General features: G+C 34.8%; 2 protein-coding genes across 2 annotated transcripts; both read left to right on the top strand.

The window, feature by feature from the left end:
- Positions 1-12,928: 12,928 nt before the first annotated feature.
- LOC123548291 (E3 ubiquitin-protein ligase Su(dx)-like) lies at positions 12,929-56,444 on the top strand. Its single transcript, XM_053546562.1, has 20 exons — positions 12,929-13,049; positions 20,698-20,779; positions 22,479-22,626; positions 23,313-23,437; positions 23,767-23,907; positions 28,105-28,275; positions 28,705-28,804; positions 29,627-29,722; positions 30,855-31,099; positions 31,623-31,707; positions 32,187-32,315; positions 32,704-32,857; positions 34,721-34,809; positions 37,064-37,223; positions 38,292-38,425; positions 40,565-40,705; positions 41,967-42,087; positions 42,612-42,716; positions 46,370-46,466; positions 46,933-56,444. Exons 2-20 carry the CDS (start codon positions 20,719-20,721, stop codon positions 47,103-47,105), a joined length of 2,475 nt encoding a protein of 824 aa, XP_053402537.1. The 5' UTR covers positions 12,929-13,049; positions 20,698-20,718; the 3' UTR covers positions 47,106-56,444.
- Positions 14,964-20,357, top strand: LOC128558109 (sex-determining region Y protein-like). The gene is made up of 2 exons (XM_053546951.1): positions 14,964-15,007; positions 20,003-20,357. The coding sequence occupies exons 1-2, from the start codon at positions 14,964-14,966 to the stop codon at positions 20,355-20,357; spliced, it is 399 nt and encodes a 132-aa protein (XP_053402926.1).
- Positions 56,445-72,089: the final 15,645 nt, after the last annotated feature.

Here is a 72,089-nt window from a genome sequence, read left to right as displayed (position 1 = left end):
GCTTGCATTTTAGAGACTATTTTACAGATAGATAGATAGATATTCTTTATTTCCTCCAATAAGAAGAGCATGCTATTTACAAATAATACAAATATATACATGTACAACGTTACAATTACATTAGAAATACAAATTTACAATATTCACGGGAAAATATATATCACTATGTATATTCTATAAGAGAGTCAAAATAACCAAGCTTACATGTATGTTAACATAAATTATGTCTAATACAAATATGTCATATGGTCACTGTGGTATACATAATTGCATACAATCTTATAAAAGGATATTATAAAGTTGATGCGACACATAATGAGTGAACTTGGATACAATTTTAAAAAGCGTCACCCTCGTTTCATCTTCTATATTTTGACACGGAAATCCTGACAGCATTTCCAGAAGTTGTTCTTTGTAATTCAGTTCACAGAAAGTTATAAACTTTTCACCTCCTAGGATAGCATGTATTTTTCTCCATAATTTATGTCTATACATGTCGTTTAAAGGACAAAATAACACAACATGATGTATCACTGATCTCGTAGAGCATCGACATTTTGGACATATTAGAATACGTTCTCTTGTAAAAATTTGACTTATAAAAAACACAACAGTCCGACAATAGGGTAAATAATCACGATATAACTGACTGAACCGCCAAGAATTACACGGTACTATTTCGGTATGAATGCTTAAGAAATCAGATAAAGTAGCATCGTTTATCAACCTGCTAATGTACGCAAAATGTGCATGGTAACTTAAAGTTGATTTAACAGTTCTTTTCCAGACATTATTCGATTGAAAACTTTCCCTGTAGTAATAGTCATAAAAGTAAGTAATCATGTTATACTTTCCAAAGATTCTGAAGACATCCGGTACAAAACCTAGCATTTTACTTGGGCTATCCATAAAACAATTAAGACGGAAATCAAACATACTCTTCACTCGATTGTCTCTGTCTAAATTACATAACTGGCCAAAAAAGAGCAGTTTCCGTTTATCAATCTCATGTTCAACTGAATATAAACCAATGAGGCTTAAGGCAACATCTGTTCTGGTGTGTCGTGGTAATGATTGCATAGATTTTATACATTGTCTGTGAATAATTTCTAGAGAGTGCAATTGTGTTTGTGTCATAGCAGACCAAAGTTCACATCCGAAAAGAGTTCTTGGCAATGCAATAGTCTCATAAAGATGTTTGGCCGATATTGGGTGTATCCCACCACTGTGTACTCCACAATCTGCGAAACTAAAGTACGTTTTGCGCAGTTTCGTACATGCATCCTTGATATTTTCATTTAAGCACATATATTTATTACACTTAACACCTAAGTGTACGTAACTGTCTGATTCTAGCACGCTGTCAGAACCTAATTTCCATTTTCTTAAGGTTTTCTGGTAATGCTTAGGTACTTCGTTATAGACTACAACACTACTTTTCTTAGCATTGTATAAGTAGTGTTCCTTTGTCGAATTTTCATAACACATAGTCATTAGACCGTCTAAGCCAGTTTTGCTAAGTGACGTCAGGACCATGTCGTCAGCGGAAGTGGGACAACCATAGCTGATGTTGTTAATACGAAAACAATGCCTCGAATTTTCAACTGTATCTATTAAACTATCAATAAAAATTAAGTATAAAAACGGACTAATGCACTGGCCCTGTCTGGTTCCCTGTTGGATCTGGAACCAGTCTGAAGTATATCCTTGTGTTCTAACACAGCTTTGTACATTTCTAAACATTTCGACAATTATTGTAAATATGTGTTTGTTTATTCCCGTTTTGAAGAGCTTTAACATTAATATTGGATGTGAAACTCTGTCGAAGGCCTGTTTTGCGTCCAGAAAACATGTAAACAGTTTTGCGTTATTTTCCTTCGCATAATAGATACTTTCGCGTAATAACAGCGATGTCATGGTACAACTAAATTGTTTTTGAAAACCACCTTGCATGGCATTCACTTTCACGGTATTTTCCTGGTTGATAATATGTAATATGCATTTTTCATATAACTTGAGTATTGTCGAACACAGAGATATAGCGCGATAACTGTCGGGGTCTCTTTTGTTTTTATTTGACCCTTTGTATAGTGTAGTAATAACACCTTTTTTAAGGTTGTCTGGCACGTACATAAAGTCAGACATGCTTTGGTATAGCTTTGTGATTACGGATACTATAACGTTCCCGCCGTTTTTGATATGCTCATAATTAATTTGATCATGTCCGCTAGCTTTTCCATTTTTACATGTTTTCAACTGTTTTCGGACCAACTCTTCATCTATATTAATCTTTTCAAAATTCACTGTTTTCAATGATTCGGTAATATTGAACAGTTCTGTTTTGCATTTCGAAATGTATTCATGATCAAAATTTTCACTTTGAGTGGGTTTGTATAAGAGCTCAAAATACCGTCTCCATCCTTCATTAATGTCTTTGGGTTCGCTGTACATTTTGCCATCGAAGGCCATTTCAAAAACAGGATCATTCTTTTTCATTTTGCGTCTTTTGTTGATCAATTTCCAGAATTCGTTGCTGTCTATTTCAGCGGCCGTGTCTATCTCATGTTCTAGTTTTTCTATATATCCTGTAACATACATTCGATGCATATGTCGAAATTTCCTTTTAGCTGATTTGTAATTCATATAACTTGTACAGTTTGTGTCTCTTGGCCTATTTTCGTTAATCCATGTTTGCCTTTTGTTTAACATACAATTGTGCTGCTCTGTAAGCTCACTATTCCAGTAAGGTTTTATGTAAGGCTTAAACGATTGTTTAGGTATGCACTTTTCTGAAACAGATTGCAATATACTAACAATAGACTGGTATAGTTTTTCAATGTCCTGTTTAGATTTAATTTCAGTATATAGCAATTGCTGTAATTGAATATTTTCATCTAAGCTACAACGGTATCTTTCTAAAATATCGGGTTTGACATGTTTCCAATTAATAATACGTGTATTCGCCTTAATATGGAAATTAGACATATTCGACTTAACAGAGATATTTAATGTACATACAATCGGACGGTGCGTTGATACATTTAAGCAATCGTCGTCTAATATAGCACAGGAATCAACAAAATACACATGTTCAGACTGTAACAGTATATGATCAATTAAAGTCTCTCTATTACTGTTATATGGTACGTTACTAAACATCGCCCCAGAGCACAGTTCTGATCCTTCAATAGCGATGAGCTGATTTCTGATCATAAGATCAACTAGCAAATGCCCCCGTTGATCAAAATGGAAAGAATGTTGGTTCCTGGAAGGAAGTTCAGTATTGTAATCTCCCATGATTAAGACTGTACCTTTATCACTGAATCTACATATAACGTTTTCTACATCATCCAAACTGTTCCTAAATGTCTCTACAGAATGGTTTTTACATGGAAGATAAATTTGAAAAATATACAAATATTGACTTGGGGAGATATTGACCTCAATACCTATAATGTATCTGGATTGTATATTCAATGGTGCAATTTTATCATTTAGCATCTTGTTCCACATTATGGCGATGCCGCCTTTACCAACCTTTCTATTACCCATAATACTCAAATCTGGGTCTGCTATAGCTAAACTGCTATAGTTACTATTTATACAATTTAAAAAGTTAAGGTCATAAGAATAAAGCATATGTTCAGCAATGCCACATATATGGATACAATTACGCTCAAGAAAGTCGCTAAGATAACTGGAACTCGACATAATACCAGCTGAGTTCCATGTTCCAACTCTTAATCTATCATTCACAATATTATACATTTGCAAATTATCAGTTCACATTTAATCGTCAAGGTCAATGTTTAACTTTTCATACCTATTGTCACTATTGAAACCGCCTTGAAACCAATCTTCTGTTCTATGAAACCTTGGGGGGTTCCGGTTTCGCATTTTGTCATCTACATCTTTGTTGTTGAAACGCCCACGGTACATGCCATAGGAAAGCCATGGTCTACATGTTATTCCATACGGCCAAAAATTTTCCTCGGTCATACAGTCAGCATTTTCATCATCTTCTACATTAACGCGTATGACTACTGACCCAAATCGTGCTTTTCTGAAAATTGTCACTTTTGTAACTTTAGGCCCCCGTCTTCTTATATAATTTGCTATCTTTGTTTCTGTAATTTTTGGACCAAAGCCACCAATATAAAAACGCTTGGGTCTTTTTCTTACATACTGTTCAAAATCTTCCTCATTGTCTGACTCATCATTATAATCATCTTGATTAATATTGTCGTCGTACTGATTACCCCGATTATAATGAAATCGGAATTCACGAAGTTTGTTTTCTTTTGAAACTGCTAGTTCTTTATTAATCACTTGAAAGTTGATATTGCGCTTCCGTTGGTCTTTTTGGGTATCACGACGCCTGTGTGCATTTTGCTTTTTACTAAAGGGTTTTCGGTCAGATATTATAGTTTGGATGGGTTGCTGATTTTGCACAGCTTGTTCGCTACAATTATTGTTACTTTGCGATGAAGGAGAGAATCACATGTATTTATTTGATTCTGAAAGGATTGCTTTCGGTGGTGTGTCGGACTTGGTATATTTGTCTGTTCCGCTCTTTGATCTGGTATTATTATCTGAGAGGAAGAGGTTTCCGGAGGTAGCGGAGAGACCTGATCTTCAGTTGTCACTAACGCAGACTTAGTGCATTGACTTGAATTTTCCACTTGACCAATGCCAGTTTTACCGTAACAGACACTGACCGATCTTTGCAAATTTTCTACCGCCGTCCTCATTGATAACATGTAATTCTGGAAGGCATGAAGATGACCGTTCTGTTTCAATTGCTCGGATTTACAGCGTATGCGTTCATCAGAAATTGAGGACTCTATTTTGGAAATGCTAATATTTAGTTCATGCTTTATATCATCGATATAAGAATGTATACCTTTAATTTCTGATGTGCGTTCATTCTCTTCAGCAGCATTTTTCTGTTTCATTTGCAAAATATCTGCTTGGAGTGATGAAATCGTTTCCTTTAGAAGATCGATTTCTTTCTTACATGGACACGTGACAGCTTGAGTAGCATCTGATGTTTCTTTTGGTGTGGAATGGCAAGTACGTAAGCTCTTAGATGCGCTGAGTATATCCACCAGAATTTGATAGTCATCTCCTTCGGCTACAGATAAAAGCATATGTATATCACGGCCTAGTTTTGAAGCTACTGATTTGCCATATCGCGTTTTTACACGCCGTTTAAGTTCAATATCACGATTGTATGGATAATCATCAGATTGTCTGATTATTTCAAATAACATCTGACGTGTACGCTCCAAATTTGTCTCTGAGTTTTGATAATCCAGTAAAAGTTGATCTATGAACATATCCGATGGTAGTTCCTCTAGTAGGTTTTGCAGACGATGCACTTCGGCTAAGTCAGAGGTTTCATTGGCCGCCAGCAATATACTTGCAGATGAAGTGTACACTTTATTAGAATTTAGCATTTGCGAAATGTTTGGTTCAAGAGATGCCGCATCGTTTTGTGGCTCATTTGTCAACTTGTCACTTTTAAAGTTTGTATTGTTAACGGGCACCTTGATGTGTGTCTGACTGTTAATCTCAACAGGCTCTAACTCGATCAAAGGATTATCCCTTTCCATTGTCAAAGTTCACACAGGGACAGACGATCGCCGTCACAACACAATACAAAATTTGTCTATAATACAGTTACGATATTTGACCGTTAGTGCAATCAAATCGTGAACACATTTTACGGGATGGACTCTTTTTTGACATCTGTGTACATCTTATAAGAGGACAATATGAGAATAAATTTTCATCAAAAAGTCATATTTCTAAGGTACAAGCTACCTTGTTAGCACTGTAATCCAATAAAATATCTCTTTATCCATAAATCCATCCAATATTTATGTACACCATAAGTCCAAATTTTATTTAAAAACACAATTTTGTCGGAGCTTCAAATTTGTGCATCCGCCATATTTTTTTCTTCTTGACGTTTTTTTTGGTTTTAAATGTCAAATACCAATTATAGCCAATTAGTGCCTGATAAAAATAAAACCGATCTGCTAGTGTGAACACGGTGTAAGTGCTCGTTGTCAACAGTAAAAATATCAACTGTAACACAAAATGAAATCGAAGAATACAGTGATTTTATAGAAGTATTTTACCAAGGACACGAATTTCATATTCTCTTACTCAAAGTTTGTCTCTGTTTATTTTTAATCATACGATAAAGGCACAACAGGTAGACCTCTTTAACTTTTTCCTGGTGTAAATAGTACTATAGGCAATGCTGAAATATGATCCGTGGTACTATGCGTACTTCTAAAACAATGTTGTACTCAAACGTGTGTTCAAAATATCAACCTTTAGCCTGCTGGCGGCAAGTGATTTTGCCTTTGCAACCAGCGCCTGGTCTGCACTGTTTGCTATTCAGACAGTCAATTTTCAGTGAACAACCTTTGAATAATAAGAGGTATTGCCCAAACTGAATGATGGACCGATCCTTTTGAGAAATTTAGCATTTAGCAGGGGTAAAGGTTAAAGTAAAGTAAGCTATACATAATTGCAAGATATTTTTTTTTTTTTTTTGTAAAACCATCAAATTTCGATCATCTGAGATATATATATGCAGTTTATTTTTTTTTTGTTTTGATAAAATTTGATAAAAGTGTTTTGTTGTAGTGTTTTTATAAAAAAAAATAGTTTGCTTACTGTCAAGTCCATTCACTGATAAGCCGTGGTTTATTAACAGTAAACGGTACTTCTTCAATATAAGACCTATCGCTAAATATACATGATATAATATTCATTTTGTAAAAACAAACAGTGCGGCAAAAGTATTCAAAAATTTGATGAAATATGTCATTTGTTCTATACACTTAATCTTTTCCTTAAGTAAAAGGGAGGTAATTGGTAAATTGAACTAGATCACGCATGTTTTTGCTGCGTAGTCGTTTCACTTGATTAACTGTTAGCTGTAAACGTAATAATTATAATATGCAACGCCGTTTATCCCTCAAGTACTCCCATACTAGGACTCTTTTGAAAAAATAATTAACACCAGATTACAAGAATTTATTACAAAAGGGTTCAGTGTTTACGGTTACCACACGTCACTTTAAGACTAATGTTACTAAGGCTACTCTTTGGAAACATTAAACACGACTTAGCCCAATGATAGCAGATCGGTTTGATCCGAGTATGTTCATTTTTTTGAATCCGTACGCGTTAGCGTCTTTTTTGTATGTCAGTGTTTTAAATAACAACTACATTTTAAGTGATTTTAATGTCGATTAGCAGCATCTATGTGGTTTTTAACATATGTATATTTGTTTGAATAGCAGATCTTAAGTGTATTAAATAGTAGTCTCTTATAATTCTATTTTAGAATGGTCATATACATGTATTTGTACAATTAATATGTAAATGTGATATATGTACAATGTATATGAATGAGACTTGAATAAACAAATAAAACTGAAAGGTAACGACATGTACTATACCTATTGCGCCGGATAGCACCTGTTTAAGTGGAGCTCTGTTATAAAAGAACATTGAATTGGCCCAATTATCCCAAAGGACCAGAATTAATAACCACACTATTCCCATATAAAGCCACATTTGTTTGAAAAATTAATGTTCAAGGGACGGTATATAAAAGAAGTTGCTCATTTCATTATCTCTCATGATCAGACTCAATCAAACCGAGTCTGCTACTATGTTGTCTGGTTGCATTCTATGCTTCAAAGGGATCTTTTCACAGATTTTATTTGTAATTGAAAGGATTTTTTTTTTTTTACTTTTCCAACGCTTTTTAAATATGCGCAGGAAATTGGAATAATTTAAACTTTTGTTTTAGACACGGAACTGTATGTTTATGCAGTACATTTGATGCTTTATTGTTTTATATTAAATTCCAAATCGCGACTATCACCCCAAGCACTACATTAATCGCTACTATTACCAATACCGCGTGGCCAATGGAAATGCATTCAAGTATTATTTTTATTTTTATTATTTTTTTCATTTCATCACCCATAGTAGCCTTAAATCCCAGAAAATACTCAAAACATATCTATTTATTGAACTGTTACATCAAATGATGAAAACAAAGTTTATTGTGACAGAGGTCTCTGTTCTGTAACTGGCGACCACTGAGTAGGAGTTGCTAAATAAAAACCGAAAAAATGTACATTATTATATGAAATAAAAGTGCTATATTTACTATAACGATCTGTATATTATATAAATTTAAGCCATTTATGTTTACTTTCTACTTCATTTGTGACTGATACAATATGAAACTCTCAGGATATGCTAGTTAACAAGAGGGTAATCATTTCATAGGATTTTGATTCAAAATTTTTCAGAAAAAAAACCCTACACTTCTACATAATATCAGTAAACAACTATTTAATGCTATCTCCGAAATCTAAAAAGTTCCGACTGTCATCCCTCTTAATTAAATTCTTCTTTTCTTTCATCTTCTTCTTAAGCGATAAGCGAAAGGATCAGACGGTCGTAGTACTATTTACACGGTGTTGTCCGTAATAAGATTTTCCCTTGACCTCTCGTTAAAGTTCCATAAGGCGTTTAATTTTATTTTAAAAACAGATAAAGAAAATGTCCATTTAGACGAAATACATATTTACATGAATAGAAAATCACTACTTTCAATATTACACATGAACTTATTCAGTTAAAGCAATAAAGGGAGGTAATCATAAACAATGGATTTACTAATATTTACAATTATATTTATTGATATTCGAATCTTTGAAAACTGCATCAGAAAAAAAATATCGAAAATAAGACTTAAAAAGGAAAAGACATATTTTATGGTCATAACCAAAAATGTCCGGCCACATTATAAATGCAGGCATTATGGGCCTTTAAATATTAGACAATACCGTTTATATTATACATCATTCTAAAATGAAATCCGTAGACAGTAGTAGAAACTTCATAAATTTTCAAAATATCTTGATTCGTTTTGAAAATTACGTCAAAAAACAACAACAACAACAACAACAACAAAAAACAACGTTTCTTGGTGTATTTTCTACATAACTTCTAGCTATTTTTGACATCATCCAAACGAAATTTTACAGCTGCAAAAGGCATGCATTTTTCTTCAAAATTTCAGTCGTAATGTAATGTTCTAATTGTATATGAATATTTCGGAGGGATTTGTAGTATTTTAAGTGACTGACCAACGACGGGATTGTTTAATACTATTGTGCGTTTTATTCGACCTGGCGGGGCGGAGTTAATCTCTGACTTATGCAAATAATGGTAATATAAAAAAAAACGAGCAAAATAGGTAGAGCAATATAATTAGGTAGTTTTTGTTGTCCAACTTTGTGTCATTTCTCTGATAACATGTATTTTACTAAACAGTAATTTGATCTTTCTGATTTATTATTTGATCACACGTTTATACTATAAATACATGTTATGAAAATAAACACGCCTGGCATTCCCAGACATTGTCAATCAACTGTGCGTTCTGTGTTGAGTTTAGTATTAGATCAACCAACTGACATATTTGGTATGACACAAATTAACAAGGAAAGAACTTGAAATGGACCATAGACAAACATAAATATAAATATTTAATTTCATAATCATCGGTAACCAACGACTAACATTCAACACTTCATTGGTTACATGTTCTACATATCCTGCACAATAATGCAGTGGACCGTCGCGAAACCCCGCCCCGGCAGGTCGAATAAAACGCTCAGTACGTTTATACAGGTTAACTGATTTACAGTATAATACAGGCATGAATACATTCTTATAGAGATAGTACCTAAGTTTTTCAAATCATAGGTTTGAAGTTAAAAAGCTTTTAAATGAAGACAAATGTCCATATATTTCTCAAAAACAGAAATATAGACAATATTTTAACCAGAAGTGTGGAGTTATGAGCATTTAATATTTTCATGTTAACGAAAATTTTGTGATTAAGGAAATGTAACTCTTTTTGAACATGGAGAGCATAAACATCAAAGGGACATAATATAGTCAATATTTTCTAATTGGGTGCATTTGATTTAACATTCAACTTTGATCTGGATTGCTAAATAATGATCCATGATACTGTGTACTAAAAATTTAGAACATCTGGAACAGTCTATTAACAGCAAAACTATGCTTTAGCAGAATCTAAATAGTTAAGCTCTAATTGGGACTCGAACCCAGGACCTCTCACACCTAAGGCAGACACTCTACCACTTCCCTATAACAGCAGTAGCTAATAGCTATGCAGTTTAATTGCTGGATTACATTGCGTGAACTGGAACAATTATCGGTGAACTCCGGATTATCGGCATATTCGCTTTGTTACCTAACGGCAATTTTTGTGTAAATAAAAAATATAATCTAATGCTGCCAACGTCATAATCGGTCAAATCTGCCCAAATTTCTCTGACGTGTTGTTCCGAGTATGAACTTACTAACTGGTAGTACCAGTGAAATATTACTTACACTGAATCTTTTATATTTGCCCTTTTTGCAGCTGTCAAACGGAAAAGACCGTGAGCTCTGTCCAAATATAAGTAATTATTTTACCAGTTTTGAAAGGATTTCAATTGATGGGAAATTACAGTTACAAACTAAATACCTTTCTGCAACACATGGAGTCATTAGCATTCACTGTCAATCAGTATTATGACTAAGATCGGCTATCATTCATTCATTTCAAAGTTTCATAGACAGAGTCCGTTGTTTACATTTTTTATCGTAACCGGTGCACTTGTAAAAATCACTTTAGTTTGAAAAATAAAAGTATGCAAAGACCTATGGTACGGTCTCTACATGATTCTTAGAACAGGCACGCTATAAGCTAGTGCAGTGCAGGAGGGAGGAGTTACATTTCATGGATGAGTGACCCTTACAGTAATTATTTAAATTCACACCTGTAGATATAATATAGCTATATAGATATAACTACATTGATTTTATTTTACAGTTGTAGATTTCGTTTACGACTGTAGAACGGTTCAATATATGTAAATTAGATACAGTTGTAAATGTGAAAACTACAGCTGTAAATACACCCGAAAATTGCAGTAATTGTAGAAATGTTACTAGTGTTGTGAAAAAAGGAGCATTATCTAAAACGAAGAAAGCAGAGGTACAAAAGGATTTCAGATGAAATGTAATTCTCTAAAAATGGTAGATCTATGCATCACTATTAAAAGACAAAATAAATATATGACCAATAAAGTAACAATATTAAAGGAATAACATTTTTGTAGTAAAGTAATTGCAAAATTCAAGAGTTATAAAATAGAAACTATGTATAAGATCTTTGCCATGAAAACTTATTTTCACAATCTTGTACTTCTTTTCTGTTCAAATATATTAAAGATAATAAGTCTTTTTTGCAACTACTTTAGATATTTAAGCTAGATGTGAATTCATAAGACTGGTGCCCACATTTCCTGCCACTGCACCGTCATATGTTACTTGCTGACAATGCAAGACTAAGTAAACTTATATATTTCCTTGTGTGGCGTTCGTCAGTGGGATGGAGTGGGGGTGGGGTTTGGATACTACAAAACGTCATCGAGGAACAAAAGATAAAAGAAACTGAAAGAGTAAAAAGGCCCTAAAATGTTGGGATAGGGCAGGAAGGTCTAATACGTATCAGTTGTTCCAGGATAGGGACGGGTTGGGTAGGTATTAAATCCAATATAAAATCTCAGCTACACAACTTCAGGTGCCGAACAACATTCCTACAAAACTTTTATGACCCCGGGTTATATATTTTTTGAGATAGTGAGATTCTAGTTGCATATTTTGACTAAGTCAATGGTAGAAAGTATCTCTGCATGGTCTTGTAGAGTGAAATCCCAAACAAAACCCAAGACGCACATATTCACATAATGAGTAACACTCCAATATTGTTTCATGACATACTAAGACATGTGACACAAACTTTTAAGGCTTTCGCGTAATTGTTTCAAGGACCGTAGCATTATCTAGTCTTTGTTTTTGTTGGGTTTAATTAACGTCGTAAATACAATTATAGTCATATGGCGACTTCCCAGCTTTGATGGCGGAGGAAGACCCCAGGCGCCCCTCCGTGCATGATTCCATCACGGGCGGGCATCTTGCTAGAACCACCGACCTTCCGTAAACCAACTGGATGGCTTCATATGCTGAATAACATTTCTATGATGTGTCATGACCTTAGGTAAAACACTTTTTGAGACACCTGCGACACAAACATTTTATGTTCATTAGGCATATTTTCCTAGACCAGTCAAAAACCATAACTCTGGTCTTGCTGGGTGAAATCAAAACAAAACCCCAGGAGCACATCTTCACACGCAAATTAACAATCCTATGATGATTGTTGGCCGTTAGTCTATGATGAATAGTTTTTGAGATATGCACTACAAAAAATCGTTCGACGGACAGACAGACACCAGGACGGACGGGCACAAAGACAAGGACAGCTGTAAGTACCTCTCGCATCCCACCAAAAAAGCAAAGAGAAAAGATGGGAGGAGGGGGTAAAATGACTAGATTTTAGAAGATGTAGTATCTCTCAATACATCCATGTTCAGAAAAGAGACCGTGTTTTGAAGAGTATTGTCCCTTGATTATTAATCCAAATTGTTCAAATTTGATTGTTTGTGAGTGTAAAACGTAAAATATCAGCTTATGTTATTCTGTTGCAAATAAGCTGTTACCAGTCAAAGAGAATATAATAATAGCAAGTTTTCCCACCAGCACAAGAGCACTTATGATGATGGCGATTATAAATTTTCATTCGTAAGTTGCATATATTCGTTTATTTTCGTTCATTTCCGTACAAAAAAAATCATTAAATAATTCTTATAATTTGTATATTTTGAAAATTAATTTTCTTACAATTAGTATTTTCAACTTAATTAGAATGATATTAGTTTTGAAAGGACAAAGTTACTAAAAGAAATAACCTAACGTCATATATCACGTGATCAATGTCCAGGTATGGTGGCCAAAACACTGTCAAAATGTTAGAGTATTTCGCAAGGAAGTGTATAATTTGATCCATAAAAGAAAAATATGTAGGTGAAATGTTAACAGTTGTTATCAAAACACATTTTGCTTCAGCTTGAATCCGTGATACATACTTTGGGCGCTCAGATATCCGTATATTTACCTTTGTTTTCGTATGTGTCATGGTGTTTACGAAACGAACTTTATGAGCCTGTAACATGCAATTTTGACATATTACTGTTGATACACCCCCAGTATCGATAATAGGAGTTTTTTATATGATTATACACGTTTCAACATGGAGAAGTTTATCATTATTTGCCAAGTTAGGGTCTGTATTGTCAATAAATTTTCTAGAACAATTTGTGACCCTGAACTTGCTAAAGCAGGAAGGTCCAGATTTGGGTCTTTTAATCAGTGATGCGTATATCTGACAGCATGCTTGACATCTAGCCAAAGTCTGCCAAATAAAATAAAAAGAGGAAGTGTCTTAGTCTTACTAATTTGACGCAATCCTAGGAAATATTGATATATTTTTTTCATATGGGCAAATTCCCCACTTGCATCAAACACTCGAATGACCAAAATAGTTGAAGCAACTTCCGATGAAATTTTCATCACTGCCGACGCTTTACATGCTATAGTTTTAAGTGCCGATTTTTTCATGAATTGGCCATAAATTAAAATATAACTTACATGTATCGAAAGAGGATTCAATTCCTCATTAATCTATGTTAAAATTATTAAATAATATCCAAAATTACAAATTTTCTGGTGATTCAAACCTTTGTATGTATTGTACACGATCAACGTTTACAGTGTGTTTACACGCCATTTAAAACCAATAACTTTACATGACTGTGTACTGTGATTTAACTTCCATTATTTTGGTCCTTCAAAGATTGCCCGTCACAAATATAAAACAATCTGAACGTCGAATTATTTTGACTATGCAGTGTCTATATGCATGGTGGTCATGCCAGTTATGCCATTAAAGTATTTACTTACCAAATTGAAAAAATACTTCCCCTATACAAATGGCTGTCTTGTATCTTCAATGATATTTCAAGTTATCGCATAGTGCGGCAATTTTCCTTTGATCTTTGCAGCATGTTATACATAGTAACACACATTATTACTACAAAACTGTGCTGATATCTTACAAAACTGTTGCGATATATATCAATACAGAAATCTCTATGGAGTTTCATAAGAAAAAAAGTGTTCCGATATATATCAGCATAGTAAAACTGTTCCGATATATATCGGAACACTTTTTCTCTATTGAGGTCCTATCAAGGGAGTATAATTTTTTCCTTTCAAAGAAAAAGATGATTTTAGCTCCAATTTACAGTTCACAGAGAAAGAATTGTCACAAACACCTACATTTATAAAGTAAAAGAATAAATAAACTAGAATATTTCAAAAAATTGATAGTTATTGCCAAATTCAGAAATACATGAAATATATGAAATTCTGAGATTTCTCAAATGTTTCTTTTTCTTTGATTTTTTTTACAAACAAAACAACAAGTTTTACAATATGTCTGGCCAATGAAATGCAAAGATTTAAAACCAATGCAGAAATTTGTTGGGTACTTTTATCTGGGGAACACATTTTCTAAAACAGAAGTTTTAGTGTTTCAGTCAGCGAGGCGCAGAAAGGGAATCAAAATAGTAAAAATAATAATAAACAAATTTAAATGAAAATGATATATAAATTTTAATGATAAACTATGCGATAAAACAGTTATAATATGTAGTGCTCGTGTGTTACCAGGATATATCAGAGCTAGGGGTACATCTGTTATTTTTCTCTTCACATATCTGTCTCGGCCTACCGGCCTCGACGGTATGTGCAGAGAAAAATACCCTCGATGTACCCCTAGCTCTGATATATCCTGGTAACACACTCTCACACATACTATAACTATTACATATTGCTGATCTTCGTCCTTTCGCTCTTGCACAAATCCGTTCAAGATGGCGCACGAACAACTCTCATCCAGTCTAGCAAGGCATCATAGGTTGTCTCCTGCTTGAGCTATACCATACCGGAATACAGTAATATCACCACAGTTGTTACAGACACAACACAAATTATATTAGTCCAACTGATTGTAAGCGCGTTGCGATATCGTGATAATTTTTGCACAGGTCAATATCTCTCCTCCACGTACAACATAGGAAGGACCTTTTCTGTGATGAACCTACGTGGCAATTTTTAAATCGCATTATAACTATTAAAAAACCAAAATATTAGTGAAATTTTAAAATACCTGGAAAGAATATCCATGTTATCCTTACAATGTTCCATTCAATTGATGTTTATGTGAATAAACCTCAAAACATGAGTTTGTCACTGTTTAAAACAGAGCACCCTAAAGTTTACACACATTTTACATGGCTCCGCTTTGTGTCACGTGATCGATACCGCACTGTCAGCAACAAGAGTGTAATGGCGGACATGTAAATACAGCGAGGTAGCCAAATGAAACATACAGTGTTTACGCTTTATTAACATGTTTTACTGTTATGTTTAAACCATAAAATGATTCAGTTTTATTTTGTATTATGATTACCTAAATCTATTTTCATCACAGAAAGAGGTCTTTACTGGTTTTGACGTAAAGAGAGGGATCCTGCCCTGTCATGGAAATATCTCAGAATCAGTTCTTATTTCAAATTATTTGGACTAAAATTGTATTTACAATGTATAATAATGTGTCTTTTATATGGCTGATGTTTCAACAGAAACAGCTTCTTTTCATTCCAGTTGTTCATTGCTGCTGTTGCTTAGTTAGAGATCGTATTACAACTGAACATAAAAGAGAAATTTTTCAGATATCAGAAAATTATTTCTATATTTGTTAAGAAGGCCTTGAAACTTAGCTGGTTCCATTTGGATGATTTTTAGCTCGAGTATATGAAGTATAGGGAGCTGTCCTACTCGACCCGGCGTCGGTGTCAGCATCCTTCCGTGGCCGCACCTTGGTTAAAGTTTTTATGCACTTTCTCTTTATCTCTGTAATTACTTGATGGGTTTGTTTCAAACTGAAAAAAGTTATTCCTCATCATCACCCACATCATATGGCACAAGGGGCATAACTCTTGCACCAATTTTTCATGAATTATCCCCCCCTTTTTACTTAGAATTTCAGGTTAAAGTTTTGGGGCACTTACACTCTATCTCAGTTATTACTAAATGGATTTGATTCAGACTTAAAATAGTTGTTCCACATCATCATCTACACCATATGACACTAGGCCCATAACTCTTGCACCAATTTTCCATGAATTATGCCCCCTATTTACTTAGGATTTTAGGTTAATTTTGATGCGTTTTCACTATATCTCTGTTATTACAGAAAGCATTTGATTCAAACTTAAAATAGTTGTTCCACATCATCACACACATCATATGCCACAAGGACTATAACTCTTGCACCAATACTTCACGAATTATTCCCCTTTTTACCTAGAATTTTCAGGTTAAAGTTTTGGTGCACTTTCACTCTATCTCAGTTATTATAAAATGGATTTGATTCAAACTTAAAATTATTGTTCCACATCATCACCCACATCACTTAAACATCGGCCATAACTCTGGCGCCAATATTTTATGAATCATTTCCCTTTTTACTAAAAATTTCAGGTGAAAGTTTTGATGCACTTTCACTCTATCTCTACTCTTACCATATAGATTTGATTCAAACTCAAAATTATTGTTTCACATCATCATATGACATAAGGACCGTAACTATTGCACCAATATTTCATGAATTATGCCCCCTTTTTACTAAGAATTTCAGTTTAATTTTGATGCTTTTTGACCATATCCTAGTTGTTACTAAATGGATTCATCCACATTGGAGTCATTAAACACTCAAGTGGCAGCTCCAGCTTCGACATATATGCCCAGTTTCAGGGTTTCCTCAGGGTCATTTTCACTTTGCGCCAACAAATTCGCCAATCAGGAAAAGTTTGCGCCAGTGGCTCTCAAGTTGGAGTCAATAGTCTGTGATGGGCAACATACCATTTTCTTTTTCAATCTCTTTTTCATTTGATTCTTTACAGTAACCATGCAATTTGCTCTTGAACCAGTCTATCCTAATATCAAATTAAATCAAAAATAGTTTTTTATCTTCTCAACCATTTTCAAGAACATTTTCTAAACAAAAGTAATTGCTCAATCTATAAAATTATCCCTTTATATAGTTTGCCATTTTTAATTATCTACCTTTAAGGGTCATTTTCACTAAATAGATGTTTTTAAAACATGAATATTTATCCTAATATCACATTGAATCAAAAAAAGTTTTTAATCTTCTCAACCATTTTCAAGAACATTTTCTAAACAAAAGTAATTGCTCAATCTATAAAATTATCCCTTTATATAGTTTGCCATTTTTAATTATCTCCCTTTAAGGGTCATTTTCACTAAATAGATGTTTTTAAAACATGAATATTTATCCTAATATCACATTGAATCAAAAAAAGTTTTTAATCTTCTCAACCATTTTCAAGAACATTTTCTAAACAAAAGTAATTGCTCAATCTATAAAATTATCCCTTTATATAGTTTGCCATTTTTAATTATCTCCCTTTAATGGTCATTTTCACTAAATAGATGTTTTTAAAACATGAATATTTATCTCTTTATTCTTTTAACTTTTTATTTCAAAATTAATTTAGGTCATTTATCAAAAACAGTGTTGTTTTATATTATTTTATAACTTTTGAAAAGCTTTTTAAAATGCTTAAGTTTCGTTTCTTATATACATTGTATATAAATTTATATTTTCTTTCATACATACATGTCGTCTATACTCTACCTAGCATTTATATGCTTCATTGTGTCTGAAAGGGCGGATGGACCGTAATTAAACTTAAATAACTGAACTGAACTCCTTTCATACATACTAATGTATAGCGAAAATACCACCTTCAGGTATTATTAGCACTTTGTTTTGAAGCTCTGGGGTTGTGATTTTTAAAATTATCCCAGGTGTATCAATGCTTTACGTTGGCCATGTAAAAGAACCAAAAGAACTGCTTTAGTTCATTTGTATCTCAAAAATTCTCCGATTGAAATTATACAACCGCAACTGAAATTTACAAACACATAGATTTATTTAACAACGCTTGTGCAAAATTGATCTATTTACGATCGGAGAATATGTGTATCTTTTGATCGCGCTTTGACGTGTCATTATTTCCGGCATTTTCTCGGTCTCAATTACTTCGGCGAATCGGATCGTTGTTAAAATAACTTGTAAATTTATCTCGCGTTTTTTTGCATCATAAAAAAGGTTGTGCATTAGACGAAGCACGCAGCTAATATTTCGTTTCATTTGCTTTCATGTAAGTAGGTGGGGCTAAATTTGGTGAATCAGATTGACTGATAATCGTTCTTGCATGGAGGAACGCTCTAGTGACTCAGCGAAGTTTTAAATTATGCCCGAGGTGTAAATCGATATTGACACGTTGTGTATTGTCTTCATGTATTGTTAAATATCGGATAATCCGTTATTGCGTCATTGAGAAAGATCAGAAGATCAAATCGACGATTATCTTGTAGGCGCCAATGAAATTTGCCAATTGAAGATTTTTAGCGCCAGAATTTATATTTTGTCGCATTTGGTGCCATTGGCGACCGACAGCGGGAACCCTGCAGTTTCACTATCCAGCATCGAAATAGTCAAGCACTGTCTCCTGTGACAGCTTTTGTCCGCTTAGTTACAGCCCTTTTTTATATGTATATGGAAAAAATTTGTCTGCACTATTTCTTGGTCCTTATATGCCAGACTTTTATCAAACCTTGTAAATTATCATTGGTACCAAGTCAATTTGTGCATGTGCAAAGCACGTTCTATTTGAATGAGTTTTCACTTAGTTATGGCCTGTTATTTATAACTTTATCATGACGTCACACTCACAGTACATTAGAGGATCTAACTGACCAATCAGAGAGCTGTATTTTCGAGTACCTGCCAGTTTCCACTTGGGTATAACAAAGTATATTTACAATGAACATATAGCGACTTTAGAAGTAAATATCACACTATTTTAGAAATCAAATTAAGATTTTTATAATGCTACAAACAACAGAGCTTTGAAGTTTCATTGAAATATTATATTGATTTAATACTTTTATTTTAGTTAAATGTTTGGGATTTTACACAGGAAGTCTATGATAAAGTCCGAGTAAAATGTAATCATTACCCTAGTGAAATTAGAATCATTCTGCAATGTTTTGGACATGTTAAAATTATGAATTAATTTGTTCTTCATACATGTATGTGATTTAATATATTCATTGTTCTTCATATGGAAAAAATAGTTTTTCTAAGATATTGCCATAGAATTTGGACCACTTGTACAGTTTTGAACACACATCTCAAAACTGACTTTCAGTGACATTGATTTTGACCTGCTGACCTACTTTCTTCTATTTAAGGTACAGCGATGAAATTTAGAGATCTTATACAGTTTTGCACAACATTTTTTTGTGCATCTTTATACATTTTCTCCCTGTACAATATACAAATGCAGTGTATCATATTTTCGATACCCCTGAACATTCCTCTGACAATAAGCTGCTGTCTGGGGGTATTCATCACCATTAGTGATAGGTCTTGTTTGTTCTTCAGTTGATCAGTTAATTTAATAAAAAAAAACTGTAAATAAATAATATCATTTGCTGCGGTGTTGTTTTAATATCTTATTAATGTTTATTGATTTAATATCTTAAATAATAAACATGATGCTAATAGCCTATTTAACAACAATCAGGACCTCTTCTGTCATACGCCAGTGTAGCCAAATGCTACAAATTCAAAGAACTGGCTACAGATTTTTGAAAGTGGCTACAAGAATTTTATTAAAATGTGGCCAAATTTTGGCAATTCAGATTCAGTTTGGTATTTTCTCTCAAAAAGTGGCTACAACTTTATAAGGCTCAGGGGGAGGCCCTGAAATTATATCTTACACCAAAAATAGAAAGGCTAGCGAAACACTAGTCATGCATATAAGGATGCTTACTGGCGTGATCACCATGCAAGTAAGAAAGATAATCAGCATGATCACCATGCAAGTAAGAAAGATAATCAGCATGACCACCATGCAAGTAAGAAAGATAATCAGCATGACCACCATGCAAGTAAGAAAGATAATCAGCATGACCACCATGCAAGTAAGAAAGATAATCAGCATGACCACCATGCAAGTAAGAAAGATAATCAGCATGATCACCATGCAAGTAAGAAAGATAATCAGCATGACCACCATGCAAGTAAGAAAGATAATCAGCATGACCACCATGCAAGTAAGAAAGATAATCAGCATGACCGCCGTGCCGATAGACATTTCTTTTAATTTATTGATTTTATGCTTTAAAATGTGGTAGTCTGTGATATTTTAGTAATTAGAAATGACATAAACTGTTGTAATTATACACTATAGACATATGGAAGAGACATTAAATATTTTACCAGAAATGCAGGAACGATTACAATGGTACTTTAAAGTTGTAAGTGTTATGAATGTTTATTTTCATGTTGTCTCTTTTTACTTGCCATACAAGCTGACTTGAAAATTTTAAAATATTGAACGAGATTTATTTGCATTGGTAATCCTTACAGTTGATAACATGTGTCACCATTTATGTGGATGTTAAAGACTTGTCACCATTTATGTGGATGTTATTTTTTTCCAGTCAACTTGAGACTGTTACTAGATGATGGGAGAGGCCGCCTCAGCGTCAAGTGCACCCCAGTTCTCCCAGCTGAATGTGACTGGTAAGTTAAACTCAAAAGTACATGACTGTATGAACGGTTAGTCAAGAATACTGTTATATAAATTTTATGGAGATGAAACTTGATATCTCGAATTCGCTTATCTCACTCAAAGTTCCGGCTGTCTAAAAGACATTTCTAAGTGCCTTCCGGAAAACTGTGCACAAAATACCATTTTAAGTTGAATTTTGGTTAATTCGAAGTAAAACGCTGGATCCTTTGGAAGTTTTAAAGGTATATTAAATATTCCTTTAACAGTTTTACTTTTACCCTGCTAAATTTTTAAAATGGATTGGTCTAGCATTCATTTATCTTGAAACAATTGATTCATTGCAAATAATGGCAAGTTTTAATTGCTGGAGATAATGTTTACTACTTATGTATTCTCACCATTTCATTTGATAAAACTTGGTCACTCATGAAGCAACTGGTATCTGGTACATGATAGTCTCATTATGTCTCCTCCCACTGGGGAAGACATATTGTTTTTGCCCTGTCTGTCCGTCCTTCCGTACGTCACACTTCTTTTCCGATCAATAACTGGAGAACCATTTGACCTAGAACCTTCAAACTTCATAGGATGGCAGGGCTGCTGGAGTAGACACCCATATTGTTTTTGGGGTCACTCCATCAAAGGTCAAGGTCACAGGGGCCTGAACATGGAAAACCATATCCGATCAATAACTTGAGAACCACTTGACCCAGGATGTTGAAACTTCATAGGATGATTGGTCATGCAGACTAGATGACCCCTATTGATTTTGGGGTCATTCTGTTAAAGGTCAAGGTCACGGGCCTGAACACTGAAAACCATTTCCGATCAATAACTTGAGAACCACTTGACCCAGTATGTTGAAACTTCATAGGATGATTGGTTATGCAGAGTAGATGACCCCTATTGATTTTGGGGTCATTTTGTTAAAGGTCAAGGTCACAGGGGCCTGAACATGGAAAACAATTTCCGATCAGTAACTTGAGAACCACTTGATCCAGAATGTTGAAACTTCATAGGATAATTGGACATGCAGGGTAGATGACCCCAATTGTTTTTGAGGTCACTCTGTTAAAGGTCAAGGTTACAGGGGCCTGAACATGGAAAACTGTTTCCAATTCATAACTTGAGAACACTTGGCCCAGAAAGTTGAAACTTAAAGGGATGACTGGACATGCCAAGTAGATGGTGCCTATTGCAGCCAACCATCAGAGTCTCTTTGACTTTCACTCCTGTCCCCTATTGACTTCTTGCCTATACGACTATGCATTGGGGGGAGACATGCGCTTTTCTACAAAAGCATCTTCTAGTTATTTATTAAGTCTGCATTAATTTTGTGAAGTAGTCAGATCACTGTGTTCTGCTAAATTAAAACAGTTGTATGTAATAGAAAAGTGAATGCGCGAACATTGGGCTATGGCAGCTCCCTGTCTTTAATTTCCCAGTGATTTCCAATATTACTGTTGTAAAAGCAATAACTTTGTAAATTTTACTGGTGCATCTTTTATATTTCTGTTTAAATTGAGTATGAAAAACAGATCTATACTTTTAACTATATACAATACATGTGTGAAGTTGTTTACCAGCTGTTGAAACACTAAGATGATTTTAACAAAGGTTTAAGTACAAGGAAACAAAGTTACTCTTAGCTTAACCTAATGTCTTTGTGTAACTCTTACAGCAATAAAGAATATAATTATATTTTCACAGTGCAATCTGCAAAGCTTTCAAGTAGTGGAGGGTTGTTTTCTGGAAATCCAGACACATTTCTCGAACTAACTGTTGACCAGCAACCATCACGAAAAACTGAAGTGTTCAAAAAGTCAACAAATCCAAAATGGGATGAACATTTTACTGTGTAAGTAAAGTTGTTGTGTCAATTTATTTTCTGCAATGCAAGCTATCCTTGTACAGCAACACCTTCTGTAAGACTTCGAGATTTGAAAACACTTTGTTTTGGTGAAAATATGACCATGTCTTAAACGATGGCCAGTGCAAAATGTTCTAGGTTGAAATTTGTTAAGTCTTAAGTTTGATGTGTGTCTTCTAAGCCTGAGCATCTTATAGGCAAAAGCAAATGGTAGTTCACTAAGAAACTTTTGAAACAGAAATAGGGAGGTATTTGCTCTGAGATTTGATCTGTAGATATTTTGTGTTGTTTTTATCTCCATACATTTCACTGATTAGTGACAGTTTTAGTTTGCAGTTGTCTAGGGAAACGTTGACATCATGTTCACACATTACTTGCAATAGACTGCTGACAAGATTTTGAAAAAAAATTAAAGGGTTTTGAAATGTTGAATATGAGGATTTTAAGTCTAAAAACTAAAGCCTGAAGAGTATGGAGGGATGGAAAGGGGCCCCTTTGCTTTGTTGTAGAAATAGCACCAAATATGTATTTCTTAAGTAAATATATGCTAAGTTTGTTATTTTATTGCTGAAGCTTGTTTGTTGGGGTTAACTGTTCCTGATTGATTTTCATGCAATCTTCAAATTCAATATATATTCACTGTGAATAAAGTGGTTTTGTTACTTTTTCTGCAGGCTTGTTACTCCATATTCAAAGTTAGAGTTTAAAGTTTACTGTCGGAAATCATTGAGAGCAGATGTTGTGGTAGGACAATGTGTGGTGGATCTTCATAGCGTGCTAGAGGACAACAATGGAAAGTGTAAGTTTATTGGTTAAGAATGCCTTATTTTATTACAATGTAACCAAATGCCTTGGTTAGTTTTGGTGTAAGACTTATTTGGTTAGGGCTGTATTGGAATCACTTTGATGTGTTTGTCCATTCCGAAACATTTGAAAAAAGTATTTACCTTCTACTGAGTAGTACTCCATCCACTGAAGAGAATTTAACATGATTTGGAACTATGTTGGTTATGAGAGGATTAGTTTACAGTACAAAAACAATTACTCTATCAAGAGACATGCCCCATTAATAACTAAATTTTACAAGGTTGTCTGTCAAGTTTAATTGTAAGAGACTTATGTTTTCAGTGTCAAACTTCACCAAGAAGGTGGATATATCAGTTGAAGGAAAGGGGAAGACTGGTATTTTGAACGTATGTCTGGATGGACTTTCTGTAACCATGTCAAGATTTCCCAAGAAATCAACGTCACGGTCGTCTACGTCAAATGGTGAGTTGTTACAGTAGTACTGTTCAAATGAAACAATTTAAGGAATTGTGAGTGGCCTGCTGTTTTATCCTATCAGTAAGGTCGCTGATTTCAGTCGTTTGCCCCTCGCTGCTGTTAAAGTCAAAACCGAACTTTTGCCTTGTGAGAAAGTCACTGACGTAAGCCAGGTGCTAGCCTTAACTTGAAATAATGCTTTGAGGTACTCTTAGGGGTTGTCCTCTACAATCAAAAGCTGACAAACGGCCATACAACCTAGAAATGTGGGGATGGGACATTAATTCCATGAAAAAGGAAATCCCAGAGATATAATTTATGGGGTGAGAAAGGCTAGTTTGCTGAAGGCTTTTGAATCTGTTCAAAAGCAGAGTTGTGTCTGAAATACTTCCTGGAGAGGTGCTTTGACCTTCTTCAACAGTTAAAGATGAAAAGTTTGCAGTTGATGTTAATTAAAACCCAGGTAAGAGAACAAGAGGCGCTAAAAGCTGGATTTATATTTAATGATTATGTGTTGGAAATGCTTAGAAAAACATCACAGTTCTCCCACAAATGTAAAGTTGTCTATAGGCATTAAATTTTGCTTGTTATCTAAGGATTGGTTTATGTAGTATTTCTGGTATACGAACAACCTGTATGAAGAAAGCCAACCAGGTGAGGGACAAGAGTTCTGTTGCTTAAGGCTGTTGGCTGCTTAAGACAAGATGAAATTAGAACAAAAAGTTAGCTGTGGAAGTTAGCGGAATGGTTGCTTAAGCAGATTCAGCAATGGTTATTTCAGATTTACTTGTCTACCAAAATTCTACCAATATTATCTTATAATAAATCTGCAATAAAAAATCCCTAACAGTTTCTGTATATAAACCAGAGGTGGAGAATAACCTGATCATTTCATAGTAACAGAGAATTTGTACCTTGCCTTTGGGATCAAAATTTCAACTTACAGATCGGTAGTCTTCGACTTTTATCAGTGAGCTTACGTATGAGATGTTTTTTTTTTGAAAATGATTAAAGACAGTTTGAATAAGGAAGTAAAAACTTTAATGATCATGTTTACTTGGTCACAGTGGCATTTGTTGTTTTGATTGTTGTATTTGTATTCTGGCATCTGAACAAGTGAACTTAAAAATATTTATATGTGGGAATTAATCACTTCATTGATAGCCTCCAGTTTATTGTCAATTAAATTTGTGGAGACGCACTTGATGTCATCTGTATTAAATATTCATGTGTTTGCACTTAAAAATGGAATTGAAATTGCAATTGCTTGCAAACTGTCTCTTGAACTATTTTATTATTTATAGCTGATTTATGTTTGTAGTTCAAATATTTATAATTACTTGTGTTACATTTCATTGAATCCATGCATAGTGTCTGGTAGTGGTAGGAAGATTCCCAGTAAATCAATAGTATTATTATGAGCCGCGCCATGAGAAAACCAACGTAGTGGCTTTGCGACCAGCATGGATCCAGACCAGCCTGCGCATCCGTGCAGTCTGGTCAGGATCCATGTTGTTCGCTAACAGTTTCTCTAATTACAATAGTCTTTGAAAGCGAACTGCATGGATCCTGACCAGACTGCAAGGATGCGCAGGCTGATCTAGATCCATGCTGGTCGCAAACACACTATGTTGGTTTTCTCATGGCGCAGCTCATATGTATGTGTCAACAGATAGGACTCTTTAAAATCATTTGTGAATTGTGAAATCTTAAAGGGGACCTCTATGGTAAAGTGGTTACAGTTGCTAACTTTAGATAATTGTCCATCACCACTATGGGTTCGAATCCTCAGTTTGCACGTAAAATTCTTTAATGGGAGGAAGTTGTCTGGCTGGCTTACAGATGGTTGGTGCTTTTAACAAGGTGTCTGCCTATGCCTGAAATAATGCAAGAAGGGGCACCTGGGTCCTCCATTAAGTTGCCGTTTGACCTATAGTTAATTTTGCTGGTGTGATGTTAAACACAACAAACAAAAACAGTCTAAATTGATAACCATGTTTAAGTCTGGCATTTAATTTAAAACCATAAATTGATATTGTTAAAAGTGAATGTATATCTATTAAGTATAGCTAAAAAGCTATTATTTACACCAAGCTTGTATTCAGTGACTTGTGATTTAAATTCCTTTTCTGCAGATTTTGACTACTTCGGTAGTGTTTTGGTTTTTGCTATATATTATCAATGCAACCATTTGTTGAGGGGAGCATATTCCTAAGATTGTAATAGTTCATCCTACATCATACTTATCTATTCAACAAGTGCTAGAGACATGAAAAATTTAAATTCAGAAATGTTAGTCAGGAAACAAAGTTATGCTGCATTTGCCCGTTACTTAAGTATTAATTAAACTTTAAATGCCAATTAAGCTAACAGACTTTCAAGTTATACAGTGTACATGTATGTTGCATATGTATGTGGTCTTGTATAACTGGTGCTTTTACCCTCTAGATATTTTGTCTCATAATTTTACAAGTTTGGATTTCTCAACAACTAAGCTAAATGTAATATATTGCAAAAACATATTTTTATTTAATTATGTTTTTTTTATAGATACTGCATAAAGTTGGGTTAACTCAGTCATGCTGTTTTTCATTACTAAATGAAAGTGTCTGCTTAAGTTCAAAGACATTGACTAACTTGGTTCTAGAGGCATACTGCGTTAACTAGAGTCTGTTAATTTTGGATGCATGCCATTTAAGGCATTTATTTAATGTAAGTCAATACATGTGGCTTAATCAATATACAAAACCTACTTTGTAAATACAGCAAGTCAAAAAGTTATATCCTTTATTAATTAACAGAAAATTTCCATTGAAGTAATTGAGTTCATTTGGTTCCGTTTGTGTGTACCGGTAAATGCATTTTACTTTATGCTGTTGTTGAGAATTTTGATACCGTGAAATCATTTTATTTTGTTGTCATGAAATTTTGTGGTTTTTCCAAAAACAGGTACCGGTATTTCATGAGTATGCACATTTACAGATAAGCCATTATCAAGATAAATTGAATGGGAAGTTTCTTGTTTGTATTTAATTTCGCGGATAGACAAAAACCACAAAGTGCAGGAAAAGTGTTCCCAGTGAAATATCCAATGATATCAAAGTATTGATATAGTCATGATAGTTATCCTTTTAATATCTTATTCATTTGATATGTTCAGTAGATAGAAAATAATACATTACACCCAAACTTATAAACAAATATAATAATGGTAAAAAATGTATCCAAACATGATAGAAATATTGATTTATTGATTACAGTTTAATGTAATAATCTTTTATTTATTCAATCAAAGTGATTTTATTACTTGATATAATGTCTTCGGGGATTCATCTGCCTTATATATATATGCCATTGAAAGAGATATCTTATTGATGTTAGTTTAAAGGATTTTATTGTAAATGAGTGATAATTGTATTTTAGCAGTTTTCTTTCTACCATAAGTCCACCCATTTAGCTCAGTAGGGACAGTATAAGATAAACAGTCTGGAAGTCAGGAGTATGAATACCAGTACTACGATCCCTGGGCTTTGCAAAATGTTATCTGTAATCATTTAATAGACTGAAGACAGTATGTCTGAAGTGATTTGTACTCCACTTCATATTCTTGTGTGGGAGTTGTCAGGGTAAAAATGTTACAAGAACACTTGAGTACTGGTAGCTTTTAAGTGAATATGGTCAGATAAATTAATTGTTTTAGATAGAACTTTAAATCATAGGGCCCTCATTCTAGACTGTGTTTTTTCTCCACAGCTATTTTACATTTCCAGCTAAAAATTTTAGTAAAACGTGTGTGTACATATTTACATTTAAAACCCAAGGCAGTTTGCTTTCTGTGCTTTTTTCTTCTCAAATGCAACATAGTTAATGAAAGATACCAAATTTTGAAATTTCCCTTTATTCTCCTTCCACTTCACAGTGACACAAAAGTCAGATTCTTTTAGGTTCAGGTTGTACTCCCATTAAGTGGAGGGAGGGCCCTGTCTGGAAAACAGAAAAGAAAAAGAATGTAATTAATATACAGCTAATATCACATTCTCCATATGTGGTTGTTAAGGGGCCTCCTTGGCTGAGTGGTTTAGGTCGCTGACTTCAAATCACTTGCACCTGGTCGATGTGGGTTCGAGCCTCACTCGGGGCTTTGAATTCTTCATGTGAGGAAGCCACCCAGCTTCAATGAGAAGTTGTTTGTGTTTTATACAGGTCAAGTTCCAGGATCAACAAGTGGGCAGAGCAGTGGCCGTAGCAGGCAGTCACGTAATGGTGCCGCAGGAAGAGTCCCTCCTGCCCGACCTGCTCCTCCGGCTCCTGCAGCAGCAGCCGGGAACGCAGCAAGTGGTACAAGTGCACCACCACCACCTCCACCTCCAGCTGGTGAGAAGTTTTTTGTTGTTTTATTAAGAATGCTACAACAGATGGATATTCAGTTGGGGAAGATGATAAAATATACCAAATTTGGCATTCTTTAAGTTGCTCATCTTTGTTCAGTGTTAACTTTTAGTTTAATGTTTTACTTCCTTTCTACACACAATAATATTCTCAGATTTCTGTAAATGATAGTTAAGCGTTTTACATTTAAAAGTTATGAGAAAGATGTATGCCAGTATGAAATTGCTGGCACTAACATGTGTTTAATTGATATATGACAGTACTGCATATCCACATATGCAGACCAATGTTATTGGTGCCTGCCAGTTGTCTCATTTTGGCCGTTAGTGTTTGGAATCTGTCTTTGTAGGAGGTATTTACTCCTTACAGATGCTGTTTATTGTAGATTTCATACTATTTGTTTTCTCATTTCAGCTGGGGATGGGACTGCACCTCCACCACCAGCTAATGCCCCTAGTGATAGCTCAACCACAAACTCTGATACAGCCAACAACAATGAACCTCTTCCTGCTGGGTAAGTATTACAACAGTCATGTTTATAACGTATAACGGGTTATTTTTACTGCTGTAAAAGTTTACGGATTTGGGGTAAAAACACAGGATTTTATTTCATATGATTTTAGAATTTACGAAATCATAAGATCTACCAGTGTACTTGACTTTATGTGGCAAATTCATACGAGGCCAATATTTATGAATCTGATTTGGTCGTAAAAAAGAGTAAAAATTTGCAGCAGGTAAAAAATACCTGTTATACGGTATCAGATTTTAGACAATGTTAATGTTTAATAGTGTTGAAAAGTCGGTGAATGACATAGCATCATTGTCTGGCTATCATCTTTGCAAGATTGGCTAGCATACATGAATTACTGGCACTGGTGGGAACAGGCTAGCATCAAAGAATAACAGGGTGGCATCTGTGAATGACTAACTTCAGTGTATGACTGGCTAGCATCAGAGATTGACTTGCACAGGCTAGAATCTTTGAATAACAAGGTAGTATCCGTGAATTGCTGGTTAGCATTGTTAAAATATTTGGCTTATATTGATGAATGACTGGCTTGCAGTGGTGCCCACAGGCTAGTATCTTTGAATGATAGGCAAGCACAGTTTGAATGACTTGCTAGCTTCAGTGAATGCCTAACAAGCATCTTTGAATGTCTGTCTAATTGTAAGTCTGTGACTGGCGAGGATCTTTGTATGACTGTATCGTTTCAATGAATGATTGTCTACCTTCAGTAAGTGAGTGTCTAGCATCTGTGAATGGGTGTCTAGCTTGATTGACTGATATTGTATAATTAGTAGCCTTTACATGTGTACATATTTTATACTGCAGTTGGGAGATGAGGACAGATCCACATGGCCGTCCGTATTATGTTGATCATAATACCCGAACTACTACCTGGGAACGACCCCAACCGCTACCTCCAGGGTAAGTTTTGTTTCATAGTTCAATGTTAGGTCTAGATTTGTTCGAAATGCACAAGTATCCCAGGTGCAAGATAGAAAATTACAGTATATGCCTGCATCTTCAGCATTGATTGTAAAAAAAAAAAGTAATCTGTTTCTTTTTTGGACCTTTCTTGATCAGTTTTACTTCATCTAAGAGCAGGATATTTAATAGCCTGTTAAATTGCAGTTGCATCACATCAGCTTAACAACAAAAAGTATTGTCCCTGAAGGCTTTGAAAGTTTAACATATGTCAATATTAAATCCTTGTTTTATTTTGAAATATATTATATACCAGTATATATGTCATGTCTTGAAAGAAAATTCTTCTTAATTGATACATGCACGTTTCATTATTTCTTCATCAAAGTAGTTATGTTTCAGTTTAGTACATAACTTGGAGCTGTATATGAATTTATTGAAGTAAATGTCTAAACTCTAATATTAAATTTCCTACATTTGAGTATGTGTCTGCCTGTTAAATGAATACAATTAAACCTGTATTAGGCACTAAGCCAATGGAGCATCGCAACCTGATGCTTAAGACAGGCGGCTGCTTAAGACAGGTTAATGCTCAGTACAAGTTGAAATTAGAACAAGGCAAGTGTGGTTGAAATTTGCCTGTACGTTATAAGAACACCTATAGTTGAAAGGTAGTTAAAAGTAATTGAATTCAGCTGCCTCGAAGCCTAGTGGTAGAGCGTCCGCTTCGAGTGTGGGAGGTCGTGGGTTTGATCCCTGGCTGCGTCATACCAAAGACGTGAAAAATGGTACCAGTAGCTCCATTGCTTGGCGCTCAGCATTAAAAGGGAGAAACTGGCCTCTTCTGTCATACCCTTGTGGCGATGGATTCCATCAGGAATGAGGTGTCAAGAGTGATTAATATAAGTTGTAGAACTTCCTTCACAATCAACCTAAGATAAATTATGTATAAACTAAAAGTAATTGATAATTACATGCAATAAATGCAAAGTAATTTGTATTAAATGACCATTGCAACTAATTAAAACTGTGCTTAGTGAAACTTTTCCTTTCAGTTACTTAAAAGAATGTAATTTATTGTAATCTACTGCAGTTACATTCATAATTACCCCTGCTCTGTTCTTTATTTCAGCTGGGAAAGACGTGTTGATGGCCGTGGCCGTGTATACTATGTGGACCATAACACACGCACAACAACATGGCAAAGACCGAGCGTAGATTTTGTACAGAATGTGCAGAACTGGCAACAGAACTGGAACAACACACGCACACAAGCATATGAACAGCTACAAAATAGAACGCTGTTTAACTCCACTATGATGCAGTCGGGGACAACCACTCAGGATGATTCTCTAGGGGCTCTTCCCGAGGGATGGGGTAAGCTAAATTTGAACTCCTGCTATGCTGGAAAATATATATATTTTAGATTGGGCTGTTAGCATTTATTGCTCTCTTAATCAGCAACATTTACAAGGTCCAAAAAATCCATAAAGGTGGCTGACCTCAAATTACTTGCCACTTGTTGCTGTATGTTAAAAACTTTGGATGTAGAATTCTTTCATGTGAGGAAGTCATTCAGTCACCCAACATGCATATTGAAGGTAGGTGGTGCTACCCAAATGCCCACTTAGCCTGAAATAAATTCAAGAGGGGCATCTGGAGAGTCTGCATATAACAAAATTGTAATTGTGTCGGTATCATGGTAGGCCCAACAAAAGAAAAGTGATACTAAAACATAAGTCACTACTGCTTAAAATCATTTAGGAGTGGTATTTAAAGGGTAGCTTACTGGGTACTTCTTTTATAACATGCAACAGTTTTCTTGTTTATGCCTGTAAAATGGAAACAGGCACTTTAGTATTCCAAGGAAGTAACAGTGTGTCCATTATTTCCTTTGTAGAAAAAAGAGCAGACGCCAATGGGCGTGTATATTTTGTCAATCATAAAAACAGAACAACACAATGGGAGGATCCAAGAACGCAAGGGTAAGTGATAGTTCTCTTGCTAATTGTTTGTTTTTGAGTTTATCTTTAATAACAAGATTGAGTAATATTTTAAGAGCAATTGGCTGATTCAAAATAATAACAAAATTTATGTAGAATTATCTCAAGTATGACTTACCTTGTACACAAATTTAGATTCTTAGCAAAACAATAAAGCCTTTTTGCTATGACAGTGGAAAGTAAAAGTGACATGACATATACTGTATCTTCACTTAGTTTAAAATTTGGTCAGGTTGTGTTAGCTGGTGTGTCTAGTTCCTTTGTCTGCTGTTGTGGTTAGAGAGCAGTTGAACTTTCCTTGAGTAAAAGTAACATACATGTAGCTGGAAGAGCTTCAGATGTGTCTGAATAAGCTAAAGATTTCTTTGCCTTATTGCTAGAATTGTTATATCTTCAACTTTCACCGTTGAAATAAATTTTTGTAAACTACACCTAATGGAATTATGTAACTTTATATATAGAACTATACAAGAGGATCCATTACCAGAAGGTTGGGAAATGCGATACACAGCAGAGGGTGTTAGATATTTTGTTGATCACAACACAAAAACTACCACATTCCAAGATCCCAGAGGTGGTCCTTCTAAAGGGTATGTAATCTTGTTAATTATCCCCTAGTAACAGAAATAATCCTACTGTGAATATCTTGAGATGTCCACGATGCTAAATTATTTTAAAAGATGTTTTATTACCAGTGACAAAAGTTTATCCTTTCTGTTAAATCCTCTGAAACTGTAAAGTGGCGCTAAACCCCAAACAGTCTTTTTGGTAACAGATGAAGTGAAAATGCTGCGAAATGCTGGAAGAGAAAGGCATACTGCGGACTTACTTCCTGGGGACTGCATTTCATGGGTTTCAAACTTTACAAGATAGAATACTGTTAAAATTAAATGGGAGACTTCTTACTGTATGAGTCTGTACTTAAGTAACTATTCTCTATTGAACTAAATGAAAATATGTGTTGTATGTATATTGCAGCCCCAAGGGAGCATATGGTGTGCCTATCCAGTATGAACGTAGTTTCCGATGGAAACTGGGTCAGTTCCGCTACCTGTGTCAATCCAATGCCTTACCAGGTCATGTTAAAGTCACTGTTTCCAGAGATAACCTTTTTGAAGATTCCTTTGCTCAGGTAGGTTTTTATTATGCTCCCGGCATCTACTGATGCTGGAGGCATATAGTGATTGTCCTGTCTGTCTGTTCGTCCGAGCTCACATTTGCATACTTAGGTGGCTATAGGAACAATAGGTAACTGTACTTTGATGTCATTCATTCCGTAAGGCTTTTATGTGGCTATTTTTCTCTTACGTGGCTAAAAGAACAATAGAGAGAACAAAAGAGTAGCCACATAAGTATCCATATGTAGGAACGTTCGTCCGTACGAGGTTAACCAAATGGGACCGTTTCGTCTAGCATCAATACCCCTTACTAGAATGACTTGATACTAATGCAAATGTAACCTGTGACCATTCCTCATCTTCAGACATCACTTGACCTCAGTTTAACCTTGACCTTGACCTCATTTTGGACTTAGGTTGCTTTATATGGGCCATCTCTTGGTTAACCAAATGGGACCGTTTCATCTAGCATCAATATCGCTTACAAGAATGAATTGATACTAATACAGATGTAACCTGTAACCATTCCTCATCTTCAAACATCACCTGACCTCAGTTTGACCTTGACCTTGATCTCATTTTGGACTTAGGTTGCTTTATATGGGCCATCTCTTGGTTAACCAAATGGGACCGTTTCGTCTAGCATCAATACAGCTTACAAGAATGAATTGATACTAATACAGATGTAACCTGTGACCATTCCTCATCTTCAAACATCACCTGACCTCAGTTTGACCTTGACCTTGATCTCATTTTGGACTTAGGTTGCTTTATATGGGCCATCTCTTGGTTAACCAAATGGGACCATTTCGTCTAGCATCAATATCGCTTACAAGAATGAATTGATACTAATACAGATGTAACCTATGACCATTCCTCATCTTCAAACGTCACCTGACCTCAGTTTGACCTTGACCTCGTTTTGGACTTAGGTTGCTTGGTTAACCAAATGGGACCGTTTCGTCTAGCATCAATACCGCTTACAAGAATGAATTGATACTAATACAGATGTAACCTGTGACCATTTCTCATCTTCAAACATCACCTGACCTCAGTTTGTCTTTGACCTTGACCTCATTTGGACTTAGGTTGCTTATACGGGCCATCTCTTGGTTAACCAAATGGGACCGTTTCGTCTAGCATCAATACAGCTTACAAGAATGAATTGATACTAATACAGATGTAACCTGTGACCATTCCTCATCTTCAAACATCACCTGACCTCAGTTTGACTTGACCTTGTTTTGGACTTAGGTTGCTTTGTATCGACAAGGATGCCACCAGGGGCATCAAGCGTTTATTGAACGCAGCTCCTTGTTAAGAAACTAGTATTTATGTGATGCAAAAAGAGGTCTTGGTAGCCAAGTGGCTACACAAGCTGAGTACAAACTAGTAGCCTCCTGTCCTATGTTCGAGTCTCTTTAAGGTGTTTACATTTGTTTCATATGAGGATGCTATCACACTTGCTTAAAGGAGATGTTGGTATTGCTACAGAAGTACCTGCTGTAGCTAGAACAAGTGTCCACAAGGGCACCAAGTGTAATCCTCAAAATTGGCTTTCCTGTCTTTGCTATATGACTTTTAAAAGTACTGCCAGCAGTAGCGTATGTATTTTTCACTACTGTAGCAGTTCTGTAACAGTAAATACATTTCTCTAGAGCAACATTGTCTGTTCAGCAAGCACAGTGTGGTTGCTTTTGAGTATTTTTAAATTTTGGCTTGGTGTCAAAGCAGGATTTCGAATGAGAGGGGTTTTCATAATAAATCACAGTGTTTGGAACCCTGTTTTTGATGTAGAAGGTTTGATGAGACTTAACCAAGCCAAAAAGGTAGTCTTTCTCTTTCCACATTTTGAAAATATTTATTTATCATTACAGATAATGCGGTTACAACCATTTGATTTACGAAGAAGATTGTATATTATTTTCAAAGGAGAAGAAGGTCTTGATTACGGAGGAGTAGCTAGGTAGAGTTTCTAACAAAAGTTTTTAATTCAGCATTGCAATTAAAAATATATATTAATTTATGGATGATGTATTCAAGCATTTGACTTGAAATGATTTGTTTGTAGTTGTGTTTGTAAAATTTCATTTAAAAAAGCAGAAGATACTTACGAAATGATATATTACTATAAAGATCTTTACAACCTGTCTGCTTAGCTCAATAGGGAGAGCGCAGATCTATGGATCACGGGGACTAGAGTTCAGTCCCTGGGTGGGGCCTACATTCTCCCTGATGATTTGATAAAAGACATTGTGTCTGAAATCATTAATCCTCCACCTCTGATTCATGTGGGGAAGTTGGCATTTACTTGGGGAGAACAGGTGTGTACTGGTACAGAATCCATGAACACTGGTTATATTATTAGATTAACTGCGTGCCGTAACGTAACTGAAATATTGTTGAAAAAAATGGTGTTAAACCCAAAACAAACAAACAAAATTAAGATCTTTTTTGATCGGATCATATCTCCCTGGCTGAGTTGTGAAGGCATCTATTTTCTCTGAAATGCTCTAGAGTGTTGGTTAGAGCCTCAACAGAGGTTTATGTTGGGCTGTCCAGGGCCAAATTGTTAAGGTCACGTGCTATGAATCACTTGACCCACACCTGTGGGTTTAAAACTTTGCTTAGGATGTGGAATTCTTTTGTGTGAGGAAGCTCTCCAGTTGGCTTGTGGTAGGTCTGGTTTTACCTAGGTTCCCACCTGTGTCTGAAATAATGCTGAGGGGCCTCTGCTCCAAAGTGTTCCTTTACCAGGAAAAGCTGGAAAGTTGCAATACAGTTGATTTGACGTTAAACCCAGCAAAAAAAAAAACTGAAAAAGAGGTTTATTTCAGCCATGTAGCTAACTGTGCATAGTATCCTTTCCGTGCTTGAAGTTAAGACCAGATGGGCACCTAGGCTGTTCCTGAACATTTTAATTTAAACGAAAAATCTTAATGATAAAACATCATCTTTCTGCATGCTAAGAATAAAAAAACCACTCATTACAACAAGTAATTTAGGTCAGATTTTAAATAAATTGAAGAACAACATTCATAATATTTATTTAGTTAGGGATGGGAGCGAATACTGAACTCAATATTCGAATATTCGGTTTGCCATATTCGAATATATTCGAATATTCGGATTGTTTTAATGGAAGCTTTAAATTGTTATAAAATGATTGGCATATACACAATATATTCCCATGTTTAAAACGTGAATCGTTGTACGTAATAAAAAATGTTGTTTCGGGTAACACGACACTGCCGACCCTAGCGTTTTATCTCACGAGTCTGTCAGTATAATCATGAACATATTTAACTAATTCAGTGTTTTAGCTTCAAAATGATACAAAAAGCATTCAAATTGATTGTAATTTTGACCGTTGCAACTTTTTCTAAAAATAGCAGGTTGTCCAATTTAAGCACGTGTCGCGCTGTTGTATTACTGCCGCCATTTTGAAAATGTTTAATCGGCGTGTAAAAAGCCGATAAACTTAACAAAGGCAGACCTCCTCCAACATGATCTTATGCATCAATCATGTTATTTCTTTATTTTATTATAAACTGTTTCAAAATTTATTTCAATTAATTCGATTGCCCCAGTGCTGTGGATGATAACACCCATTCTGAGGATGGTCTGAAATGTCGTACAAAATATTGTAAAAGATCGCCAGTATCTACAAGTTTGGTATTGTTTTCGAAAAACAATAATTCTTAAATTTGTTACATAAAACAGGCGCCAATAAAAATGAACAAAAGAAAAAAGGCATCACATTTACACCTGTTGCAAACTGTTGATCCGTAACGATGACCCCTGCCAATTATGCATTGCATTTTTCTTGTTAATTGGACAATTTTTGACATGCATCACATATATGCCTGTTGCAAATTGTTAATCCGTAACGGTGGCCCCTGCCAATTATGCATTGCAATTTTTTTGTTAATTGGCCATCTTTTGATACGCGATAAACAAACACGACAGAACAAACGGTTTTATTCTGCAGAATTAGCATGCTTATATTGCCCAAAATCAACGATACTTATTTTGAAAAAACAAAACAAAAAAACTATACACTAATTTATGAATATTTGAATTTGATTTCCATATTCAAATATTCAGCTGATTTTCGAATATTCGTTCCCATCCCTATATTTAATGCAGTCATTATTTGAGGAACAGTTATTCCTTGAAGAATTTTGATATTTTTTAAAAAGTATCCTTGTTTATTTCAGAGAATGGTTTTTCCACCTGTCCCATGATGTTTTGAACCCAATGTATTGTCTGTTTGAATATGCAAGCAACAGTAATTATAGTCTACAGATTAACGCCGCCTCCAGTGTCAATCCTGACCATCTGGTCTACTTCAGATTTATTGGCAGATTTATTGCCATGGTAACTACTATATGTTGATATATTTTGTGATACAGGCATTATTTGTTGAAGATTTTAATTTGTTTAAAGTTTACAAGATACAAAAGTATAATTTATCCAATGGATACGCTGTTTACTGAATAGCTTTATTTGAAATATCAGTGGCATGATTATTAAACAGTTTGTTTCTGTTGATTGCAAGTACAATTATAGGTATTTTTATACATACAGCTGAAATCAAAACCACTGTAAAGGATACCACTGATTCTTGAGGTTAAAGTTTGAGCTCTGAGTGAAACAATGTGGACTTAAATTTAGTATTCAACAAGATGGAGTGATAGAAATAATTTCTATCATTCCATCTTGTCAAATTTGTGGTCATATGGTAAATGTCTCTATCAGTCACTTGAACTTAACATAGCTGCGCGCATAGAAGTCTTTCATTGTAGGAAGCTATCCAGCTGAGTTATGGAAGATAGTTGGTTCTACCCACTACCTAGGTGCCAGCCAGAACTTGGAATAATGCCAGGAAGGGCATCTGGAATATTCCTCCATCATCAGAGTTGGAATGTCTATGACTTATTATTGTGTCGATATGTCATTTGAACCTAACCAAAAATATGCAATAATCTCACAGCTAGGCTTGTAGAAATCAGTCATTGTAAGAAATCATCCAGCTGGCTTGTAGCGATTATATACAAGTGCCCACCAATGTCTGAAATGATACTTGGAGCGGCATCTTCCAATTACCATTTAAAGTTAGAAAGTGCCAGTTTGCCAAACATTGTGTTTGTGTGAAAACCAGCAAATTTTTGATGGATTTCGTCAAGGATGTACTTAAAAAGCCTTGGTAACCCGTTAGAATCAAAATAATATATCATTTAGCGATTTGCTTTCGAATCAAATCATTGTTTGAAGTTCAGATGCATATTATTATATCACTCGACTGTGACCTCGTGATATAATTCCTTCGCATCTGAACTCCAAACAATGATTTTATTCAACTACAAATCACAAAATGAGATATATTATTTCTTAATTTACAAATCGTATTGAATATCAACATGGTGTATTTTTTCTCATTTTCAGGCATTGTACCATGGGAAATTTATTGACAGTGGTTTTACCTTGCCATTCTATAAAAGAATGTTGAACAAGAAGTTAATATTGAAGGATCTGGAATCCATTGATACAGAATTTCATAACTCCTTAAACTGGATCAAGTAAGTAAAAAGTGTTCAATAAAGTCCAGGAACGTCAGAACCTCTCTCGACAAAAAGTCTTGTTTTCAGGAGTCCAGTTTCCAGTTTTCCTTTTTCACTCGGACCTATTATATAAAGAAGTTTATATAATAGGTCTGCTCCATGAAAAAAGAATTCAGTGTATGATATTTATTGCATTGAATATATGAAAAAAAGGAAAAATTGCCTTTTTAAGTTGTATATTTGCCAGTCTTTAGTTGTATGTTTTTATTGTATCAGATGTTGTGTATATTTAAATGACAGGAATTAAGTCTGAAAGTATTAATTTCACAGGGTTGCTACTTACCTTGAAAAGTCAGGGAAAAATGATTTTTAGCTCGACTATTCGAAGAATAAGTAGAGCTATCCTACTCACCACGCGTCGGCGTCGGTGTCGGCGTCGGCGTCACACCTTGGGTTAAGTTGGGTTAAGCACATAACTCCATCAAGGATTTGGGCTGAATTATGGCCCTTTTTGACTTAGAAATCTGGGTTAATATTTCGTACCAGTTCATATTTTGACAGTCTTTTGAGATAAAGCTTTGAATTTTTCAACACCTGTTTACCATCACCATGTCCAGTTATAGGCAAGAGTACATAACTCCATCAAGGATTTTGGCTGAATTATGGCCCCTTTTGTCTTAGAAATCATGGTTAAGTTTTTCGAACCAGTTCATATTTTGACAAAGTCTTTTGAGATAAAGCTTTGAAACTTTCAATAATTGTTTACCATCACCATGTCCAGTTATAGGCAAGAGTACATAACTCATCAAGGATTTTGGCTGAATTATGGCCCTTTTTGACTTAGAAATCTGGGTTAATATTTCGTACCAGTTCATATTTTGACAAAGTCTTTTGAGATAAAGCTTTGAAACTTTCAACACCTGTTTACCATCACCATGTCCAGTTATAGGCAAGAGTACATAACTCCATCAAGGATTTTGGCTGAATTATGGCCCATTTTGACTTAGAAATCTTTTGTTAAGTTTTTCGTACCAGTTCATATTTTTTATAAAGTGTTTGACATATGGCTTTGAAACTTTTATCACTTGTTTAGTATAATAGTCTCTATCTGTAGGAAAGAGAACATAACTCTGTCATCTATTTTGGCTGAATTATGGTCCTTTTTGGATTTTGAAATTGGTTCTGTTTTCATACAAGTCCATGTTTTGTCAAAACTATTTGACATATGGCCTTTAAACTTTGAACACTTGTTTATCATTATGATTTCCATCTGTAGGCAAGAGTACATAACTATTTTGACTGAATTATGGCCCTTTTTGGACTTTGAAATTGGCTCATATATTGCCATTTAGTGCAAGACTTATCGAAATCAAAGTAATACAGGAACATTGTTTGTCTAATCTATTTATTCCTTTTGTCTGAATATCCGTGGAAATATTTTGACCCCATTCTTCAATCAATTCTTCGAATAGTCGAGTGCGCTGTCATCAGACAGCTCTTGTTTTTCAAGGTCAGGGAATTGTCAGGGAAATCTTGATAATGGTCAGGGAAAAATGAAATTCTGGGTTGCTGTTTTAAATGTTCAGTGGCTATGGCAGTCTTTAAGCAGTATTTTTAAGTATTTACAAACATACTTTGGTGTAATTGTGTATAAACATGATTTAAATGTGTTTGAATCAATTTCATTTTTATGTTAACTTTGGAATTTAGAAGACTGAAAGGCTTTGTAACTGTTTCCTGGATTGGATAGGGTGAATTGGACGGCTTTAGGGGAGGAGGAGGCCGAAAAAATATGGTGGTATTGGTCAGTGAAAAGTATGGTTTAGTCGGGGAAAAGTCCGGGAAGAGTCAGGGAATTTCATTTTCTCAACTAAGTGGCAACCCTGTTTCAGTCACATCACTTCATTTAGTAGACATGCTTTGAAGTAGCATTTACGTACCTAGCTGAATTCTTGCAATTTGAATTTGCGATATTGGGGTATTTTGAGGGCTTCTGTAGTTCACTTTATTTTTCCAGTTTTCAAGCTGAATTGAATTTCTGTTAAAAATGGCATAAAATCCTGCTTGTACAAACAGCTACAATTTTAGTTAAATCTGTCCCTGTTAGAGTGATTTATTGGATATTTACTAAATTTGCCAAACTGTTTACTTTTACAGAGATAATGACATTGAGGAATGTGGTTTAGAGTTGACATTTTCCGCAGACTTTGAAGTTCTTGGAAAGATAAGTCAGCATGAGTTGAAAGAAGGAGGAGCTGATGTAGCAGTCACAAATGAAAACAAAGAGGAATATATCAAGTAAGAAATTAAAAATATTCAGTGTCCATTTTCCACTAAAATATCTTATCTTTAGATATGTACTTTAGGGGACATACAGGGGAATAAAAATTCTGCTCTAAATTCAGTTTTAGGGGAAAACTGCATGGTCAGAAGAGATTTTTGAGTTGAAGACACTTACAAATGACCGCTGCTAAAGAAAGAAAAAAAACCCTGCCAAATGAAGGGCATATTCTAAATGTTAATTTGGCAGGAAATAAAATGTCAAATATTTTGTCCTCCACATATGCTATGTTAGAAAGTTGTTTGTTCCTTACAGAGAAACAAGTTAATACTGCTGTTAAGTTGAGAAGAACCAAGAATCTTTGATATTTTCTGTTATATTGACAAATAGAGGGCTAATTCATTTTCTACTTCTGGAAATAGCCGATTAAATTTTCGAAGTATTAAAGTAGTGTGATAGTGTTGAATAATGAGAAGTCATTCAAAGTATTAATACAAATGCTTTACTGTTGGGGAAATGCGATCGTCATAATTGATATATTGCAGTATATTTGATCACAGTATTCAAGGTTCTTGATTCAGTTCAAACGCACTTTAACTCTCAGGAAGAAATATCTAGAACATTTATTGAATTGATTTGATACTACTGTTGCCATGGAAATAGGTGTCACAGATATTTATGTTCAAAGTTGTCTATAAAAAGGCTGTTTAATGGTGGATAGAAAATTTGCAGTGTTCTCATATACCTACAGTTTTTATGAAATGGATATGAAACAGAGAGTCTGAAAGATAAGCAGACAAGTAAAAAAATACATATCTACAAATGTTCTGTCTGATATACCAGCTACAGACATTCTTCCACAACATTTTTTATGCAGTTGGAAGATGTTAGAATACCAAGAAGAGAAGTGGTAAATTTAAACTAGCAACTATCTTAGATCTGACATTGTTGTCAAACAGAATATGGCTGTCAGTAAGCTCATGTTATTGTCTAGATAAGTGGTGGGGAGATAAAAAAATGTTTATACTTATGTATCAAAGTCTTTTGTTGAACACCCATACATTATTAGGTGAAATGGGTTTAAACTTCCATGGGTGATATTTAGTTTTATTCATTGTTCAGGAGATATAGCCCTTTTCTAATTGGTGTACATGTATACAAATTTCCTTTATGGAAACACAAGTTCTTCCATTGGGAACCATTACAGTTTGACTGGTTGCTACTCTTATTTATTACATGTTGACCATAGTTTCCTGAGTAACAAGATTTTGCTTGTAGTTTGATGACAAACTGGAGATTCACCCGAGGGGTAGAAGAACAAACAAAAGCTTTCTTGGACGGTTTTAGTGAGGTTGTACCACTACAGTGGTTGCAGTACTTTGATGAAAGAGAAATTGAGGTCAGTGCTTACGTAATGTAGAATTTTATTCCAGTCATTTTGTCTGGTTATTTGCTTTCTGACAAAAAGTTGTAACAGTTGTAGTTGGTGCAAAAGACTTTGGGAAGATCTTCAGTCTCAGTATAGAATATAAAACTTCTCTAAGGAATATAATAATTATTTTGGTTGTTACAAAGATAAAATATCTGGCTCAAGCTAAACTGTTTGATATTCACGACACATAATGTGTACGGCAGTCATAAAACCACCATCCCATGTTTATAGTGTTGTGTGCTCATCAGTGTAAAGCAGTGGATGGAGTGTGGCAGATTAGTGAATCCTAGGCCCCATGAATGGGTCAGTGTGGATTTGACGTCAAAGCTTAATTTGTCTGTTTTCCTTGATGAAGCTTTTGTGTCTATAGAATACTTCCCTGATTGATGTTACAGATACTTGGTTAAAAATAGTTGTGAAACCACATAATAAAAGACCTACATTGAATAACGTACCAGTGCAGACAAATAATTCATTTTCTCTGTTTTCAGTTAATGTTGTGTGGTATGCAGGAGATAGATGTTGATGACTGGGAGAGAAATACCATATATAGACATTACCAGAGAAACAGTAAACAGGTGGTCTGGTTCTGGAAGGTAAGTGTGTCACATTTATTGCATTAATCCTTGAATCTAAATATAAATAGTGGTTCATGTTTAGGTTTTTAAGGTTGAAAGTTGGCCCCTTTCACCCAAAATGTTGTTTTTCTTGCAAATTTTGGCAAAAATTCCACCATTTTTTTTTTTTAATACACATTTCAGCCAAAATTTTGTACATTATTTAAATGTTTACATTTAAAATTACATTGAAATGTATGTTTTAAGCTTCGAAGCAAATTCTTCTGAAATCTAATTATCATGGTGTGAATTTTGCCTCCTAATGGACTTGCCACCATGTCTGTGAGTTTAAAAAAAAACAAAAAATACCCTGATAAATAAATGAAAAAAGTCTTAAGTATCTAATTAGATAGGTATTAGTTTTCAGTCAAGATTTGATACATTTGGTTTCTTCTTCACTTCACAGTAATTCATATAGAGTTTGTAAAAATATAACTAATTGAAAATATACAAATTTTACTTTTTGTATCCATTATCAGAGTATCTTAGGTCTGAAAATCCAGAACTCAATCCAGAAACCACCTGTCTCTAAGCTCTAAAAACCACTGTTGTCTCTAACCTCTAAAAACCACTGTTGTCTCTAAGCTCTAAAAACCACTGTTGTCTCTAAGATTTAAACATTTGCAGTGTCTTTTAACCTCAGAATAACATACCTTCAGTATTTGGGGGGACTCTGTGGCCGAGTTGTTAAGGTCGCTGACTTGAAATCACTACCGTCACTGGTGTGGGTTCGAGCCTCACTTGGGGCGTTGAATTCTTCATGTGAGGAAGCCATCCATCTGGCTTATGGAAGTTTGGTGGTTCTATCCAGGTGCCTGCCCATGATGAAATAATGCACGGAGGGGCACTTGGGGTCTTCCTCCACCATCAAAGCTGGAAAGTTGCCATATGACCCATAATTGTGTTGGTAGGACGTTAAACCCAACACAAACAAAACAAAACCTTCAGTATTTGAGTCTCCAAAAGTGGGTCTGTTCAGAGAGATTGGACTGTATCAAGGCTGATGTATATAAGTCAATAGCTTTCGGCATACCATTTATCTTGATGCAGTCTGAATTGACTTACATGGGGTGTAACTGCTTCAAGTCATTTACAGTATAATATTACACACTGAATCAAGAAATTTGAGATTGTAAAAAATGTCATCTTAACATATGTAGTTTATGTGTAGTAAAAAACGAGCTTGTTGCTAGAAGAATTGTTGTGCCAGCTTTTAGTAGAAGCGAGACTAAGCTATCCAAATTCCGGCAACAGCGACTGCGTCAGCAATTGGGAATAACTCAAAAACCATTACATATATTTCTTGTAAACCTTGTAGGATGATTTAAAAACTAATTTTATATCCCCATGATGACTCCTGGCCCCCTAGTGACCCTGGCCTTGAAGGAATTAGCATTTTTAGCTCACCTGTCACATAGTGACAAGGTGAGCTTTTGTGATCACCCTTCATCCGTCGTCCGTCGTCAGTCCGTCCGTCCGTGCGTGCGTGCGTCCGTCCGTCAACAATTTCTTGTCTGCACGATAGTGGTTTCATTTATGATTTTATTTTAACCAAACTTGCACACAACTTGTATCACCATAAGATCACGGTTCCTTTCTTGAACTGGCCAGATCCCATTATGGGTTCCAGAGTTATGGCCCCTGAAAGGGCCAAAGTTAGCTATTTTGACCTTGTCTGCACAATAGCAGCTTTATTTATGATTTGAATTTTACCAAACTGGCACACAACTTGTATCACCATAAGATCTTGGTTCCTTTCTTGAACTGGCTAGATTCCATTATGGGTTCCAGAGTTATGGCCCCTGAAAGGGCCAGAATTAGCTATTTTGACCTTGTCTGCACAATAGCAGCTTCATTTATGATTTTATTTTAACCAAACTTGCACACAACTTGTATCACCATAAGATCACGGTTCCTTTCTTGAACTGGCCAGATTCCTTTATGGGTTCCAGAGTGATGGCCCCTGAAAGGGCAAAAATTAGCTATTTTGACCTTGTCTGCACAATAGCAGCTTCATTTATGATTTGATTTTAACCAAACTTGCACACAACTTGTTTCACCACAAGGTCTTGCTTCCTTTCTTCAACTGGCCAGATTCCGTCTTGGGTTCCAGAGTTATGGCCCCTTAAAGGTCCAAAATTGGCTATTTTGGCTTTTGCAGCCATATAGAGACTTCATTTATGGTTTTATTTGATACAAACTTCCAAAATATCTTCAACAACAATAAATCTTGGATTCCATGACAAATCAGATCCAATCATATGTTCTCCAGAGTTATTTTATATCTGATTACCTCCCCTGATCGTAATCAAAATGGATTTATATCAGTAAGTACTTACAGGGCTTATTTGAAATTTCATTATTGTTATTAGTTGGACTGAGACAATCAGGGTAGATAACTATGGACTGATTTTATGTCAAATTACCTCCCTTTATTTCAAATTAAAATTGTTATATCTCCATAACTAATGAAGATACTGATCTGAAATTTCATTTATGTCAACAGATATATTTGGCAGATCCTTCTTTTGTCCACTTACAATATTTTTTTTTAATTACTTCCCTTTTACGTTACTATAAATAGCTTATTTTAGTAACTTTTTTATTATTGGCCGTAGGGAAAACACGAGACCAGTTTTCTGTGGTACAACATGGATGGTACCTCCAATTTTTAGGTGTATTTTAACATATCTATACCTTGTAAGATTTTTTTTTCTTTTTGGTTAAATTCCTTCCCTTTGTTGTTCCTGTCCTTTGGACTTAGATATTTTTTCTGAGGACCTTCTTGTCCTCAATTGCAATGATAACAGGTGAGCGATATAGGGCCATCATGGCCCTCTTGTTTATATTTTTTGAACCCTTTGAAAATTCACAAAAATTACAATTCCTCAAAAACCGTTACAAATATTGCTTTGAAACCTAGTAGGATGGTTCAAAAACTCATTTTACACCCCATGATGAGTCCTGGGACCCATAGTTACCTTGAACTTGAAGAAATTATTATATATAATTAGCATTTTTTAGATTTTTTTGAGGCCTTTAAAAATGCAAAATAATGACAATTTCTCTAAAACTGTTACATATATTGCTTTGAAACCTTGTAGGATAGTTCAAAAACTCCTTTTACACCCCCTTGGTGAGCCCTTGTGTACCTCCACTTATCAAAATTTTGATTTTTGCAATAGCGTTAAAAATATAATGTGAGTATAAAACCCCTTAGATGAGTCCAATTGCCCTTTGGTGAGGCACTTTCTGGCAGTGACCTTGTCATTTATAGTCTTTTAGAGGTTAGACTAAAAATAGAAATTCAAATAATTGAAATCTTTCGTGACATTAAATTGACTTTATTTTTATATTTTATCATTGTAACTAACTGGGAATGAAAGATATTGCAGTATTATATGAGATAAATTGATACGAGTCTTTGCTTAAAGCTTCTTGTCACATCCTTTTAAATTTGACAACCAGTAATCATCCCCTGGAAGCAAAAAGTGCTTCGTCAATGCATCTAACCACCTTTTGCACTGAGGTAAATAATTACTGTTGAACTCTTGTTTTATATATGAATATTTACTGTATATTAATCAAGAAAAGTTAAGATATTGAACTTTCCATTATTCCTCTTTGTACAGTTTGTTCGTGAGCTGGAAAATGAGAAGAGGACAAGGTTGTTACAGTTTGTGACAGGAACTTGCAGACTTCCTGTCGGAGGTTTTGCTGAACTCATGGGTATGTAATCCCTACCAGATTACACAACAAGTTTTAGCAGAATTAGAAAGCAAGTCTGTTATTATTTAAAAAAAAACGATTTCCTTGGAACGTCTTCTTGGTCCAAGGTTTAAGAACTGATTTTAGTCTCGTACATAGGATATCACCTTGGTCCGAGGTTTTGGAGTATAGTAAGCGGTCTCTTAACTCTAGCATCTTGTTGGTTTATTTTAACAAGTACAGGGGTTGAAATGTGAGATTGTTTCATAACATTTAAAACCTGTTTATCTATGGGATGTAGAATAATTTCATGTTAGGAAGCTGACCAGTTGGCATATGGAAGCTTGATGGTTCTACCTAATCATCTTTCTACCAGCAGTGTGTTAATATCTATTTATTTATCAATTCAATCAAACTTTGATGTTTTAATATTTATTTTGTATTTAAAGTGTTTTAGAATGATGTCTATTTCCTCATTTACTTACAGGGAGCAATGGGCCACAGAGATTTTGCATTGAAAAAGTGGGCAAAGAGACATGGTTGCCTCGCAGTCATACGTGTTTTAACCGAATAGACTTACCGCCGTACCGCAGTTTTGAACAACTTGTCGAAAAACTGACTCTAGCTATTGAAGAAACGGAAGGTTTCGGACAGGAATAGCAAAACTCGTCATGTGATAGTCAACATTCTGTCGTATTTTGTATATATATAATGTATGAACTCCGCTTATAAAGGTTTCTCACGCTATGAGAGATAATTGTTATAAAGTTACATAAAGCATAATGGATGCAAGGAAATTTAACCAAAGTTGTAGAGATATTTCAAACACATATGACGGTCAGGAAAAGCATGAGAGTGTGGACAGGGATTGGAAAAACATCGAAACTGTTCTTGGAGGTGTTAACAGTTACATTGAAATGATGGAAAATGGCAATTAAGTTTTTAGGTTATACTGAATAAAGTTTTAGCATGACCTTTTTTTTTTATATAAAATTGGTTGCTATTGATCAGAGGTAATATGAGTTAATATAGACGGGTAATGTCCAAATATTAACTTAATGTAACTTAAAAAAGTGTGCTTTCCTCTGTTTTTGGAAGGATTGAAAATAAAGTTTGTTTAAAACAACAGAGTTAATGTGGAAGATGAATTTGTTACGATCTGTTAACTTATTTATTGGTTACAGGAATAGGTATGTTTCAGTTATGAAAATATGTATTGTTAATATGTTCAAAGTCCATTTTTAAGCTTGTCATAAAATTTACATTTAGGGTGAAATATTTTGGAAACTTTCATGTACACTGAACAAGATACCAGATGTATATTTTGAAAGATAACGAAAGAATTGATAACCGTTTTGAATATTCATGAAAACCCTCTTAGAATGTAGATTTAATTCATAGTTTTTAAAAGTGTATTGGACACTTTACTCGTCAAGACATTAGTTAATACTTTACAGAATACATAATTATGCCAACAATTTCATACCAAAGTGAGTTTACAAAATACTGCTTTTAACAAATTTTGAAAGTACTTCATTTATATCGAAAAATGTGTGAAATAGTCTCTTGAATTTATAACTATTATTATTATAGTGGTAATAGTCTGAAATTGTATTGGCAAAAGAATTGTATTATTTAGAAGCATTCTTTATAAAGCCTGATTTACATTCGAAAAAGTGATTTCAGTTAGCATAAAATAGCATTCAGGAAATCTGTATTTTTCCACAAGGTTAAAATTTATGTGTATGGTCAAATAGTTTTTCAGTCAATGAAATTCCAGTTACCTTTTGAAAGTGTGACAATTGTAATTAAAGAAATTTTACTTGAGAATTTGTTCTCAGCGGCATAAAGTAACAAAGAAAGAATATTTTTATGTTAATTGATACCATTTAAGTATGTAAAGTGTTTGGTTTGGTGCTCATGATTTCTGTACAAATTAATGGAGAAAACTAAACTTAAAATTTCATTTCACATGAATTTCACCAACATTATTGCAAGGCAACCTTGACTGATTGCACTTGTTGTCATACAGCTTCTTTCAATGTGCAATGTATGCGTTATAATAGGCAGAACATTTCTTTTAGCAGTCTGTTATTCAAACAGCAGTATCTGAATAAAATACTGAATTTTGAAAGAGAAAAGTAAAATGGATAATGTAAGAAATGAGTCCCAGTTTGAAAATGGAATTCATTCCCTAGATTTTGGTTACAATTTTGTATGTAGTTTTTATGCCTCCGAAGGGAGGCATATAGTTTTTGAACCGTCTGTCCGTCTGTCGGTCTGTCGGTCTGTCAGTCTGTCCGCAATTTTCGTGTCCGGTCCATATCTTTGTCATCGATGGATGGATTTTCAAATGACTTGGCATGAATGTGTACCACAGTAAGACGACGTGTCGCGCGCAAGACCCAGGTCCGTAGCTCAAAGGTCAAGGTCACACTTAGACGTTAAAGGATAGTGCATTGATGGGCGTGTCCGGTCCATATCTTTGTCATCGATGGATGGATTTTCAAATAACTTGGCATGAATGTGTACCACAGTAAGACGACGTGTCGCGCGCAAGACCCAGGTCCATAGCTCAAAGGTCAAGGTCACACTTAGACGTTAAAGGATAGTGCATTGATGGGCGTGTCCGGTCCATATCTTTGTCATCGATGGATGGATTTTCAAATAACTTGGCATGAATGTGTACCACAGTAAGACGACGTGTCGCGCGCATGACCCAGGTCCGTAGCTCAAAGGTCAAGGTCACACTTAGACGTTAAAGGATAGTGCATTGATGGGCATGTCCGGTCCATATCTTTGTCATCGATGGATGGATTTTCAAATAACTTGGCATGAATGTGTACCACAGTAAGACGACGTGTCGTGCGCAAGACCCAGGTCCGTAGCTCAAAGGTCCTAAACTCTAACATCGGCCATAACTATTCATTCAAAGTGCCATCGGGGGCATGTGTCATCCTATGGAGACAGCTCTTGTTCATTATTTAATTGAAATCTTAGTCTAAAATGGCACTTCACTTTGTAATTCATGTGAGTTATGAAGCACCTTATTGTGGATCTATATGTTAGTATAGTTCTGGTGATATTTTATTGATTAATTTATGAATGTAAAACTCCTTTCATTAACTTTAAATTATAAGCTCATTTATTTGTTGTTACACCCCCACCAAACATGTTTGAGGGGGGTATTTAGGAGTCAGTTTTGTCGCGTTCCGTCGCGTCACGTCCCATCCCGTCACGTCCCGAAATCTGTTATCTCAGTTCTTACCAAATGGATTTGATTCAAACTTAAGATACATGTTCCACCTTATCACCCACATCATGTGACACAAGGTGCATAACTCTGACACCAAATTTTCATGAATTATGTCCCCTTTTACTTAGAATTTAAGGTTAATTTTGTTGTATTTTCACTATATCTCAGTTATTACTAAATGGATTTGATTCAAACTTAAAATAGATGTTCCACTTCATCACCCACATCATGTGACACAAGGTGCATAACTCTGACACCATTTTTTTATGAATTATGCCCCTTTTTACTTAAAATTTAAGGTTGATTTTGATGTATTTTCACTATATCTCAGTTACTACAAAATGGATTTCATTCAAACTTAAAATAGATGTTCCACTTCACCACCCACATCATGTGTCCACATCATGTGACACAAGGTGCATAACTCTGACACTAAGTTTTCATGAATTATGTCCCCTTTTACTTAGAATTTAAGGTTAATTTTGTTGTATTTTCACTATATCTGAGTTATTACTAAATGGATTCGATTCAAACTTAAAATAGTTGTTCCACCTCATCACCCAGCTCATGTGACATAAGGTGCTTAACTCTGTCATAATTTTTTTATGAATTATGTCCCCTTTTACTTTAAATTTAAGGTTGATTTTGATGTATTTTCACTATATCTCAGTTATTACAAAATGGATTTGATTCAAACTTAGAATAGATGTTCCACCTCATCACCCACATCATGTGTCACAAGGTGCATACCTCTGACACCAATTTTTCATGAATTATGCCCCTTTTTACTTAGAATTTAAGGTTAATTTTGATGTATTTTCACTATATCTCAGTTACTACTGAATGGAATGATTCAGACTTAAAATAGATGTTCCACCTCATCACCCACATCATGTGACACAAGTTGCATAACTCTGACACTAATTTTTCTTGAATTGTGTCCCCTTTTACCTAGAATTTAAGGTTAATTTTGATGTATTTTCACTATATCTCATTCTGATTGGCTTAGAGCCAAAGGGAAGTAACCTTTTTTTAACTTTTGCACTGAGTTTCTTCCTCTTAAATTCAAGGAATTAGTCTATTTTTAGAAATCCTATTTTTAGATTTTCAATATTTTAGGTATTTTTCTAACTTTTTTATTATAAGTCCTATGTAAAAAGTAAATACATTTTTCTGTGGTAACGTGGGTCGGTAAGACACTTTTTTTTGTATTCACTTTCAGTGTATCTCTAATATTAGAGATTTTTTATATTTACTAGTATTACTATACTAGTATTATACTAGTATTACTTATATGTGGAAGCCCAGGATGAAGTACTCCAAAGTATTTTTAAGATTTCTTATGGTTGCCATTCTTCTGTGACAAGACCGTATGGTGGGGGTATGAGTCACTCCTGTGACAGTTCTAGTTAAATTTTTACACAGTTGCTTTGTAATGGTTGAATGAATAGTGCCTGTATTCAGGATATCAGTATGTGTGCACTAAAATATTCATACATTAGAATTCATGTTATTATATACCTGTTTTTTTTTTCATGTCCAATCATTGAAAAGCATTTGCAACATATGACTGTACAGCATATTTCCGTATTGGATACAAAACAGTCTAACTATTCCCAAGTTGTTAAATTCGGCTCGGGTATTAATTGTCTTCTACACACTGTTAATTCTGTGTAATTTTTTCATGCGATAAATATCCATGTATAATGCACACCCACATATACACATCCCTGATTTCAGCACAGAATCCTGGGAAAAAACATTTCAAAATGACATGAGGTTTTCAATTAAAACTGATAACAAAAGTTGTGATTGTACTTTGTTCTGATCTGTTATGGATCAAACAGCCAATAAATATTGGCAACAGGTAACACCCTGTGTCAGTTTTGTTCTTCACAGTTTGATTTATGTTAAAAATAATACTCAATCTTTCTTTAATATCATAATACCGGAATGACAAAAATCATGAACAAAGTTACTCTGAACTTAGAAAACCCATGTCTAAACCAATGAATAATACGAACCCAACAATTCTGTGGTGGTCCAACAGGTAAAAATAACTGTTCTTGATACTATAGTATAATTACGGTAATCACTTTTCAAACCCCTGAATTATCTGTTTTTTCTTTGTAACAAAGTAAAAGAAACTTTGACGTAAACATTCTTTAACATTTTCTTGTAAAATACCGGATGTATTTGCACTGTAACTCGTCTGAATAATGAAATAAGGTTCCCTTTTGGGCAGAGGAACTTAGATCAGTAGGGAGATCGCAGAGCTGTGAGTTTGATCCTTGGGTGATTCTCCATGACGTGTAGATAATAGACCTTGTGTCTCAAGTCATTCTTCATCCACCTCTGATTCATGTAGAGAAGTTGGCAAATGCATATGGAGGACAGGTTAGTACTGATATATAATCCAGGAACACTGGACAGATTAACTGTCCACCATTACATAACTGAAAAACAGTTGGAAAACAGCACTTAACCCAAAAGAAGCAAAAAAGACCCAGTGAAGGGAAAAAAATTTATGCACCTATTTTTAGCTTTATAATACCTGGTTTGAAGGGCTTGCTCTCCTGTTGTTAAACCAAGAATTTAGTGTTCATGATAGTTTCACTGAATATTTTCTCATGAAAGTAACCAAGAATATAGAAGTATTGAAAAAAAAACTGAATGTAATCTTAAGATAATTTAAGGAATATAATTATGATCAAAACTTAGAAGTACTGCATAGATCTTCTTGAAAGGGCTGCTTGTAATCTATGCAAGAAATGCTCAATTATTGTGCATATATATGTTAGATAAATGGCTAAATTTATCCCTGAAACATTTTCTTTCATTTTCTTTTAAGCATACTTTTTTACAGCATTTTAGTTTCCTTTATTTGTATAGATATAGTTTGTATTACTGTCAAGAAAGTTTTACATCACTCGCCTCATAGCTGACTAATTTCTTGCTAAAAATAGTCTTTTTAATTGAATATATAGAGACAAACATTCATTTCTAGAGTTTGCTTGTGTGCGTGTGTGTGACATTCAGGGCACTTTTTTACTGTTGGTTCAAATTGCTTGTAGATTATGTGAACAGAACAATTTCTATTTATATAGAAAGCTAGTAAAGAAATTATTTTTTAAACAGATTAAATGTAAAGGTCTCAGTGCATGTGCTTAGAAGCGGTGCTTAGTTGGTTTAATTTACAGGGTTTCCATTAAACAAATAAACAAGATTTACTAGGTATTCTTTTGTAATATGGACAGAACAATATCACTTTTACATATATCAGAGGATAGAAGCAAAAGTGGTCTTAAATGCATTTGAAAAAAAGAAAAAGTTTTTCCATTTTTGCTTTCTTTCACTGGTATGCAAATTTAAAAAGTTCTACTTGGCATCAGTTTATAAATATTCTGGTCAGTGCAAATTTCAGGCACCTTATCCTAACAATCTTCACCATTATATGAGCCGTGCCATGAGAAAACCAACATAGTGGGTTTGTGACCAGCATCCGCGCAGTCTGGTCAGGATCCATGCTGTTCGCTTTCAAAGCCTATTGGTATTAGAGATACTGTTAGCGAACAGCATGGATCCTGACCAGACTGCGCGGATGCGCAGGCTGGTCTGGATCCATGCTGGTCGCAAAGCCACTATGTTGGTTTTCTCATGGCACGGCTCATATCATAAAATGTGAGTAATATTTTAACTGTATTTTTTGCTTTATTATAATGTCCCAAATGCATAAACAGCACCATTGTCTCAGCTGGATGGAATGGTTTATGACATTGTGACACGTTTTATTGTTAAATATATTCAGTATTTTTACCAGTGTCATGAACTTCTTTCAGTAGGATTCACCAGTAAAGTTTTTAAATATTCTGATTCTGTTCTTGGGGTTTTATATTTAGAATGGAGTTTTCTGCAATATTTTGAGCATGTAGCTGATTCATGGTGGTAATGAAGATAAATTGTAGGCATTTGATGACCTTTAGGGACGAATGATTGCTTATATAATGTGATTAGACAGATATATGATAGGTATTTGATAACCTGTAGAAATGATCTCATACAAAAATCTTAAGATGCACAATACTTAATCCAAAGTTTTTGGTTTGTTATAGTTCTTTGGAGTTATTTTAAAAGACATATGATAAGCATTTTAAATATAATGTGATAATGATCCTTGTATTCTATTAATGTAGATTTGATCATTTTCGTGCAGCTTTTATTTCTTAATTGCTACATGATATACAGGTATTCACGTTTAGCCAGTGATGATATTTTAGGAGATCAGGCTGTACTGTTAGTTCTTGAGTCAGTGTAACAGTCAAAATTAGTGGAAATGAAACTAACAAATATTATCAAATCTACAGCAGTTCTCTTCAGTTCAAAATTGAATTGCTTAGTTTTTAATTGCCAAATTCATTTTAGGAAAAGAAAAATGCTAAATGAATAAAACTAATCATATCAGTCAAAAACGTCTTAAATGTAAAACCCTTAAGATTTGTCACTTATTGCCCTTACTTCCAAGGTAGAAAGAGATTTATTTATATGGGTTTATATCTAAATTAATGCTTTGAAAGTTAAAATTTGTTGCGTTTTGTTCTAAACCTTACATTTAGCTGTTTATAGCTTGTTGTTTATAAGTTTGTATATTTGATAATCTCCTGTATATAATTTATATATATATATATAAATGTATGTACAGAGTTAGTTGCCAATTGTTACTGTTTTTAAGTGTTTGAGTTACGGTTTAGCTGTGTAGTATGTCTGTGCATCTATAGGTACTTTCTACATTCTGACAGTCCTGAACAATAGGTCAGTGTTTTCTTTTGGTCATTGCCAGAATGCAGCAAATATATGTGCATCTATAGGTCTTTTCTACATTCTGACACTGTTTTGAACAACAGGTGAATATTTCTTCGGTCAGTGCCAGAATATAGCAAACAGTGTGCATCTATAGGTCTTTTCTACATTATTACACTATCATGCAGAACAGGTAAATGTTTTCTTTGGGTCAGTGCCAAAATGGAGCAGCAACTACATGTGTGTCTATCAGTCTGACATGGTACACAGCAATACAGGGTCATTGTCAGAATATAATAAATAAATATTTGCATTTTTTGGTATTTACTGCATTCTGGCTGTTGCTTGTGCACTTGTTTTATTAAATTCTGTTGCTAAGTAAATCCTATGACACTCTAGTATTTCAACTGTTCTTTTATTCTTAATCAAAATGTGAAATATATCTGACTTGACATGTTGCACCCATTCCTCTTTTACTCTGTAAAGAAAATATTAGGGAGTTCACATTTTCTTGTATTTTTTAGTTCTAAGTGAGTGTTTTTGATGTCAGAAATATATTACTCAGCGACACTGTTATCTAAATTGCTTACATTGTAGCACTCTTTCAAAGAATGTCAAAAAGATGTGCATTAATGTCAGTGTCCAAGTAACCTGTAAAAGCACAACCTAGAATACATTTGTTTAAAAGTCTATTCTGTTATATCACCTCCTTAAACTGTACAAAGTATATATACATATATATATATATATATATATATATATATATATATATATATATATATATATATATATATATACACACACACACACAAAATATATCATTTAGAATAATAGTGCATTGTGTGACATTCCCTGTTACTAATCAGTGTTATTTCTTTACAGTTACAGAAGTTGGAAAAATGAATTTTGATTAAGAAAACTTGAGGTTTTATGTTTTTGTGACATTTCATTATATTTTTATGCACGAAAGAGAGTAGTTGCAGAAGTTTTCAGTGCTCAAAATTTCTGCAGTTTTAGATGTTTTTCTTTTTTATTATTTTTAAAGAAGCCACTTGAAAACTGAATGAAAATTGAATTGTGTTAATTTGGTGAGTTGATGTCTTAAAATTTTTAAAGTTATTTTTCGTTTCAAACATGTTTATGTCACTCCAATTTATTCTCATCCAGTAGAGGTTTGGCATAGTACCAAAACAAATCTCTGATTTATTTATTTATTTCATTTACTTGGTTTGCATGCACTTTCCTTAACCACAAAAGGTTGTTTCAGCCAATCATTGTTTTCCAGTTTTTGACCCGCTGACTTGACAATTCTCGAAAGGCTTGTTATGAAACAATTAAATAATAACATAAATCCATATGGCTGAGCAATCAAATAATTGGGTATTTTGAAAACAGAAATCAACCTAAGGATAAATTTATTCTTCATAAATGAGCATTGAAACGTATTTTTCATAGACCTTCCTGATTTGGTAAAACAGTTTGTGAAGATTTTCTTGGAGCGTCACTGATAAGCTAAAACCTTAAGCATGTAAGCCAATAAACAAACTTAAATTATAGGGCCATGTGCCAGAGGTTCATCCAGGGAACCATGGTAGACCTCTGAAATCCAAGAAGTTCAAAACTCCAAATTTTGATTACAGTAGTGTGTGCTGAATATTTTATAGGAATACAGTGGTTTTGCTATAGAACGTCTTTATTGGTAAAAAAGGAATTTTGGTTTTGTCTGTGCAACATAATATTTAGTTATTTTTGCATGTTCATTTCTGTAAGCTTCAAATTTGAATTAGTTGATTTGCTATTTATCATGTACATTTTCATACCAATTTTTTATTATTTAATTATTGTTATATTTTGTTTTCTGTTAAATGTGTCTTGACTCGTGTATGAAAATTTGTGTGATGCAATATGTTGCTTTATATCAAGAGAAATTAAATCATGGAACTTTTGCAAGGTGTAATGTTCTTTATTCTCTTACACATGGCACATGAACATAATTATAGAACTGGGCTTTTATGAATTATCTTCCAATCATGGTACATATGTTACAAGTAACATATTTTCTGGACGCAATCGTTTCAGCTACATGCATACACCTTATACAATTAAAAGAAGGCAGTCAGTGCTTATGGTTTAATTCTAACCATACAATTCTTTTACTAGAAAACAATTGTGGATTTTATAGTATAGCCTTATTAGATAAATCATCGTGGGGCTTCCGTGGCCGAGTGGTTAAGGTCGCCGACTTCAAATCGCCCTCACCGATGTAGGTTCGATCCTCACTTGGGGCATTGAATTCTTCATGTGAGGAAGCCATCCAGCTGGCTAACGGAAGGTCGCTGGTTCTACCCAAGTGCCCGCTTGTGATGAAATAATGCACAGAGGGGCAGCTGGGGTCTTCCTCCACCATAAAAGCTGTATATGACCTATAAATGTGTCGGTGTGACGTTAAAGCCAACAAAAAGTAGATAAATTATCTGTAGAGTTAGATATTCATAGCTTCTAGTACAACGATTTTATTCCGCCGTTTCTAGTGTGGAGATCTATTAAGTTTGTGCTGTCCGTTAGTCTGTTAAAATATCTGAATATTTCTCTAAACAAAAAACATTGTAGGACACATTACTACCAATATTCGCTTCCCATGGTTTTCCAGTTAAATGATTTTTGCATGGAGCGTTAGGGGAACTGCCTTTTTGACTTCGCTTCTGTGTGTGTATGAAAGTAACACACATAGAAAGATTCAGTGCAAAGGCCAGGTTAGCAGTTCTATTTTACTTTTTTATACTCGAGTTTGGAAAGTTACGTACATGTATTATGTGATTGCGCATCCGCCTACCTGTCCATCCAACTGTCCCACTGACTGTCAGTCGTATTCGTATCCAGAGTAGAGTTCAACATAAATATTTTATTAGCACAACAATTTACTTTCCATTAAATGTTCTATCATTCTGTCCCGTATGACCGGATCATTAAAATATTCTGAAGAAGTTCAGTTGTAAAGAAATGAAATAAACACTTGCTGAAAACTACGCTCAACCGATGTATAATTTCAGCACTTAATGCACCAAAACGTAGATATGTAATAGTTCTTTGGAGATACATGTAGTGCGTAACTGTCCGGAAGTGTAGTTCTTTCGTACGTTTTTTAGCTTGACTTAGTGCTAACAAGACTCCAAGAGTGTAATCTTAAATTGTCAGGAGGTAAATGCTATTTACTAGTTAAGAGAATTAGATTTGTTTAGACAAATTGTGAGTGGATTTGGTACCGAGACAGTCCCAGACAAGATTGGCAAGGTTAAAAATTTGCCAACTCATTCAAACCCCGAAAAGTTGCGTTCCGTTTTAGCTTTCGCTTGATATTATCGTCGTTTTTGCCAATTTTTTTCAAGATTAGAAGACCACTCAATGAACTCCCTCCACCTACATTAAGTAAGAAACAAGTAAAAGCTCTGTGGAAAGAATGGAAATGGATCAAGGTACAAGAAACATTTGACACGCTTAAATACTGGCTTTTCCGGATTTTGAACAAACATTTGAATGAATGTCGATGCATGCACCACAGGATTAGAGGCAGTCTTATACCAGATGCAAGACAATCATAAGTAGTGATAGCTTATGCAAGCCGCAGTCTGCCTCAGCCTTCAAATTAGAATTTTAAATTGTCTGTTATGGAAAAATTCAATGATTATAAAACAGGAACACATTTTACAGTCCTAACAGACAATACCCCACTCACACATGTTCTAACCACGGCAAAACTAGACGCAACTGGACTGGGTGGGTATCGACACTCTCAGCATATAATTTTGATATCATAACTCGGATGTGGATGGTATGACTAGATACCCATACGAAAAGCTAACATAGCTACATGGTGAATTTGTTAAAATTAAGAGCGACACTGTAAAAGATATATGTGGTATGCTACAGTAAAATGCGTTAATCGAAGTTATACCAGCTGCATCGATAAACATTATAAAAGCAACAGAAACAAAAAGACAACCTCTGGCATAAGTAAAAATTAAAGATATACGAAAACAACAGAGAGAGGACAGAATAATAGGAAAATGGGTTACCGCTGCTACTGACAAAATGCTATCAAAATTGAAATACTGCATCAAAGACGATACAACCATGAAAAAACCATATATTTCAAATCATCAGAGGTGTTCTTTATATAGAAGTAATAATAAATGAAGAAAACGTCCAACAATTAGTGTAGCCTGAAGTATATGGAATTTATAATAATTTAATACTACATAATGAAATTGAACATCCAGGGAGAGATCGTACTTTGTCGTTACTTCGGAACAATTTTATTTTGACTCGGCAAATCAGTAGACTGTGAAAACTGGATTAAGAACTGTCATAGATGTTTATAAAGGAAGTGAGATACCAACGCACGGACTCCATTGGTTAACGTTGTGACAACCTTTCCGCTGAAACTCGTCCGTATGGACTTCCTGACAATATAACCTTCAAAGGGTGAATAGCAAATATCTTAGTCATCATGGACCATTACACAAAATACGCACTTGCTATCCCCTTGAATAACCAGACCACAAAGACAACGGATGAAGCCGTTTATGATAATCTTACAGTGCACTACGGAGTACCAACAAGAATACGCACTGAAATTATATACTGAATAATTAAAGAATTTTGTAATCTTTTCGGTATAGAAAAATCACGTACAGCGCCATACCATCCAAGCGGAAATGGACTGTCTAAGAGATACAACAGAACAATCCCCAGTATACTCGGTACCCTTGAGCCAGACAGAAAGGTAGACTGGAAAAAGCATTTTCCATCTTCTATATTTGTTTGAAACACGAGTCGACAAAATATTCACTGTTCGAGTTAATGTTGGGAGGACACAGAGACTACCTTTAGATGCAGTATTTGAAATAGCCAGTGAAGAATCGTCAAACAAATCAACTAAAGAATATATAATAGAACATCTTCAAAAAGGTTATAATCTGCTAGAGAGACAGTAAATAAACATAACAAGAAGCCACACATAAACATTACTATGGCAAAAGAGAAAAAGCGTTTAAGATAAATGATGTCGGAGATGAAGGTTTGGTAAAGATTCCAGCTTTCGAAAGAAAACATAAGATTTCAGATAAGTCCCAAAAACAATAATATGAAGTCATAGAACAGCCCAATCACAGCCCTGTCTAAAGCCAAAAGCACCGGATGGAAGAACTAAATTGTTATACAGGTAAAACCTGCTACCTATTAGAACATTCAGCAATGGACCAAATATAGAGGTAGAAAATGTAAAACCAGTTCCTAAACCAAGGAAGGTTAACAGAAACAATACAGCTGCAAATGAGAATAAACAAGATAAGAATACACAGAAGGAAGAAGAAATAAAGTTTGAAAGTGACGTCACTGATGAATCGGAGTCAAAAGACGAGTACGTTACACTGACGTACTCTGGTGGGGACGTAAAGTTGTTAAGAAAGTAGAGGAGAAAGTAGGAGAACAGACACAGGAAAAGGAGGAAAAAAAGATCAATGAAGAAGTTGTAGAAATTGAAGGAACAGATGTAGTCTGTGGCGCTGGGGAAGAGATAGGAGGTGAAGATGTTAATGTTGCAAATGTTCAGGAGATGATAAAAGGGATCAAACAGAGAAGAAAGTAGATGGTATTACAGAAACAAGAAAATACAGTACTGACGATGAAACAGCTAAGAAAAGTATCTACTACAATAGAAGATAAAATGTTGGGCTAAGGTGCCAAAACCTAAAAAGAAGAATCCGTTGCCAGCTCCGAGAGATAAGTTTGAACGCCCGACTAAGAGACCAAAGTATCAAGAATCATACAACGTGTATCAGATATCAGAGAGACCACTTGGCAAAAGGATGGATGCTTTAGATGAGCACCTAAAATTCAATCTGGAGTTTTGAATACAGTTAATCTTGAAATAGCACATAAGATTCGGGATGCTGTAATTAAATAATTATTTAAACATTTAACAGGTGAAGCACATACATATAAAGATGGCTATGTTAAAGCTGTCTTTCAACTTTATAATGCATAGTTGCATATTAAAGATAAAAGATAAGGGTAGATTTCCCGGAAGCACAGAGCGCCAAACACAGCCATCAAACTTGTATGAAGTTGTGCTTAAGCTGGAATTCTAATGTTTTTATTGAACATTTAGGTGTGGAAACATAAACCTATCACTATTGCGTTTAAGGTTGAGAGTAATAGCTTAAGGTATGCATATTTGGATTTGATGCAGTAATATCTTATTGTTGTAACTTTATGAGATAAGAGCAATTGTGCGGACACAATTTTCCGAATTGTGAAAGAGAGGGCGGAGAAAAGAGGAAAAGGAAAAATTGTATATTTTGATGGTAGTTTCCATTCGACAATGATAAGCAAACTAATGGTTAATGGCTCTTAGTTGTTTAGACATGTATAATCTTTGATAGTTTTTTTTTCAAAGATGGTGATTGGCATTTGACACAGTTAATAATGTTGATATACATGTATTAATTAGTCGCTTATGATGAATTGAATGTAATTCACACTGCATTGGTAGATGATAGAGTTATTTTTATGCAGTACTGGGCACTATTTTGACATATAGTCTCGATAAATAGATAATATTTTCACGAAAAACATTCTCCTAAATTCATGAAAGTTTATTAATTTTTTTCGCGAAAAGTAGTTTTTTCTTTAAAGTTCATAAAATTTTCATGAAAATTTTATGATTATCGTATGCAGAAATATGCCACCAAAATTACTGATTAAATTCTGCGCGATTACATATAGAGAAGGTAATTTTGATAAATCACCTTCCAAAAATCAAGCCGCGCGAAGGGACGCTACTCTAGCCGTGATGGCTGTCAGTCCTTTAGATTTTTAAGAATGCACGGGTTTGTGTGTAATTTTTAAAAGTTGAGATTATGGAAACGTATGGATCATAATCGTAAAGGCCGTAAGCTCTGTCAATACATAAAAGCCAGATAAGGCAGAAAGATATGCGTTCCCGACCTAGAGCTCTTGTGCGCCTAAGGTCAAGATGCTTAAATCTATTACATTTATTTTTAGATCCGATCACGTATTGGGTCGCGTGATATTATTTCAAAGTTGTGAATAGATAATTTCAAACATGGAAAAACACTGATATGAAAACCATTTTCGACTGCTAAGAATTTTTTTTACTTGAACGCGGATTACGAGCTCTGCACGTCGCTGAGAGATTAAACATAAATGAATCTACAATCTCTAAAATTAAAAGAAAAATGATGTGAATGTGGTGATGTTGAAGATAAACCGAGAAGAGGCCGTTCGAATTTTGTGTTTCAGGGAAGGGATCTTTAAACCCTCGAGTGTAGATGCACGCACTACACAATACTGCAGGCGGTTCCAGTGCACCAGTGTTTGCTCGAAAAAAGAGAGTTTTTGTATTGATTTGTTTGTTGTTTGATATATATCTGTCTAAGATGTTCGACCCAGAAAAGTCTGTATATAAATTGTCTATTGGAAGTTTTATTAAGTAATTATTAGGGTCCACTGCCGTCAACATGCTCACTGCTATCTTGTAGAGCACCAGCATACGGTTGTAGACGCGACGGTCTTGTAAGAAGTCTAGCTTTAAATTTGTAATTATTTAAGAAGAAACGGATACCCAGATGTTGATATTTTCCAATTTAACAATTTCTTTCCCATATCATCGAGCCACATTTTAGTTATGACTGTACTTAGACAATGCTACATTCTATCGGATCGTGTTTCAAATGTCGTCTCTAAAAACAAACGTCGAGTTATCTTTTTTGCAAAGAAATGTGATGTGGTAATGTGGTTTGATAAAGTTAAATTATTTGATATATTAAGCTTTCCGAGATATGAGTTAGAGTCCACACGTTTAAAATAGTATATTATTCAGTTCATAGAAGTGAGAAGATTTACTTTTTACAATAAAGATGTAACCATTTTATGCGTTACATTTTATACGTTACATTTTATACCCCAAGTAGTAACCAAGTGTTCCATGGTGACAAGATCTTGCTGGAGTTTAATTTGGTCTGAGGTATTCAGAATCTGTGTCTAATAAACAATCATCCACAAAAAGTCTAACTTGTGACTTTACACAAAGAGGTCAATCATTTCTGTAACATAGAAACATCAGGGGACCAAGGACTGTGCCTTGAGGTACGTCATAGTCTACATGTATGGTCCTCCAGTGCTCAACCTCAACCATAGCGTTCATCGATCTGTCTTTAAGGATGGAAGATGACCAAGACCTTGAGTCCTGTTGTGTGACATCTTATATAGGAGTCGATCATGAGGAACAAGTTCGAATACGAGGATGGCTACGTCTACCCGTAGTTTTTGTTACAAAAGATGTAAGAAGATCAGGTATGGTCACTGATAATTATGTTTCTCCCCCTTGAATGTTTTTGTTTATATGGTCTGTGTAGTTCTTGTTCTTTAGCCTGTTTATATACTAATACGAGCTTTCCTTTGCAAAGATTTATTTTATTGTTTTCATTTAGCTAAAGTGATTTCCTGTTATATTTAATAATATGTAATTATGATGGAACATTTTTATTCATCAATATCAGTGTCACTACTAGTTTTGTCAAATATGTAATTGAAAATACACTGCCAGTCTTCTCTAACGGAGTTCCGATCTTCTTTAGGTAGACTCGTGAAAAGTAATAGGCGAGTACTTTTTAACGAAATTCTGGTACGTTTAATAACACCTACTAAAGCGTCTCGGAGAACAGAATAAAGAAGGCTTCCTTTTCTTTGGTACACAAGGCGTTCTTTGAAGATCATCGAAATTTACACTGTAAATAACAGAAAGCGTGTTGCGTGGTGTAGGGGCAAAATCAGTTAGACTGAAGATAAGAAGTGGAAATAATTATAAAACTAAAATATAGAGAAACACCTGAAAGAATGAGTCTGGATTGTCTTGGTTACGTTTTCCAGTGTCCAACGTCTGGTGTAAACATAATAACGGCGTTGAAGCTTTAGCATTTTTAGACGGAAGTATGAACGCTAAGAAATACATAAAACACTAGAATTCTAATACTAGTGATAGACCTACAGAACAGAGTAAATGCGTGATACTATAAGGATGACAATGCCTATGCCACTAACTCTAAGTAAGAAACAATTCTATAATATTCCAAAACTAAGTTGGCCAGTCTCCTGAACTCACTTCCATCGAAAATATCTGGCTTCCGAAGAAAGCATCAAAATATAGACTCCATCTAATCATACACGCTGTAAATGACCTGAAATTCCAGAAACAAAGGATACGGGAAAACTTGATTTTACTTCACCTAAAGAGACTGAATTCAAGTAAACCAAACGATGCCGTCAAAGTTTGGTTCAGAAAGGTGCCATTACAAAATATTAGATCACAATGTGTTATCTAATGTATCTATGATACTGTGACGGGTGATGTACTGGAAGGTTTGCAAATGTTCTTCTCTAAGGCGAGGAAAAGTATGTCAGGAACATCGTGTACGCTTAAACAATGGTAGCTGATTACTGCCATTTCGTTCTGGCGTTTTGGCGTATTTGAATTTTCCTTTGTTTTTGTTTGGTTCCACTCCGTGCATTATTTCATCACGGGCAGGCACCTGGGTAGAACCATCGACCTTCCGTAAGACAGCTGGATGGCTTCCTCACAGGAAGAATTCAGAGCCCTAAGTGAGGCTTGAACCAACATCGGTGAGAGGCAAATGATTTGAAGTAAGTGACCTTAACCTCTCGGCCACGGAGGCCCCGGTTGACACGTTTGAAGAGCGCCCACGTGCCAACACGCCAGTACGAAACATTAGAGCGTTGATACAACAAATACGATTTTTGTCGTATTTCTTAAAATATCACCCGACAGAGTACCACATATAAAATAGAAAAAAAAAACTGTGACATGTTCTGCTTGACAACTAACCGTGAGATGATATTTCATAAGGTCAGTAGTAATTATTTTAAAAGCTACCAGAGCGTAGGAAACCTAGTGTCACTTAACCTTGGTACTGCAAAAGCACATATTTTCGCAGGGTCAAAATTTCGCGAACTTGAAGTTTTGAGAATGTTCGCGAGTTTTAATATCCACGAAATTGTAAAAATGGCATCCTTCTTGAATTTGAATTATACTAATGGTGAATATTTACGCGAGGATTAATTTTCGCGAGATGTAGGGCCTCACGAATATAGCGAAAATCAAACCCTCGCGAAAAGTTCTGCTTTTACAGTATAATGAACAGTGATCGCTATTAAAGTGTTTAAGCTATAAACGGTAAAACGAATCATTTATTTGCATATGTTTAGAAAACCTCGACAGCTCAAAAGTAAAAATCTCAATTAGCTTTTGACGTTTCTATAACATCTAGGGAAACTAAAAGTGATATTTTAATAGGTGATCTGCTTGTTTTTTTCTACACAGAAGAGTACTGATGAACACAATGGTATAGATATATAATGATTTCAATGTAGTGAAGTAAATTATCAGTAATTACATTTTCAAACAACTCTACAATGAAATGCAGTACAAATGCTTTATATCGGAGGCGCGACAAAATGACATCAAAATGTAATAATATTATTTTCAGTAAGTATGTGAAAATAACTACCAGGCTAGTGGCGATGATAGTTGCGGCGGTGGTGGAGATGATGGAAGTAGTGGTTGAGGTGGTTCTAGGGTTGATGGTAGTTCTTTTGGTGGTTGTTGTGGTGGAGAAGTTGAAGATAGTGATGGAGGTGGTGGTGTTGGCGGTGGTGACGGTGTTATATTTTAGAATTGTATTCTTTTCTTGAAAGTGGTTCAGCGTTCATAAAATATTTCTTTTGAATGCCTTAGGCTACAGTGATGGCTGCGACAATTTTAGGAAAGATATACATGCATAGTTGCACTTCATCGCAGGTCACTTTCATTATGCTCATTCAGGCGTTAATATATGAGGAAAATGGGTTAAATATCGGTTTTAGGACATTGAATTGCCTAAATAGCCCACCTACTTATTTTCTGTCATATAAACTGGCCTAAAGCGGATGTATGTTTGTATTATATGACGGCAGCCATAAGAAAGTGCCTCATAACAATTTACTTTTTCCGAAAGTGGGTCCTTAATTTTCATAGATGGATAAACAGTCTTAGGTACCATAGGTTAGTATTTTTAGCCACGACCGTCTATATCTAGCAATGCACTAATTTATTTTACAAAAAAATCGAGAGAATTCTTACAAATGGAATAATTATCAATAACCAATTGTAGATGACTGCTATAAAATCCATCTATTTATCTTCTTCAGAAAATCGACAGGGTCAAATATACGAAACTGTCTACAACGTGATCTCGTCGTCCGACCGGAAGTGGATAACAAAGACGGCTGGAAAGAGAGCAAACATGATGTTCTTCTGCGGAATGTTATTTACCTGCGTACTTGTAATTTTTATAATAAATTATTACCTTGTTTATATATACGTGTAATTTTATATAATATAATTCCTCTCATAAACTACTTTAACATTGTTTATGCGTGTAATTTTATATCACAAACTACTTTAACATTAAAAATACACCAAGCGTTTCGTTCAAAAATTCATGATTCATTTGTTTGGTTTTATCATCTCATTTTCCAAAAGTGACCTACTTCTTATGTAAAGGTCAAATACCCTACTTCTTCGTATGTTACATGATTGACATTTATTGTATCTGTTAGTTAGCAACGGTTACGGATTTTGGGAGTGATCTGTATGCGCCTCATTAGCTGAGTCGAAAAAGTAAGGTATTTTTCGTCATATTAATTAACCTCTTAAATTGTCCTCATCAGTTGTGCACAATTACCTACTTTTGATCACCTAAAACCTTATTTAAGTAACAGATATTTTTCAGAATCATATCCTCTTAATGCTCCGTATTGAATCTGAGGACAGGCTATTGATACTCACGTTCACCAATCAGAGCCTTGCTTTCAACATTTTTAACCAGAGATTCCAGTTTTTGATTGTCACTGGTTTATAATTCTTATGGCATGGCTGCGCCCTCGTGTTTTTTCTTTAAATAAGAAAGCTTATGGATACACACGAGAATTAGTTGTTCTACCTATTTTTTTTCCATTCAAAATTGAAAAGTGTCTGTAACGGAGTACCAGAGGTAAACCGCCTTGAATATAAAGCTTTATATTTAACCAACGGTTAGAACGTTTTCCTCTGTGGTGTATTGGTCAAGAACGCAGGAAAACTTCTATTGTTCAATTCCCGACTCGGGTGTGATTTAAATTTTTCTTGATTTCACTTTTTTTTTCAAACAAAAATCTCATGTTCTTATGTTCATCATAGACATTTGCGAATTAAGTCTACGTGGACTGTGAACACCTAAGACGATCGATTTTTCAAGGGGACCGTCTCAACATGATAATTTTAATTTATGTGTGGTAGGAAAACATTCCTATAATGATGGTAAGGTCTGGCTTATTATGTCACCGCACAGGATAAGATTTTGATTTGTCTGTCCATCCGTCTGTCCGCCAGAGAAATGTTTTGTTATGCATATCGCAAAAAGTATTTGATCTAGCGTCATAACACTTTCCTGAAAAGTTCTTCAATATTATAAGTTGTGCATCTGCGACAAAGTTGAAAAGATGAGCTTATCTGATCGCAGTGTATCCGTATTCAATCGTCGTCGTCGTCCGAAATGAAAAAAAAATCTAAACTAGGTCAGCTGGGATCAAAATGTAGGTCAGCAGGTAAAACATCGGAAAACTGTAGAAAACGTAATATCTTCCGTCTCCATTCCTTTTTTGTTATTATACACCCGAAGAAACGTATTTTGGGATACCCCAGGTGTTGATCTGACCGTCTGTCTGTCTGTGTGTCCGTCTGTCCGTTAGCAATTTCGTGTCGACTCCGCTCTGTAACTCGTGAACCCCTTGGAGGATTGTAAACAAACTTGATACAAATGTTCTCCACATCAAGACGACGTGCAGAGCGCCTATATCAGGTGGCTCGCTTTAAAGTAAAGATTACACTTAGGAGTCGAGGTCATATGACTTTGTTTCGTGTCCGCTGTGTAACTCGTGATCTGTTTGAAGGATTTTACAGAAACAATGCACAAATGTCAATCAGAGCGCATGTTTTGGATGGCTGGCTACAAGATCAATGTCACACTTAGGGGTTAAAGGTCGTATAACTTTGTTTCGAGTGTGATGTGTAACTCTTGAACTGCTTGAAGGATTTCTAAAAAAACTTGGCAAAAATGTTCATCACATTGAGACGACGTGCAGAATACATGGCTCGCTTCAAGGTAAAGGTCACACTTAGAGATTAAAGGTCTCATGACTTTGTTTTGTGTTTATGTTGCTTTGCATTGCGGTGCTCTTGTTTTTATTTGGCAGATTCCTATTTTGTTCACTTACAATATTTTTTTTATTGAATTACTTCCCTTTTATGTTACTATAAATAGGTTATTTTGTAACTTTTTTATTATTGGCCGTAGGTAAAATTCGAGACCACTTTTCTTTGGTGCAACATGGATGGAACCTGCAAAGTTATTGTGCATTTCGACATATCTGTACCTGGTAAGGATTTTTAGTGGACTTTTTTCGGGGAATTTCAACCCTTTGTTGTCCTTTTCCTTAGGGTTTCAATAGTAAAGTTCTTTAAGTTTTGCTCCAATCCTCTGATATTTGACTTTATCAAAAACTTTAACCAAAAATTCTAAGTTAAAAAGGGACATAATTCTGTCAAAATTCAAACCAGAGTTATGAAGGTTGTTTTTCTTGATGTAGACTTTGATAGTAAATAACTATTTTAAGTTTCAAGTCAATAGCTTTGATAGTAACAGAGATATTTGACTTTATCAAAAACTTAACCAAAAATTATAATTTAAAAAGGGGCATAATTCTGTCAAAATTCAAATCAGAATTATAGGGATTGTTTCTCCCGGTGTAGACGTTGATAGTTAATAAGTATTTTAAGTTTCAAGTCAATAGCGTTGATAGTAACAGAGATATTTGACTTTATCAAAACCAACGGCGACGCCGACGCCGGAGCGAGTGCAATAGCTCTACTTTTTTTTCGAAAAGTCGAGCTAAAAACAGGCACATCCAGATTTATATCACCTACCGTATAGTGATGAAATAATAACCCAAACTCTATTGCCGTTATAAACTATTTTTCCTACCGCGCATAATATAATCAAATTATGTTGAGACAGTCCCCTTGAAAAATCGATCGTCTTAGGTGCCCACAGTCCACGTAGACTTAATTCGCAAATGTCTAATATGACGAAACTTTTATTTGAAAGAAAAATTCTTTTAGCCAATCGCTGAAATAAGTCGTCTGATTGGTTCAAATAAAAATAGCTTGGTGGAAATAAAAATAGCAATATTGGAAATCTAATTATACAGAGAGATGATTTTGAATGGGCTGTCATCAGATCTAACTTTTAGAAAGATCGAGTACTTAAATCAGATTGGTTTCAGGCGTAAAAGGCGGAGGTTCCAATAAACCCACTTGCGCACAAATGAAGAACATCATTCATATCTCAGATCTGTGCCGTAAGCAGACCTGAATAAACACCGATGTACATTGTTTCGGAGAAAGGGTATATATAGGCTTGGGTATAAACTTAGACAAACAGGCTAACATGTTTCTATAATATAAAGTTACATTCGGTTTGTCTCAAGGCCATGATCTAGAATGGTTAATGTTCTCCTTAACGAGACATTCTGAAAGCCAGCCATTTCAGACAAAGAAACCTGAGCAAATCAGGTAAAAGATACACCTTACAAGTATGAATTATTAGAGTACAGGTAGGGGTGAAGTTCGAGGGGTTATCCACGTGAACATCCTCGTTTAGAGGTCCTCTCCAAGTGAGTTTGAAATTCTGCTAGAAGAAATGGTGCATTAAAAATAAATATGAGTAAATCAAGTTTACAAGTAAATCCTGCTATATAGCCTGAATAATTAGCGTACCAATAGGGATTGGGATTTGAGGTTCTCCCATGAAATTGTAAAATGATGCGTTTAAGGACGCATTTCAAAGAAAAGATTTTTAACTTTCACATACTAGCCTGAATAATTGTAGTACAGGTAGGGGTAGGATTTCACGGGTCCTGATGAGAAATTCTAAACATTGGCAAGACAAGTTTGGCATTTTAAAGCCATTCAGACAAAAGATCTTAGTAAATAAGGCTGACTAGTACACATACGAGCTAGTAAAACAAAATGAAAACTTCAGTCCTGACCGGAAATCGACCCTGATACCTCTCACGCCTAAGGCTGAATTCTACAACGTCGCTTTAAAGGTTATCTCGGCAGTGAACAAGAATAAAGTGTAGACTTATACTCTACCCTACTACACTACAGTTACTAATCATCTAATGAAGGTCCTCATAAAGAACTTTTGAAATTCTGCAAGACAAATATTTTTTAAGGGGTTTAAGGATCCTATCCTCCCCTGGAAAGGTCGAAAGAGAAAAAAGGCATTTCATTGGATTTTCAGACAAAAACTCTGAGTAGATTAGGTTGACAAGTACACCACACGAGTCTGAAAATTGGTTTTAGATTTAGGAGTCTTTCCGATAAATCTTGAATTCTACAAGTTCGGGGGTCCTTTCGAAGAACTTTTGGAAACCTACAAGAGAGACAAGTTGACAAGTACACATAATGATTGGGGTTCATGTATGAATAAGGGCGGAGGCCCGATGAAATTTGAGATTCCGCAGGAAAATAATGCATTTTTAAGCCAATTCAGACAACATAATTCCAGCAAATCAAGTATACCCTACACTCCTTGAAAATTGGAGTACATGAACGGTTTGAGATTTAGGGGTCCTTCTTGAAAAATTATGAAATACTAAAAGACACAATGATGCATTTTAAGCCTTTTGAGACAAACACCTCAGGACGACATATACACGCTCTAGCTTATATAATTGAATAAATGGAGTACTGGATGGGGTGTTGACTTCGGGGCCGTTCCGAAAACATTTGAAATTCTGCAAAACAAAACGGTGTTTCCAAAGCGCTTTCATACAAAACAATCTGAGCAAATCATGTTTACAAGTACGCCCTTGACAAATGGAATAAAGGTATGGTGTTTTCAGTAAATTTTGCCTTAGTACACACTTCCAGCAAATATAAATGTTCATGGAAAAACAAATGAGTCGGCAATAAATTTGGTTCTTCGATTCAATTTCATATAAATAGTACAGCGGCTAGTTCAGCATTTCTTAAAATTTAAAAATACAGGGAAGAGTAGAAGACAAATACGAGTTTAGAAATTTTACAGATACATTTGATGTATCAAAAATGCAATTTGGTAAAAAAGCAAAGAAGAGTCCACTAAAGTCATGTGTAATCAAATAAGTACCTGTCGTGTCACATACATATAGTAAAATAGAAATGTAATAGATAAAGTGCTGGTTTTACTTAAAAGTGTCAAAGTACTGTTTTGTGCAGATGAAGTGGCGAAACAGTCTTCTTACGGTTGTAAAAAGATACTTTAAGTACTTGATTTAAAGTAAAACGAGTGCTTGTATCTGACTTATGTGACGCTTTTTTAATATATTGAAATATTTAAGATGACTTACTAATAGTATCAAGTAGCAATGTAACTGTTTGTTCACATGGCATTCTTCTAAATTCACTCTAGGTGGAATTTCGTGTCCTTTATAAATGATGCTTGTCGGCATGGTAATAACAACATATTTTCACTTTACTAAGTCGAACAATTATCGAAGAACACATGACAGTTCCTATTCAATTTATCTATAATTATCAATGACTATGTCAAATTCATTGTAAGACTCGGAAATTAAATGATACCTTAAGATAAGAATTGAATGTGTCGTATTAAATCGATTTCTGTATTTTGAACCATTTCTGCAAAAAGAATTAAACAACTCACTTTAAACCAATTTATATATACCTAAATCTCCAAACCTTAAAAGGAAAAGTGGTTTTCATATTCATTGAGACAATTGGTTCAACTACATTAAAAGACATTTCAGCATGTTATCTTATTATACAAGTATTCACTAATGGATGAAATAAGTGAAAGTTTCTATGATACATACATGGGCCCATTAGCAGTCTAGAGGTCATACGGGTGGACAAAACTTTTAATTTCGGTAATGCAAAACATGCTGACTTGGTTCGTTATTGATGCATACATAATGCAATAGTTGTGTACTGGGCTCATAAATGGAACTTTTATGTAACTTGTAGTATTCCAGTAGTTTTACAGGAACTTAAAACCTTTAAAAAGACATTTGTTTTAATTTTTATTTGTAAATTTCCATTTTTTAAAAGAAAGTAAATATAACAAATAAAAGATATAAGGTAAGGGTAGATTTCCCGGAAGCACAGGGCACACCAAACACAACCATACAGCCAAGCATCGCAAAGTAGGCCCATAACAAAAAGATGCTGTAACGGGAAAATAATGTAGACGGGTTGCTCCAAAAAAAAAAAAAAATCCAACCAGTACATTTTAATTATGTGCAAAATACAGATAAGGGTGGGGGATGGGTAAGTGGTAGACAAAAGGGTCGGGTGTTGGGGGGAAAGTGGAGCAAGGATGAATATTCAAAAGGGAAAGCCACATTCC

This window comes from Mercenaria mercenaria, chromosome 6, assembly GCF_021730395.1.
Source record: "Mercenaria mercenaria strain notata chromosome 6, MADL_Memer_1, whole genome shotgun sequence".
NCBI classification, from domain to species: domain Eukaryota; kingdom Metazoa; phylum Mollusca; class Bivalvia; order Venerida; family Veneridae; genus Mercenaria; species Mercenaria mercenaria.
The sequence above is the reverse complement of the archived record's forward strand: the minus strand, read 5'-3'. Positions and strand labels throughout refer to the sequence as shown.

Bases quoted from the DNA above. Each gene is read 5' to 3' on its own strand.
- LOC128558109 (XM_053546951.1), top strand. From the start codon at position 14,964: ATGGCGCACGAACAACTCTCATCCAGTCTAGCAAGGCATCATAG. The intron at 15,008-20,002 runs GTTGTCTCCTGC...GCGAAACACTAG, and splicing joins AGTCTAGCAAGGCATCATAG to TCATGCATATAAGGATGCTT.
- LOC123548291 (XM_053546562.1), top strand. From the start codon at position 20,719: ATGATGGGAGAGGCCGCCTCAGCGTCAAGTGCACCCCAGTTCTCCCAG. The intron at 32,316-32,703 runs GTATGTAATCTT...TGTATATTGCAG, and splicing joins AGAGGTGGTCCTTCTAAAGG to CCCCAAGGGAGCATATGGTG. The intron at 42,717-46,369 runs GTAAGTGTGTCA...CTCTTTGTACAG, and splicing joins AGGTGGTCTGGTTCTGGAAG to TTTGTTCGTGAGCTGGAAAA.